The 72,089-nt window shown below is 33.0% G+C and overlaps 5 protein-coding genes and 1 pseudogene across 11 annotated transcripts; 5 read left to right on the forward strand and 1 right to left on the reverse strand.

Annotated features, from left to right (window-relative positions):
• Positions 1-1,045: 1,045 nt before the first annotated feature.
• LOC127812200 (protein PAM71-homolog, chloroplastic) lies at positions 1,046-11,382 on the reverse strand. The gene is made up of 11 exons (XM_052352568.1): positions 11,248-11,382; positions 10,938-11,070; positions 9,342-9,504; positions 8,438-8,621; positions 5,455-5,502; positions 4,336-4,432; positions 3,462-3,625; positions 3,145-3,210; positions 1,648-1,698; positions 1,454-1,558; positions 1,046-1,351 (listed from the first exon to the last, which is right to left on the reverse strand). The coding sequence occupies exons 2-11, from the start codon at positions 11,053-11,055 to the stop codon at positions 1,286-1,288; spliced, it is 1,062 nt and encodes a 353-aa protein (XP_052208528.1). The 5' UTR covers positions 11,056-11,070; positions 11,248-11,382; the 3' UTR covers positions 1,046-1,285.
• A 9,343-nt stretch (positions 11,383-20,725) lies between these two features.
• LOC127810993 (uncharacterized) lies at positions 20,726-27,654 on the forward strand. 3 transcript variants are annotated; one of them, XM_052350649.1, is made up of 4 exons: positions 20,726-21,097; positions 21,690-21,789; positions 22,741-22,800; positions 26,207-27,654. In XM_052350649.1, exons 2-4 carry the CDS (start codon positions 21,757-21,759, stop codon positions 27,476-27,478), a joined length of 1,365 nt encoding a protein of 454 aa, XP_052206609.1. In that variant the 5' UTR covers positions 20,726-21,097; positions 21,690-21,756; the 3' UTR covers positions 27,479-27,654. The 3 variants fall into 3 exon arrangements, with proteins under 3 accessions (XP_052206609.1, XP_052206607.1, XP_052206606.1); XM_052350647.1 differs by having other exon boundaries at positions 20,727-21,097; positions 21,559-21,789; XM_052350646.1 differs by having other exon boundaries at positions 20,728-21,097; positions 21,674-21,789.
• A 4,181-nt stretch (positions 27,655-31,835) lies between these two features.
• LOC127811872 (UPF0481 protein At3g47200-like) lies at positions 31,836-35,675 on the forward strand. Of its 4 annotated transcripts, none has more exons than XM_052352060.1 (4): positions 31,836-31,853; positions 32,780-32,882; positions 33,809-33,862; positions 34,115-35,674. In XM_052352060.1, the coding sequence occupies exons 2-4, from the start codon at positions 32,850-32,852 to the stop codon at positions 35,387-35,389; spliced, it is 1,362 nt and encodes a 453-aa protein (XP_052208020.1). In that variant the 5' UTR covers positions 31,836-31,853; positions 32,780-32,849; the 3' UTR covers positions 35,390-35,674. The 4 variants fall into 4 exon arrangements, with proteins under 4 accessions (XP_052208020.1, XP_052208019.1, XP_052208021.1 ...); XM_052352059.1 differs by lacking the exon at positions 31,836-31,853 and adding an exon at positions 31,974-32,004 and having other exon boundaries at positions 34,115-35,673; XM_052352061.1 differs by lacking the exon at positions 31,836-31,853 and adding an exon at positions 32,142-32,153 and having other exon boundaries at positions 34,115-35,675.
• A 1,295-nt stretch (positions 35,676-36,970) lies between these two features.
• LOC127812232 (UPF0481 protein At3g47200-like) lies at positions 36,971-38,994 on the forward strand. Of its 2 annotated transcripts, none has more exons than XM_052352614.1 (2): positions 36,971-37,207; positions 37,557-38,994. In XM_052352614.1, exon 2 carries the CDS (start codon positions 37,567-37,569, stop codon positions 38,830-38,832), a length of 1,266 nt encoding a protein of 421 aa, XP_052208574.1. In that variant the 5' UTR covers positions 36,971-37,207; positions 37,557-37,566; the 3' UTR covers positions 38,833-38,994. The 2 variants fall into 2 exon arrangements, with proteins under 2 accessions (XP_052208574.1, XP_052208573.1); XM_052352613.1 differs by having other exon boundaries at positions 36,971-37,203.
• Positions 38,995-44,568: 5,574 nt separating this feature from the next.
• LOC127812231 (UPF0481 protein At3g47200-like) lies at positions 44,569-47,349 on the forward strand. Its single transcript, XM_052352612.1, has 2 exons — positions 44,569-44,715; positions 46,013-47,349. The coding sequence occupies exon 2, from the start codon at positions 46,031-46,033 to the stop codon at positions 47,318-47,320; it is 1,290 nt and encodes a 429-aa protein (XP_052208572.1). The 5' UTR covers positions 44,569-44,715; positions 46,013-46,030; the 3' UTR covers positions 47,321-47,349.
• Positions 47,350-54,441: 7,092 nt separating this feature from the next.
• LOC127812233 (UPF0481 protein At3g47200-like) lies at positions 54,442-58,324 on the forward strand (annotated as a pseudogene).
• The last annotated feature ends 13,765 nt before the right edge of the window (positions 58,325-72,089 follow it).

Here is a 72,089-nt window from a genome sequence, read left to right on the forward strand (position 1 = left end):
CTCAAAACTTGAGCAACACAGGCATCATGTCAGGGGCGGAGCCACATACAGCCAAGGGTGGGCAACTGCCCACCCTGAATTTTAAGAAAATATATATTATATATAATAATTTAATATTTTTTTTCTAAATTCCCATACTAAATTTTCAAAAAATTATGAATTTTGGATATATTGGTTGATGAGAATAAGGGTGTTTAGTGATTGTCTCTAATTGTCGAAAACCACCAGCCACTTTGGCCGGTGGCAATTGCCAATGCGTTTATGCACATTGAGTTTGGCCAGAAATTTAAGTTTAGATCTACGAAATTTGGCCGTTAGATTTTATTGATTTTTGGGTATGTTAGTTGATGACAATAAGAGTGTCGAGTGGTTGCCTCTGATCGCTGAAAATCACAGGTCATGGTAGCTGGAGGGACTATTAGTACTTATTCAGTATTAGCCAAAAATTAAAAATAAGATATATGAAAATTTAACCCACTTTTTTTTTGTGTATGTTAATCTCTTTTGACTATTCCTTTAACTATTTTTAATTAGAGGGATTAATTTTTTTTATTTTTTATTACAAATTTATCAGTTACATATTTAAAATTATGACAAAAATATATTTTCTGTCATGAAATTTGTCAAGACTCAAATATATAATTGTATTAGAGATCAATAATTGAACGACAGTCTATCATGAAATTTATCAAGACTCGGCTGCACAACCAAATTAGAGATTAATGATTGAACAACAATTTAGTTGTGTATATTTAAAAATAGATATTTAATAAAATTAATAATGATATTATTATGCGATGTTATTAAAATATGAAAATATGTCAATTGTATAATTTATTGATATATATTTTTTAATATTATATTATTTTAATTTTATTATATTATTTAATTTTAGATAAAATTTAGAGTTTAGGATTTAATTTTTATCCACTCGGCTTAAAATTTCTGGCTCGCCACTGATCATGTAGATCCCATTGGCTTTGATCTCATGGGGTTTCCACTTTCCAGTATACAGAAACTTGTGCTTTTGACACTGCCAGAAATCTGAACTGAAACTCTCTTCAACCGATTTATTAGTACAACAGGTTTTGTCTGATCAATCTCTATGCTCAAAACAAATAGTACTAATCTGCAAATTGTCTTCAATCTGTTCTTGTGATCCCTCCTTTCTCTATATCCATCTGCACGAACTGATCCCCGAGTTCTCTACAGCTACAACTAACGAAAACTCGATCACAACAGATTATTCTCGTTCACGTCATTCCATCGACAAAGGGAACTCTTATCAGAAGACTCCCAGAAACGTAGCTACAGAAAATACCAGAAACAGCACTCCACCCAAATATCCAACCTGATTGGGAATTTTGGTCAAGTAGCAGAAAAGTGACAACACGAATAAGAAATAAATAATAAAAAAAAAGAGTTGCTGGAGGGATTGGTTATTATTTATTACCAGTTTTTCAGATATGCAGTTGGCCAAAAATGCTCCCCCAAGAATGGCGATTGATGTTGCAAGAAGATGACCGGCAATTGCTCCACTTGCCACACCCCAAGCAGACTACAGAGAGAAGGGGAAATTGAAAAGAAATCAGATTTGCTATCTGAACTAGAAAATTATTTTGAAAGGGAAGTTTTAGAAATTTGTACCTGAGCAGCACCGAGGGCAATTGTTGCTAGCATGGAGCGATCACCCCATTCCTATAAGTAATAACAGAATCGTTAAAATGAGATGCATGTTTGTGAACATAAAGCCCTTTTTAACACTACTGGAATCTAAAGAAGGGGCCAACTTGGTGATAATAATAACATGCATATAACACAAGGATTAGACTTGCCACAAGTCTAGATATTTATTTACCACTATGCAATCTATCATTGTGGTCAAAATAGCCTATATACAAGCCCTTAAGGACATGTATCATGGTGTAGAGATAAGGGTCAGAACATGCGAAGGGGATACTGAACCATTTACAACTACAATAGGACTGCATCAAGATTCTGCACTAAGTCCATACTTATTTGCCCTAGTAATGGATGAACTCACTAAAGATATTCAGACAGATGTGTCATGGTGTATGCTATTTGCAGACGACATAGTGTTGGTGGATGAAACAAAAGAAGGAGTGAACACTAAGCTTGAGTTGTGGAGAAACAATTTAAAATCTAAGGGATTTAAATTAAGTAGAAAGAAAACAGAATATATGGAATGCAAATTTAGTAAAAATGCAAGAGTGGATGATGTTATAATAAAATTAGAAGACCAAATCTTACAAAGAAAAGACCATTTTCGATATTTGGGATCAGTGATTCAAAAAGATGGAGAAATCCACGAGGATGTCGCACATAGAATTAAGACATGTTGGCTAAAATGGAGAAATGCATCGGGGTGTTATGTGATGGTAAAATCCCATTAAAATTGAAAGAAAAATTTTATAGGACAGCTATAAGATCAGTCTTGCTGTATGGCTTAGAATGTTGGGCAGTCAAATACTAGCATGAACAAAAGACGAGTGTAGCAGAGATGAGGATGTTAAGATGGATGTGCGGACATACAAGAAAGGATAAAATTAGAAATGAAGTTATTCGTAATAAGGTAGGAGTAGTGCCAATCGAGGAGAAGATGAGAGAGACTAGACTAAGATGGTTTGGTCATGTGAGAAGGAGACTAAGAGACGCTCCTGTGAGGAGAGTTGATGAAATGGAACAAATAGTCACAAAAAGAGGTAGAGGTAGACCCAAGAAGACTTTGAGAGAGACATTAAAATTTGATATGAAATATATGGATCTAAATGAGGATATGACAAAAGACAGAAATACATGGAAGTCTAGAATTCATGTAGCCGACCTCACATAGTAGGATAAAGGCTGGATATGTTGTTGTTATTGTTGTTGCAATCTATCATTGTGCAAGTATCACATTAAATTCATGGCTTCTTGAAAGTAACGGAGAATAACAACTATATAGAATTAGGTTATGGATAATATCAATAAGATCTCCATTTTCATGCATGGAGTGCATGAGTCAATGCCAACAATTGTACATTTTTGGAGACCTGAAGAAAAAAAAAAAAAAAAGCATAGAAAATCAAGCAGGAATATTGTCAGCCAGAAGAGCGTTCCTATAAATAAAGAGAAGATGCTTACAGCAAAAAATACTAGGCTGAATGACTTCCACAAAATTTCGATTGGATTTGAGAGCCTTTTTGACACCTGTAGACATCATATACAGCAATTTTAATTAGTTTTCAATGCTTCTGTGTGTGTGTGTGTGTGTGTGTGTGAGAGAGAGAGAGAGAGAGAGAGTCATTTGGGAACTATAGTGACATGATACTCGTCAAAATTTGAAAGAAAGAAAAAATGATTATGATATTATATTGGATTATTTCTAAATGTATGTAAAAAATAGAACTGTTGTTGAGTAAATCCTTTTAGAAAAAAACCCAAATCAATTAAACTACAACCTTTTCCTTCACAAGCTCCTCTGCTTCAATGAACTCACCAAGTTCATGGCTCTTCTTGTCACCACTCTTAATCTCATTTGATGGAAGATCCCATGCATCTTTTATTGATTTGAGGCCAAAAAACATTAAGAGAGTTACAGCTGCATATTCTCCAATAGGCAAGGCTGTTCATGAAAGCACATACCACAAAAGAATCAGAATTCTTTAGATGGAGGACTGCAGGGAGAGTTACATAAGCCCAAAGTCATCAAATCCAAAAGACGTAAACCATTGGAGGATTTGTCAAGACAATGTTTCAACAGGTGATGTATATCACTATAGCAACTTTAAACTTGGTAGCACAACCAAAATGAAAGTTAATTCTACCTACAGCATTTGACATACTAACAATGGGATTGTTATCTATCTGTTAATTGCTATATCCTCTACTGTGAACTAAGCCTGAGGATCTTGGTCTATTATTATCTCATTCCATGGTGGATTAACCTTCTTAGAGAAGCATCCATAATCGATGTGTCAGATGAATCCCATACCCATACTTCTGTGACATGAAACATCCAACAGGCACTGCAGACGTGGAATGGAGAATCTAAAAATGTTGTAGTATAAAGAATTGTCACTGATTGGTCATATAGTAAAAGAGCAACCACTAAGGGAGGGAAAGGATTAGGCTTTCTTAACTTGAGCTCAAATTAATAGATTAACCATCTATCAACAACACACAGTAACTCCAAACATCTGAATCACGTAGCACATTTCTCTTTTAAGCAAGAAAAACAAAAGATAGGACTAGCATTCCTGCTCTGGTAGGATGTATGCACACAATGCATGCATCAAACAATCTACTCAAATAGCATGCTAAACTGCTACTTACTTGTCTGAAACTGAGCAGGAACAGAATGGAATATCCTTCCTATTACGACTGACAAGACAGTCATAAGTGAGAGAGCACCCATGGAACCCAAAAGAACCTGATCAATGATCCAACAGCTAGTAAGCATATTTCTGTAGGAAATGAAACAGCTTTAAGTTACGATATCTAACGAAAAGCACACATATGGTGCCTTCAATATGGGTGGAGTAAGAAAAGAATCTGAACACTTTTATAGGTGATGAATGATGAATGGACAACAGTCATGCTAACCATTGCCTCAAGTATTTGTGAGGTAAGCAGCTACTGCTCAGGGAAGTGAAAAGATTAAGATAATCTTAAAAAGTTAAGTTGAAGCAATAGACAGCATAGCAATCAAGGGATTTTTATTTTTCTAAGGCTCTATGTGAAGCATTGAATCCTGAAGATTGATGTGGATGATTTTTTTAAATTCACTATACAATTCCAATTATTGAATATTAGTTAACAGCTTGGAGCGGAAATTCTTGCTCCTGTCAGGTTAACTCTCGATTAATGATATCTTTTAATTACAACCATTATTAAACAATTGTACTCAAGGCTCTAAAATGAGATCTAGCGCTGTGTTCTGCTAGAACAGTAACTAGTTCATTTTGCTGGTGCTGTATCATGTTTACATATGAATGAATCCTAGTTTTTGAATAGGAACCATGACTTCGTTTTATACACCTGGTCTGCCCATAATATTGGTCCCACTCCTCGTGAATAAACTGTGTGTACAATGGATGAAGGATGGTCGGTCAACTTTTGAATGCCCATCCTCTTTTAGATCAATTTGTACAATATCCTAAATAGCATTGATGTCCAATGGTTGCTCCAACAAGAAAAGGTTATGACAACATCCTTTGTGAAACTTTCGCGCGCACACACATATAGAGGCATGCATAGTTAAGGATTCAGGAGGGAAAGGGCAAGAATAGGGCGAAGAAAATAACTTCACAAGCTTTTTTATTTAACAGTTAAAATAAAAGGTTTAAGTAGTATACGAGCACTAATCCTGGTGTTGCATGCACACGCACACAACCACACATGAAACACAAACAACCATGTACGTAACAAAAACTACCAGGATATAATACATACCAGTCCTTTCTCATATTGCATGGCCAAGAGCGCAGCAATGAAAAATGTCTGTGGATAAAGAGGACAAACAACTTAAACCACCATTAAAAAAAAAAGATATTTAAATAAGATTTTAAAAACTAAAGCTGGAAAAGTTGCAGCTGATAAGTCGGATTTGTTAGTACAATTCTTGTAATGTACAGAAAAATAAAAAGAACAGAAAATGACACTAAAATTGGGTACAAAAGCAACATGCTCTTCTTCTTCTTCTTGTAGCAGGTATATTCCATACAACTTTTTTTTTTTTTTTTTGGGAGACAATTTTTCACATCCTTTTCAATAAAATGAAAATGAACTGGAGGCTACTCTAAATTTGAAAATTTAGTGACATTAAGGCTTGTGATTGTTGTAGAGAACATCATCACAAGGGTGAACCAGCCATGAAAGTTGTAGTCATCCTCTCAGTTTGTCTTTTCTTTACAGATTATCTACCAATACATTTAGGCCCCAAACCTCACAAATGTTAAGAGGTAAAACCATGGTCAAAGTCATTATGGCATACAAGTTTAGCTATCTAAATTTCAGAAAAACAGAACAAAAAGAAAAGAACGAGGATAGTTTTCACTCAGGGAAAAAGAAAAATTGCATATAACCTAAAATTTGTTTACTCTTGGTTTTATAATTGAATTTGAAATGACAAAAACATAGGATGAAGCTCTTCTCAAAGAATTTTCAAAATATTCAAAATTTATAGACAAATCTTGTTATGTCAAATTTAAAACTTGATGCTAATAGAAGATTTATATAGTTTCTTTACCCACAATGTATGGAGGCATAGACTAAAAGCTAAAAGGAATACAGATGTTGACAGGGTTTAGACATCTCACGCTGTTAGGATAATGTACCAATTGCTCCCACAGTTCTGTGTGGCCTATCATTAAAATGGAATAGCATGTATTCTCGGTATGTGACTCATGATGATTACAGGTACATAGACAGATATAATTACATTTATAAGAATGTACAAAGTATATGGTGGAATACATATTTACTTTACTATTAGAAGTCATTGTTATTCTATCTTTAATGCCTTTGAACATATATTGAATTTGGCATCAGAAAAGACAGAAATACTTACAATAAGAACAAAGATAAAGAGAAAAATACCATGTAGCAAAGGGAAGAATCACCTCAAGAATTCTAACAACACATCCAAAAAGGAGTGCAACTGTTAGGACATTGATAATCAAAGGAACTACAAGCTGGAAATTGAAAAAAATGAAAAGAAAGTGGACTTTCGAGAGGTCCACGCTCTCCCTCTATACTCTCCAGAAAATTCCCTCCCTTCTACTCTATTTGCTTCTCTATTTAAAGGAATCTATTGCCCTCACATGCCTCTCCCTCTTTGCTCTTCCCATTCTACTCCTTAACTGAATTTGTTGGCTGCACGTGCACCACTTGCCTTCTCCCATTTCAATATCTCTATTCTACCCTTATTTTTTAGGTCTTTGGTAGGGGAATGTTATGGGCTGCCTATCAATACTCCCCCCACTGAACTCACCTTGTCCTCAAGGTGAAGAACATGGAATTATTGTAGGCTTCACAGGACCAACTTGGGCTTGGAGTATGTGAATCTTCTCTTCAATTCGTTGGGCTATCTCCATGATTTGCATTAGACCCGATGGCTGTAACACCCTAAGCTCTGCCCTAATTTCTGGCTTCAACCCATTAACAAAGAGGCCCTCCAGTATGGCCTCTGAAGCTTCGTCCACTGGAGCCGCCAAAGTCTCAAAGAGGAGGCGGTATTCCCTCACGGATTCATCCTACCTGAGGGCCAAGAGCCTTTCCTCCAATGATCCCTCCTACGAAGACCGGAATCGTCTACGTAGATGGATCTTCAACTCTTCCTAGCTCCGGACTCTATGTCGCCTTTGTTCCCATTGAAACCAAGCGAGTGCAGCCCCATCAAAACAAAGAGCTGCTGTATCCATCTTCTCAGCCTCCGTCAACCCATTCACTGAGAAGTATCTCTCGGCCCTAAAAACCCACCCATCAGGGTTGCCCCCTTCGAAGATCGGCATCTCTAGTCGCCGACTTCTACCATCTTGCCTCCCGAAAGCTTCGTGCTTTGTTCCGACCTCACAGCTACGATCACCCTATGCTAGCAAACCTCCCAAAGCAAAGGATGAGTCCGTCGGTACGTCCTCCTCACCCCGTTTCCCTTTTCGTCCCCTCTCCTGCTCTCCCCACTTCTCCGCCAGCAAGTTAAATTGCTCCAGCACCGTTACTAAACTCTTCTCTATTCCTTGCATCCTCTAGAACTCGTTCTTTAGCGAGTCCATTCCCGCTTGTAGACCATCCATCCTCCCTTCCATTTGCTGCTGGTAAGTTTCCAACCTCCGCTCTAGCTCACCCACCCTCTCCGATACAGACCCCCCCATGGATCATGCTCTGATACCAAATGTTAGGACACTGATAATCGAAGGAACTACAAGCTGGAAATTGAAAAAAATGAAAAGAAAGTGGACTTTCGAGAGGTCCACGCTCTCCCTCTATACTCTCCATAAAATTCCCTCCCTTCTACTCTATTTGCTTCTCTATTTAAAGGAATCTATTGCCCTCACATGCCTCCCCCTCTTTGCTCTTCCCATTCTACCCCTTAACTAAATTTGTTGGCTGCATGTGGACCACTTGCCTTCTCCCATTTCAATATCTCTATTCTACCCTTATTTCTTAGGTCTTTGGTAGGGGAATGTTATGGGCTGCTCAGCAACCCAGTATTTGGAAATGCCAAACAGAAAAATTCACTACAGAAAGAAGTTAAGGCATATAGAGAAGGCAATCATAGCCAGAAGTAGTACTGCATTCAAGTAGGATCATATGTATCCACAAATAACAGAACGACGGAGGAGATTTATCAACTCTAACCAGAATATAATTTTGAGAATGGCTTATACTTTTAGAAAAGACAAATGCAAATTTCTCCTTTTTCTATTATAATTACCTTGTCACCAATTTCAGAAATGAGTATCAAAGAGAAAGCCGCAGTGAAGCCTGACTTCGCAATTGCAGCTAAAATTGATGAAGGTCCTCCTTTCACAAAGGCAATCAATGAATATACAATAGCACATCCAAATAGCACGGAGGCTAAAGAGAGAAAGTACTGAATTTGATTAGGAGGCTTCCCACTGCCAAATCAAAAAAGATATATGCATCATTTTCCATTCAATCAAGGACGATAACAACTATGGTCTATTGGCTACTTGAAGTGAAATAACTTTCATGGTACATAATTATTTATCAATAAAATTACATGTAAAAAACAATCTCAAATGCTGATGATCTCTATAAAAAGGAAAACAAGTTCCATTCTCTACATCAAAATAAATATTTAACCTCATCTATCACCAGCAACAATAGTATGACTGAAATAATGGTCTTTTGGTTCTTTCTGGGCCTGTTTTTATCTGTTGTTATGTTGGATGCTTTATAATCAATTAATTTAAAGGCATAATATTTAGCATCTTAGTTTTCCTAGTTTCTACAAGAACCAAAATGGGTAGAGTCACTGTTATGTATAATAGTTCAGCTACTTCAGCAGTTTGGGCATGTTTACTTGTTTTAAACACTTCAAATTATGAGTCATTACTAACTTCCCTTATTCAAATGCACAATGTTTAAATCGGAAACTAAAATGATTAAGACAAGGGAATTAAAATATCCTACTTCCTCAGAAACAAGTTGATACATAGTAATAGCTGTTTTCCATGATAGATGAAGTCGCATAACTAGGGCACCAAAATTAGGGGTCTGAGTTCCATACATCAGATGATATCATCCAGTCCAAACTCATTACAATAAATCCTCAATGATAACAGCATAAGTTGAATGGACATGATACAACTCACATTTCAGACGAACTTTCACTTTGTGCATCACTGGCAATGATTTTTTGGTTGTCATTCTCCTCCTTTTCTTCAAATTCCCCAGATGATCCAATGCCGATATTAGATGCATGTGCTTTGACTGTACAGCATGGAGACTTCAACCTTGATAATTCTCTACATCTTACTAAACATAAGTCAGTAAAAGGGACTTATTACTAGATGCAATATGACTGTATATGCCAACAGATGCTGAATATTAATGTATGACAAATTTAAATATATCAATGTGAAGGCTTTCAGTAAGTCACATATCAGACAAGGCTGAATCATTGCTTTGGTAAAGGAAGGAATCATCAACAGACTGAATATAAAATGCCAAATAAAAGTTGGAGTATGCTACATGACTGATCATTCAGAGCAACTAATACACACGGACATATGGAGAACTTATATAATTAAAGCTCCTTGAAATACAAGGTTGGCATTGTTGTCATAAGCCTTAATCCCACTATGTAGGATTGGCTACATGAACTCTAACCCTCCAATCATCTTCTAGTACAAGGTAATGTTAGAAGCGATTCGGATGCTATGCACCTGGCCATGAGTGTAGTACCATGGCCAGTCACATTCCAGACTGATGGAACAAATATAAGGTATGTTTTTGTCCTTGTCTAATATTTGTTAGATAACAGTAACCATTCATATAATTTGGAAGACTATATTTAACCAAAAGTTTGACAGGACCCCCAAAAAACACTTGGGATCTGGGAAAACTCCAAATTCTAATATGTAATGCTATAAGTATGTGCACATCCTTTACTGGTGCAAAGTGAGAACTATCTTACTATCTCCTGAACCAGGTCCTTCAAATCCTATACATGCTAAGGCCCTGATGGCCAGGGGTGAGGAGAGGAGTCTCCATGACTTCTGTCCAAAATTAATCTTAAAATGACCAAAGAAGAAGAAGAGATGGTCCAGGAATAGATAGCTCAAATGTTGTGCAAAATGAACGGAAGAATCCATCAGATCTAAATTGATTCTTTCCTCAGGCATCTCAGGCTTGTAACTACCAAAATCTTGTGGAAGTACCACCTTCAGAGAGAAATAACTTAGAGGAGTGCCATCCGTATCATAATAATTTTAGTTTCAACACCTAGAACAAGTTCATAAACCCTAACAATTTTAGTTTCTGCCCTACTATGTATCTACATAATTCAAATTTAATAAAGAGATATCCACATTGAACAATCAAAAACTGAACCCCGCCCCCACACTATCCTCATGAGTGATAAAAGAATCAGAAACACAATGGAAAACTTTGTTTATCAGTAAAATCCCCTCAAAACTAAACCAAATTGCTCAATGCTTTGGCCTAAGCCACAAAATCCATCCGACCCAATTCACATAACGTTTGTTAGTTTCAAACCCATCTAGCCCAATTCATTTAGTGTTCGTTATTTTGCTTCAAGATCCACCTAAAGGTGGATTATTTCACAGACTGGAAAATGATTAACTTATGGGCAATTCAAGTTCCCACTCTGTCAATCTTTCAGCATCCTTGTGAAACCATGGAAAAACACAAACAAGAACTAATTGCCGTGTCTTGGAGAAACTTACGTGAAGAGGAAGTTGAGATGGTTCTCCTGAAAATTGGGGCAGAGAAACGTAGCAAAGCCAACAATGGGAGCTTTCCCCTTGAAATTGATGATGGCGTCTGAAGAACCAGCCCCTTCATTTTCCTCACCTGAAACTGCTTCACAGATTCATATCATCCATTAAACTTCAAATCGTTAAACCTACTCTGGAAGAAAAACCCCAAGCTCTGCTGATTGAGAAACTTGCTGCCCAGTAAACTAAAGATTGAGGGCCAAACTGGGTTGCCAAAATTTCTCCTCAGGGTTGGGAGACTCGAAAAACAGCCACGTACCTCCTGGGTAGAGCCAGATAAGACTGATAATTCTTGGCTTAATTTGACAGTAAAGTTACATTATTATTTATATACATACTATATATCAATATTAATGTAACATATAATATAAAATATTAATATTTTGAGGCCCCCCATAACATTTGTTAATTTAGTTTTGAGTACTGCTAGGGTACGGGGTACCCTGCAAATAAAGGGATAATGTATTAATAAAGGTTGTGTTGTAGAAATAAAAATTAAAAATATAATGCAACACAATTGAAGGTGATTTAAAAATTAAAAAAAAAATGTAATATATTTGGAAAGAAGAAGTTACCAATATCTTGGATAATTTAAATTGCCCTTATTACAATACATTTTGAAATTTAAGGGTACCAATCTTTTGCCATAAAATTGCCCTTGATTTTGCCCAATTAATTGTTTCATAGTGAGTTAGCTAGAGATCCATTTGTGAAGCCAATCTTAATTAAATTGTTATTGTCAAATCTATATTTTTGTCTTTATATTTTTTTATATAATTATTTAATTTTTTTTATTATTTCAATTATACTTATAGACCTACACTTTTGAATTAATTTAATTCATATATATATATATATTTTATGACAATCGTTATTTTGATTAGGGGTGGCAATTCGTGTTGGCGGGTCGTAATCGTGTCGTGTCGAGACACACGTATAACACGTGTCAGACAAACCCGAATACGACACGTTTATTAAACATATAACACGACACGACCCGTTTAACTAAACGTGTCGTGTCACCTATTAACCTGTTTAACCCGTTTAATTTAAATGGGTCGTGTTGTGTCACCTGTTAAACGTGTTATTTAGTTTTAAATGTGTTATTTCGTGTATAATCGTGTTAACGTGTTCAGATCAACCCACTAACCATTTTAATTAAACGTGTCATTTCGTATATAATCGTGTTAACGTGTTCGGGTCAACCCGTTAACACGTTTAATTAAACGTGTCATTTCGTGTCTAAACGGGTTGACCCGCCTAAGACACAAAAATAATCGTATCATAAACGAGTTGACCCGAACTCGATTAACCCCAACCCTAACTCGCTTAACTCGGTGTCGTGTCGTGTCGTGTAATCGGATCGTGTCCAAAATTACCAGCTCTAGTTTTGATTACATCCCTATACTTATATTTTTGAGTTAATTTAATTCATATATTTTAATATATAAAAAAAAAGATAAAGTGAGATGAGTCCGCACTTTGAGTGAAAACTTTGACGAATTTTCCACTCAAAGTATTGGTTCGTCTCACTTTATCTTTTTTTTATATATTAAAATATAAAAATTAAATTAAATTAAAAATACAAGTATATGGATGTAATCAAAATAACAAAAAGTTCGAATTATCACAAGAAAAAAAATCAAAATACAGAAACTAAATTAACTCAAAAATACAAATATATAAGTTTAATCAAAATAATAAAAAATTTGACTGATCACATAAAAAAACTTGTAAGTATAAAAGCAAAAATACGAGTCTTACTAACTGTTTTTCTTAATAAGTATTGAGTAGTTTCAAATTTTATGTTCGAGTTATGCGATCTTCAAATGCACCTTAACTTAGGTCTTTAAGTGGTTCATCAACATTGATAATTAAGTTTAAGGAGTGACTAAATTAATAATACCCTTGTAGAAGTTTAGAGCCTTTTAATTTTAATTTCATGAATGAAGTTTAGAGCCCATTATGTACGAGAATTTCTTGATCTTTAATTTATCCTTTTTTAGGTAGCGTTTGTTAATATTAGCAAGATAAGGAAATATCAAGATAAGTTCGGAATAATTTTTTGAATGATTTTCGGATCAATATATGAAATTGTCAAGATAAAATTGGGAAGTATTCTAAGATTTTTATCAAACTGTTTGTTAAATTCTTTGAAATGCATTAGAGGACACATAAGTCATTTTTTTCTTATATGTAAAGATCAATATATGCTTATCTTAAGAGAGATGAGAGATATACATATCTTGAAATATCAAGATAAAAGGTCATTAATGATTTTTTCAAGAATTGTCAGATAAGCTTAACAAATATGTTGGAAATGATAGAAGTTCGGAATGCATATCATATCTTGATTAACAAATGCCCCTTTAAAAGGGAAAAGTTATGAACTGCCAGCATTAATCACATTATTAGATTCAAAATGAGTCATACTATTTTTATATCGAGGCATTTTAGACATTGGAATATCATTATGTAGCTCAAGATGTATACCGCGATGTACCAATAGTATTTTTCATTCAAAATAAAGTAATACAATAATGATGCAATAATAATGTAATTAATGATATGCTTGATCTTGAAATTTATATGCTTTTATATAGGTCTTCTATGGAGCCGATTAAGGGTTATGATTGCACTACATGTATGATCAAATGCAGGCGTAATGGATAAATATAATCATGCCACGTGAATAGTTAGATTTAAATATATGAGTTGATTTTTATGAGAATTAATTTGGGTCTGACCCAGTTCTTCACGTCTTAGACTGATATGAGATGTCTTTGGTCACGTGTCTGTTTGTCCCTTAAGGTATGGCCAATCAAGAAGGGGTAAATTGAGTATTTAAAATTTTTCTTCCTTTTAATAAATATTATTAATTAATTATTTTTTTTAAGAATATATAAATTATTTTTTAATTAAATTCTTGTTATTTAATTTTAAACAAATTAAGATTTTATAACTATATATATGTGAATTTGAGATTAATAAATTGCAAGTTACAAGATATAGGAAGAATAAATAAATGAGACACAAGACAATTTATAGTGGTTTAGTATCTCCACGCACACCTACTCCTTTCTTTGAATATCTCAACCATCCTTGAGGTTCTACCAATCTCACTAAGGTTTTCACACTAACTCATATTGAAAACTAGATACACTCCTAAATTATAATGGGTTATAGTAAAATTACAAACACCAAAGTTTTCTCCCTACCTTATATTAGAAACTATATTCACCTAGATTTTAACGGTTCTAGGAAATCTATACAATCCACAATGATAATTTAATTGTTCACAAATAATTATCCACACTTGGACACAAATAAGCAGTTAAGCACAAATATATAAGGCAATAATATTTAAATAAATAAATAAACGGTGATCTCAGTTTGAATAGAGAAGATCGGATTCGGCTTTACGATCTCTCTTTCTCCTCTTGTCTTGTGGCTCTTCGGTGGATGTGCAATGAATTTTTAAGAACTTTGGAATGTTTGAAAATTAGTTTGAGAGCTTTTAGGAGCTTTTGAGTGCTTTAGATAGACAATATGACCAAATAATGCTCTTTAAAATGAATTTGAAGCTATTTATAAGCATTCTGGAAATTACTGTAGGAGCACTGTAGCAACGGTCAAGTTCACTATAGCAACGGTCAAATTCATTATAGCAATGATAATGTGCACTATAGCAACGGTCAAAATTCTGACTGTTAGAGGAGCACTATAGTGTTATTATAGTGGTACTGTAGCAATCACTACAACAAAATAACATTTTCTTTACGATTTTTTTTTACGTAACAAATTTCGTAGCAAAATGTTAATATTTTGCTACGAAACTATTAAAATGTAGATAATTAAAAGGAGCTAAAAATTTCCCACCAAATATAGTTTTTGGCTACGAAAATTTTATCTACGTTATAAGTTTCGTAGTAAAAAATTAATATTTTGTTACGTAATTATTAAATCGTAGGTAATTTAGATGAGCCAAATTTTTTTGCCACTAAATATAATTTTTCAATACGAAAGTTTTATCTACGATTTAAAATTACGTAGCAAAAAAATAAGATTTTGTTAAAAAATTAGTTAAAAGATAAGTTTAATATTTTCAAATAAAAAATAATAAAAATTAAAAAAATATAAAAAAATAAACGAGAAAAATTCCCTCTAAAATATACAATTAAAAAATTCAAATTAATTAAAAATAAACCTCTCAAACTCTCAAATTTTTTCATGGAATTATCGTGCAAATCGTGTATTTAAAAAAAGAAATAAAAGAAAAAATATTATAAAATTAATATTATAAATTAAAAAAATAAATAAATATTTTAAATAATTAATATTATCATATAATTAAAGTTATTATAATTAATAATATATTAATTATATTATATTATAATTTTTTTATATATGTATTATATATTATACATTATATATTATTATATATTATACTAAAGTGACGTGAATTGGGGATGGCCTTAGGGCTGCCTAGCGCATATATAATATAAGATATTATAAAGGGAAAGGATGGGAAGGAATTTTTGGAATGGAAGCGACGCACAGACGGACAATGAAAGAAATTAAAAGGGCAGAAAGAAATTGAAGAACGCATAAAGAAGAAAGAAATTGAAGAAGGCACAATAAAATTAATTAAAAGGCAAGTGGAGACAGCAGGAAGAATTGAAGACGCAAGCAAGCAGTAATTCGGTTTCTACTTTTCTTTCTTGTAATCATCTGCGTGTTCAGAGTTGATTTTTTTGTTTTTCCCTTATTGTTTGGATTCATTATTTTTATTTTAGTTATATAAGCACATCATATATTTAATAAAATGCTTATGGTTCATCCTTGTGTATACCATATGCTTGATAAAATGTCTATATTTAATTAGTTGTACAAGCACACCGTATATTTAATCTTTGCGTGTATCATCTATTTGTCAAAAGTCCTTAGAGAAAACTTGTGAGACAGTGAGTGATTTGAATGCATTTTTAAGTTATCAGTATGATTAGTTTTCTTTATTCAAATTATAATAAATATTTCATATTAAAATAAATTATACTAATTTGTTTGATCTTTCGTTTTCTTTTGTTTTTCAGGTTCTCGATATGCATAAGTAGCAGAGGAAGAAATACGTTTGGAGCTAAATTTTCTTTTGTGTTAATTTTTAATTATTTTCATTTTAGGATTTAATGTTGCTATCATTACATGTATTGGTATTATGTACTAGTCAAATTTAAAATAGTTGGAGATTGTGGTTAACATTAGTTTTATGTTATGGAATTAATTGAAAGTTTTTGAAGTTATATATTGTGCTTTAAATTTATATAGATTGTAACGGTTGATGAAGGTTTAGAGAAAAATATTATTTCCAAATTTTTTTTTTTTTTTGCTACGAAATTTAATTTAGTGATATCGTAGTGATATATTAATTATATATAGAATTAATTACCAAAATTGAACTTTTGATTATAAAAATATTGGTAGAGAAAATTAATTTGCTACAAAAATTGGTATGCGAAAACTAATTGCTACGAAAATTGACATGATTAGCTACGATTTGATGTAGTAAAAAGTAAATGTTTTCTCTACAATTTGACATTCGTACTAAAAGTTGTGTTATCTGCTACGAAAATTGCCATCATCAACTACGAAAATCAGTATAATTAGCTACGACATATGTCGTAGTAGAAAATCAATTCTTTTTCTACATTTTTTTAATCGTAGAGAAAAGTGTATTATTTCCTACGAAACATTAAATTGTAACTAAATACTATTAGCTACGAGGCTTTGGCTACGATTCACGCTACGAATAAAAATTTGTAGCTAATTAGTTTTTGCTACAAAAATTGAATTTTTAACTACGAAAAATTTCGTAGAGAAAACCAAAATATGTTGTAGTGAATAGTGAAAATTTAATTTTTTGATCTAAATTTTGCAAAATTATTTTTTATATATTTTAGAAATACTTTGAAAAATAATTTTAACGGAAAATAATATTTTTGAAAATACATATACTTATAAAAAAATGTTTAATAAATTAAATTAAAAAATATATTTTTAATAGAAAATAATATTTTTGGTAATACATATATATACTAAGAAAAATATTTTATAAATTAATCTAAAAATTATATAAAAAATATTTTTAATAGGAAATAATATTTTTGGTAATACACATGTTATAAAAAATATTTTATAAATTAATTAAACATAATTCGATATTATAATTAATATATTTAATAAAAATATTCTTTTTGTTAATCACTAAAAATACTATATTTTGTATATTAAAAATTCTCTTTTTGTTAATCATCAAAACTTAATTAATATAAACAAGTTGGCTCAACAATGCCATCCTTAAAAGACATTTTCATAATTTTCTTATAAAATCAAGATGTTCATCATCAACATATTATATTAATAATTTTTATTTGATATTATTTAATCTGGCAATTTTGACATTTATTTATATATGAAATTTATTTGACATTAATTACCTCCATGCAATCAATAGAAATTAATCGTAGAAGCCTACAAAACACAATAAACAAAGGGCAAAGACTGACGAGACATGAAAGCAAACAAATAGATAATTTTTCTCATTTACACAAGACGTGTAAAAGAGACTAAAATCATGTAGATAAAGATTAGTATGTATGATCGAGCCCAAAATATCTATATTATAAAAAAGGAACAATCCGACACATTAATTTTGATGATATATTTTTCATATACATAATCTATTAGAACTTAATTTATTTAAATGCTTCAAAATCATGGACACGCTTGCATGAAGAAGAGAGAAAAAACTTACAAAAACACTTGGGAAGATACGTTACTTAGAATAGAAAGAGTAGATTCAAATAAAGAAGACGATGACGATGATAACAACGACGAGGACGACCAGAGACTCTATGTTGGTCCACACAATATAGCGAAATCAAGTAATTCTACCACAAGCCATAAAGCCAGAAGACTAATAAACATATTAAACCATGAATTAACTGCCACATATATGGCATCAACACGTGCATGCATGCATGCATCTCTAGGGAATAATCCCAATGCCGCCACCTTTCCCGGCTGCCCCGCCAACCCCACCAGCGCCACCCAAGCCGCCAATCCCGCCGATGCCACCTAGCGGAATGACCCCCGCGACCCCGCCGACCCCGGCGGCGCCGCCAAGGCCGCCGAAGACGACGCCGCATTTCTTGTCCTTGACGGCCTTCCCGTTAGCCCCCATGGCCTTGGGCACATTCACCACGTTAACGTTGGCCTGCTCATGATTATTATTACTATTGGCAACGTCGTCGATGGTGTCTTTCTTCTCCGTGTCTGGCATATTCCTTGCAGTTGCATGGAGGACAAGTACAAGTGCCAGAACGAGAAACATTAGAACCCAACATTTCGCCATCTTTTCTCTCTCTAGAACCAAGTGGGATTCTGTAATATCCTTTTTCTTCTTCTTCTTCGCTGAAACGGTGGGAAGATTAGTGGGGTATTTATGGAGAAGGGAAGGGTGGGGGGGCAGTTGCTGGTAATAAATTAAAGGAGATGAAGTAAATGGGGGACGCTGAAACTTAGCCATCACCATCAGTACTGCGTGAGTGTGTCTCGAGAAGAGCAATTTTGCCCAAATCGAAAATGAATACTTATTATTAGAAACGATTTTCTGATCACTAATCTTAAACGTCACACAAATTATTAAGGTTTCATATCTAAATAACAACATTTACTAAGTGAATTAAACTGTGGACCAGAGTTAGGTGAAGGGGAAGAAGAGAGATTGGTTGAAGAAGATGGTAGAAGTAAGAAGTTAAATCTGTCACGCAATTCAAGAGGTTGACGCCATGCAAAGCCACCGCAGCTTGGCTCTCCCCGCGGTTGACTCGTGTGCGCCAGATGGTATTCACGACTTTGGTGCAAGGAAAATATCCAAATAATATCGTTTTAATTTTTTAAAATATTTTTTATCTTAAAAAACTAAACAATACTTTTGGGCCGTTTTCTTAATTTTATAAATATTTTCACACCACTTCGTAATATTAAATAATTTAAAAATATTTTTGAGTTATTTCTATAATTTTAAAAATATTTTTGGCTCGTTTTTGTTTTATGACCATATTAAAGATGAAAGCAATTCATTCTCTTTTATCTCAATGACTACGTTAGACTTAGAAAAAACTTGTGTTATGGAATTTATGTTAAAATATTTAAAATAAACCACCAACACCCAGTGAAAGCTCTTAAATGGTAAGAGCTTTCGTGCACAGAAATATCAAAACAATGTCATTTCAACATTTTTTCAAAATGCTAACAAACACTAAAAAAAATTTTCAATCCATTTTTATAATTTTAAAAATATTTTAGATCGTTTTTGTAATGAATTAATATGACAACCATCCAGGATTGACTCACCAAACGGGTCCAAACTAGACCTTCTCTCGCAGCGTCAGCCATGAGTCCATGACCCAATCCGAATGACTTCAAGTTCCCAGCCTCATTCACCGAACCCCATTATGAAGATTAATCACCATTTAATTTTGCAAATTAAGTATGCTTTCTGGGCCGTACCAATCCAATCCTGACCTCCGGCCCACGGCCCAATCTCGACCCCGACCTTGGCCCAACCCTAGCCCTATAACAGTCTGCAACAACATCATTACAATAGCACTCTGGACACTCCCATACTCTGCTCAAGATCTTATTCTCATTAATGGCGAATCTCATCTACATTAATAAGGATCTCGTCGGCACTACACCACCAGTAGGGAGTCTCGTTGGCACCGAACATCTAGTCCCATCACCCTTGATCAAACACACAATGTATGCATGCAGGAGGACCTCTCATTTCTCTATATAAATTAACTCTTTTTAGAGCAAAGATATGTTCTTTTTTTAGCATACTGATACTCTGTCATTTTATTCACTTACTTATTTGAGCATCGGAATCTTTGTAGGTGCCGGCCTTGACAAATCGATCATCAAAGTCCATTCTGTTAGGGATACATAGAGTATATATATAAAATTTCACTAAAATGATTCGCCCAATACAGTAATAACGCACCCGATACAAGAATATTAGTTTCAACCAATACAAAAAATGAAGTATAAATCACAGAGATTATAACAGTTGTAGTAGCAAATAATATTCCAACAACACCAGCTTAAGCACCGATATAATCAGCAACAGGTACTTCGAAACGTCAACGACAAACGAACAAAGTCAGATGTTATCAAAATAGTAAAAAGAAGATGACATAAAACTCAAGAAGAAGAAACAAACAGATGGAGGAAAACCTTGAGGCTTCGTATATAAGAAAAACCATCCACAACTCTATTTTTTCTAAGAAGCCAACTTATTAGGCACCCCACCTACTTAACAATTAATGAAGGAAACTTCCAAAGACTTAGCAAGTAAGCAAAGTCATAAGACTTAAAAGGAAGACTTTGGGAAGACTTAGCAAGGAAGGAAAGCTTTGGAAGTCTTCCACCTTTACAAGCACCCACTACACACACACTCACCTCCAACACATTTCTTACCATAACAAGCCTGTCTTTGACTGTTTCTTTGGCCAGGAAGAAACATTTTCTAATATAAATGTAATTGGAAGCTTCTGCCCACTACTCCTTTTATTATGAACCACTCCTTTGATGCATCTCAATTAGCTCACTACTTAATCATTGGATCCTCCCATAGACATTCAAACTGCCGTTAAATCCCAGAATTCAACACCCTCTTGAAACAATGAAAGAAGAACAAGGGAGAGAGAGAGAAAGAGGAACAAAAGAGCTGGTCCTTTGCTAAGGAGACTTAAAATTAATATTCAATTTAATTAAGCCATAGAGCGCAAGTAATTTCTCAAGTCAATTCCACCATATGGGGGAGGGCCGCCCCTTTGATACTTTTCTAATATTAATATATAACTGCAAGCTTCTGCCCTCTGCTCCTTTTACTATGAACCAGTCCTTTGATGCAGTCTCAAGATTACTAGTCAATCATTGAATCCTCCATAGCCATATAAACTGCCATTAAATACTAGAATTCGACACCCTCTTGACACAAGGAAAGAAGAGCTAGGGGGAGAGAGGGACAGAGAGAGAAGAAGCCAGTAAGTTCCTGATCAGCACCTAATTTTATCTTGATCTGTTTATTAGGTAAATTTATTGGATTTCATGTAACAGCTAAGTGCATCAACATGCACCAAGTAAGTATATAAAAATTCGTATATCGATTTGGTTTTAGAAAAACCGATCTTGTGATTGGTAATGCTTTCATGGGTCAACAGTTATTTGCTCATTTTTACTTCTAATTGCCACGAAGGATAGCTATTTCCATTCAACATAATAGATTTTGCTTTATTTATAGAAATATTCACCTTTTGTTTGCCCTTTCTTCGATCTCTATATATACACAAACAGATAGATTTATATATATTATCAAAAGTTAATAAGATTCCAAATGGAAGTCACTGGATCTATAGCGTTTGTTTGCTTGAAATGGAACGTATTTGATTCTAGTTTTCTGAGAAAATAACAATAAATTTATGTTCTTACGGGTAAAAATTTACAGATGATTGAGAATGTCATCAAGAAAATTTAGCATGCCATTTCCTTCACACGCATTACAAGTGATTACCCTCTTCTAAAGGAAGAACTCTCCTTACATATGATGGTTTGATTTCTAGATGTGTTCATATAAAGGGTTTAGAAAACACTGGCTCTTGAAAGAAATACAAGAAAAGATTGAAGAGGAAAAGGTGAAGAACAAATGACTGAGATTATGGAGATTACGAATCAGCAGGTAAGTATCAGTGACTTTCTCCGATATATTTTATTCATTGTTTATGTTGTGGGGATGTCTCATCTCAAGTGGTAGATTAAACTTTCTTGTTTCGGATTTGATTATGTTTTCTTTGTGATGCTCGAGATATGACTTAGTTAAAGATATGGATTCTTTGGGTTTTTTCAATAAATTCTTATTTATATAAAAAAATATTTGTACTAGATGAATATGTAAAAATTTGTGTAATCCTAGAAGCTTAAAACTTTAATCACAGGTAAAACTATAATATCTTAATATCATATTATTGAGAAATTTTTAATACTATGTAAATATACATTAACAATAAATAAAATATCCATATAAATAGAGTGCAAAAGCAATGGACAATGGTCTAGATGAAAAAGACAAAAGTAAAGGACAATGATCTAGATGAAAAAGATCCCTTAGATGGCTAAAGCTTTCTGTTCTTCTTGTCAAAGATGATTCTCATGTCAAAGATTTATATTACTCCCAAATCCTTCGTAACGAAGAATTTGTTTAAATTTATATTGAAATGATCGTTTTAGAGACATGCCTAACAATTAGCATATCACTTATATAAAGTAAAAGGCTTGTAAAATCATTATTAGAAAACTTTTTCTAATTAAAGACAGGATTTTATGTGAGCACTATACATTCAAAAATATTTGCACTTCTGAATTAAACCAAAAATTTCAACTAATTTGGTAAGTTTATTTGGTTCAGTTTTGGTTATTATCTTTTCAAATTTTAGTTTTTGTTTTTTCAAGATGGCTTAAATATTACTTAATTAATTTAAACATATTAAACCCTAAATAATTGATTAGAAGAGAAATGCTAGGACAGAATGACCCATCTTAAAGTGATAACAAGCGAGATGAATTTTAGTTAATTTTTATGAAATAGTATATAATTAAGATACTAATACTAGTAATTATTTAATGTTTGTAGGAGTATCAATCTGCCCCACTGTGGATCTCGGATGAAGGCAAAGTTGATATTAATAGTACTGTGAGTATATATTATTCATACTTTGATGGTTAACTCTAATATTTTATGATTTAAATTCAAACGTGTTTTTTAAATTAAAATTTACATATTTATTTATTTTAATTATTCATGAATTTCTTTTGGCAATGAAGCCATTTATATGTATCCTTGCATTGCTGCCATATCCAAAAGAATTTCAGAAGGTTTAGAATTCATAAAATAAAGAGTTTTTAAAAGTAACACAAACAAAACTTAATTTTGAGATCTCATGAATCTAATGTTGCGCCCGATTCAGAAAAAGGCTTGTCAAATACTATGGTTGGTTTGGGGAATGTTGGGGGCAAATAATGTCAATACTGTGTTGGTCAATGCAAGCTTATGTTCTTTTTGTATTATGTAAATACACATAGATTAACAAAAATAAAATATCCCTATAAATAGAGTACAATAGTAAATTAAGAATGGTCTAAATGAAAAGGAACTTTTAGGCTATCTCCTATAAATTTTCTTATTTCTCATACTATTATATTATAAATAATTCACTTCATATTTTAATTTTATTTCGAAAACTATTCATACTCCAACAACATTCTCTATTTTTCTCTATATTTCAATCTTTATTTTAATAAATTTTAATTCTATTTATTTTACTTTACCTATAATTTTTACACATACACAAAATTAATAATCAAATACATAAATTAATAACTAAATATACAAAATAAATACATGCATAAATAAAATTACTAATTAAATACATAGATATATAAAATCAATAATTAAATATATAAATCAATAACCAAATACATAATATTAATCATTTAATACAAAAATAAATAAAAAAATTATCCAAAATCTCACAAACCCACTTTCTGGAATTCTCAATCTCTCCTCACCCCTCTAGAAATCTCAATCTCTTCTTTATCTGCATTGTTTTCTTCCTCGCCATTTGACTTCAGCCTTTCATTCCTTTGAGCATCCATTTTATCCAAGTACTTTTTGCTTGATTTTCTTCTCATCGAAGAAGACGTTATCACCGTTCTACTTGCAATAGCCGGTGATGCTCGTCACCCCTGTAGCTAGATCTTGTGTTCGTAACTCTCTAGCCGGTTTCACCTTCACCTACATCAGTTCTTTCTTTTCCTGCATTGATGGCAGTTGGGAGGTAGGGGAGAGATGACGAGAAGATTTCAATCGCTAATAGTGGCGAGGCTTTTTGAGGTTTTCAAAAATTTGGTGAGGAGACATGTTTGTAGCGAGCTCTATTGGAGTTTAATTTCTAAAAATGGCTCACTATAGATAGTTTTGGTGAGCTAGATTTACTGTTATTGAAGATAATCTTAGATAGTTAAATATTCTGTTGTTTTTGTTAAAAATGATTCTCATGTCAAAAATTTGTTTTTATTTTTTTATTAATCCCAAATCCTTGAATTTGGTCAAATTTATATTGAAATTATCGTTTTAAAGTCATGTATGACAATTAGCATATCACCTACATAAAATAAAAAGCTTATAAAATTATTATTAGAAAGCTTTTCTTAAAGACATAAGTTGATCGCTTAACACCCAATAAGTATACTAGTTTGTATCATATAATATAGTGAATATGAGTCCAAGTATCAATCTCTCATGAACTAATCTATTTAACTACTAAAATTATGGAATTTCCTATTTTAAATTAAACATATCGAATATTAATAATTTGATTAAACTAATTAATTGAAATAATAAAATAAAATTTATTTAGACTACTTAAACAAAAGAAATACGAATGAATCTAGTTATGCATGCAATGCAAATTATGAATTTTATGTGAATAAATTGGTAAATTGAGTATGACATGACAAAATTTTCTAATTCATTCGCTACCTTATCTTTATGTTACAATGAGTCTATTCTCATTTAATAACTTTTTATATCTCTATAAAAATTTAATTAAATGAAAACGCATTATGATTTATAAAATTCCTAAGTTATACAACTTGTGAATTACCTTATTGCTAAAAGTCGTATAAAGAAATTTAATTCTTTCTTTAGTTGATTTTCTTTTATGATATGTGGTACTTATAATACAATCTCTAACCTATCTCATCTCGATCTCAAAATTAAGTATCAAATTCTTATAGACAAGAAATTAAGTATCAAATTATATAAATAATAGTTAATCATTCACAATAATTAAATCTAATACCATACAACTCAATATAATTCAAATTATTTAATCATAAAAAATACACCATTATAGTTTCAGCCATAACATGGCTTTAGTTTAAATAAATTAGCTCGTAATGGAATTAATTAAAATATAAATTAACAGGTAGAGTATAAATAAATTAATTAAATATGGAAGAAGAAGAAGTAGTTCCCTACCCAGATCTGGAACCAGATCTGATCGCTGGACATGATCAAATCTAAATCAACGGATTGCCCGGTTGCTATAGCCTAGCCTCGTGGGCTGACAGCTACCTCAGCCACGTCTGCTGCACTGTGTCCGCCAACTAGGGCCAACCTTGCACTACCTGCCTTGCTTTCGTTCGTCTTCTGTCGCCTTGCTCCTGGCCCACTGCCTTGCACGTTTCAGCACAGCTGCACCGAACGTCCGCTTGTTGGGGCCCTGCTAACTTGCTGTAACGAATAGCCTTGCAACTTCCGTCCACTATTCTCTTCTCCCGTACTCGATCTCTTGTTCCTCTTTTGTTTCCGCCGCTTCCTCTCCCCTTAGGTCTCCCAATTTCAATATGAGTTGTGCCACCTCTTGCTTATCCAATTTTATATTATAATCCCTTTTAATCTCCTCAACTGTCGCTGCCAATTCCCACTTCAATTTAAATCCTTTTTTTCTCAATCTCAATCTTTCTCTCTTAGTTTTTTATTCCTTTAATCTCCATCTTCACCCAATTTGATATTATTTGATTTCTTCCTTATCTGTATCGTCTGCTTCAATGTCCTCCTTTGCTTTGCTGTTTTCTTGCTTGCCCAAAATTTCTTCTCCATTTTATTAATCTTCTCTTCAAATTAATCTTAAAATGTATTATAATTTTAATTTATAATATCTTCATTTTAAACCTCAATTCTTTAAATTTAATTTATTTGCTTTTTCTTACAAAAGATATTCAAATTATATAAAATTCATAAAAACTCACACTTTAAATAGTAAAAAATAGCATAAAACTAAGCTCAAAATTAGATACAAATATGTATAAAAATAAGTCCTATCATAGGTCTTATGGGTGAGCAGTATTTAGAAATATTTGCACTTTCAAATCAAATAAAAAATTTCAACTAATTTGTTTAGGTTTATTTGGTTCAGTTTTAATTATTATCTTTTCAAATTTCAACTAATTTGTTTAGGTTTATTTGGTTCAGTTTATAATTCATAAAGTAAAGAGTTCTTTAGGGTAATGCAGCCAAAACTTTACTTTATTAGGACATTGTGGATCAAGTGTTGCTCCGGATTATCCAAAAGCTTAACAAATACAAATATTGGTCTATGATTTGGAGATGGCAAATACATATCAATACTGTGTCTGTGGATGACCATAAACCAATACTGGTCAGTATTGGTACTAATCACCAGGACACAATCAAGACAGACGTAATCGAGTTGCATAAACTCAAGTACTTGAGAGATTTTGTTATACGTACAGATACCAATGTGGAAAAACTTTTGAGGGCCAACTTAGAGCTTTTCTTATCTGAATGCATCTACAGCAACGATCGAAGTGACCCTTATGATGTGTTGATAGAAACATGGATTCTTGATGGTTGCTTCATCATCGAGTTGTTTATGAAAAACGACGAGCGAGAAGACAGTCTTCTTTTTGAGTCAGAACGGATTTTGTATGCCTTAAATCGAGACCTGATTCTACCCAACAACCAGATGCCCAGCGTGTACTTCATAATCTTGATCAAAGCATGTAGCCTTTCAAAGAAATCGGATCAAGATAATGACGAGAAGCTCAAGCACTTCTACAGGTTGGCCCGGAAGTTTCTAGAGGGTATTGTTCCAAACCAGAAACTATACCAGTCGCTTGACGACATTGATCATCAGTTTGAGGATCTTCGAAGCATAGTATATGACGGTTTGAAGTGGCCATTGCCCCACCAAGCTAATGATAATGTTAAAGTTAGGGATGATAAATGGAACTTGGTGCAATCCGCAACTGAGCTTCAAGAGTTTGGAGTTGAGTTCAAAATGATCGAGACAGACAATTTTGTCGACATAAAGTTTACGAATAAGGTATTGAAAATCCCACGCATACGCATTCGATATGGCACACCATATTGTATCAAGGTATTACTCGAGTACGAGCAGAGTCATCGCCAGAGCAGATACCTTAACAACTACCTATGGTTCATGAACAGTCTGGTGAAATCCCCCAATGATGTTCAGCTACTTCGCCAGAAAGGGATCATTGACAACCTATCGGAGCTACCTGATGATGCCGCAATTCATAAGTTTTTGAAAGATTTATACGCGTCTCTAATGATCTCTCCCGCTAACTTCAACTATATCCAAGTTTGCAGGGATCTAAATTTGCATTGCAGTCATCGGCGAAACGTTTGGATGGCAAAATTGAAGAGGGATTACTTCAACAGCCCATGGACAGTCATCTCCGTCATGGGTGCTTCCCTGTTACTTATTTTCACTGTTGCGCAAACTATATTTTCTGCTGCCTCTTACTACAAACAAGGCTAGCTAAAGCTAATAATTAAGTCATGTGCATGTACCTTTAACCTACTACTGTTTCTTATACAATAAACCTTGTGTGAGTGTGTGTGTTGTGTCGAAGATTAATTTGAATTTTCTTTATGCATGCGCATGCATATATGTCTTGGTTTATGTGCGTGCAACTTCAATGTTAGTTTATTAATTATGGCTCATCTAGTGGTTATTCTAGTTCATGTAATTAATGTAGTTTATTAATGAATTCATATACTTCGATTTCAAGAGTCATGTTTATACCTATAAATACCCCACTGTATTAGAGAGAGAGAGAGAGAGAGAGAGAGAGAGAGCGCTGTGAAATAGCCGCTGCAAGAGTAGAGCGCTACCAAACCAACTCATTTTTAAAATAGGGCCCTGCTCGACCCGTGAACCCACCTAGAGCAAGCCAAGCCAGACCCCAGCTTGCAAGTCTTAATGGGCCAAGCCCAACAAAAATCTATCAGACCAACTCATTTTTAAAATAATTTAAAAATAAAAATTTAGAATGTGTAAAAGTTAGAAAATTAAAATTTTTAATAGTTTCTAATTTCACTTTTAAAATACTATTGAATTTTATAAATATTTAAAAATTATAAAAATTAATTTTATGTTGCGAATTCGAACTCCAACAATTATATATGAGACACATATTTATATGAATTGTGTTTAAAAGAAGAAAAATTAACTTTGTTAATAAAATTTGAAATCACATAGGTGGTAAGACTATGTCCGAGATGCTTTATTAGGTCTTTTAATTTGAGTGCATCACTAAGTTATAAAAAGCTAATGTTAAGTATAAATACAATTTATCTTCTTTTATTATATGACAATTTTTATTCTTTTGTTCTTTAACTATTTTGTTACGCTAGTAAATAATAAGCTGTTGTTTTCTTTTATATTTGTTGAATTAAATTGCATTCCTTTTACTTTTATTCTTTAATTATTTGTTTAGTTAGGAATTGTTTGGTACCATAAGATATTGTTCTTTTAACTTTTTGTTACACAAATAATCCCCACCACTTGCATATATATATATATATATATGTCCATGTATAATAGTAAGGATTTGTTTTTTTTTTTTTTTTAAGTAGTAAAGTGTAATGTCCTCTCAATCGATCGGATCAACCATCTCACAAATATATTCTTTTATAAGGCGTAAACCCTTAATTCTTTAAATGAAAATTAGGAAAAAATTTAAAGTTTAAAGTTTAAAATTTATAGGTATTAAAATTAATTTAAATCTATAATTTATTTTAAAAAATTAAAATCTAAAATTTAATCTTTGAGATCATTTCTTCAATCACTTTTAAGTAAAATGTCCAATAATTACAATCATTAGAACTTATGCCCGATCCTAACTCTTAAAGCCAATCCCGCAAACTTTTCATGAGAAATGGTAAGAAAATTTTCGTAAATTCTTAGAATGTATTAGAAAATTTATAATAATTGATGTTTGCTAAGGAGATTTAAAATTAATTAAAATTTAATTCGAAGCAATATAAGCCATAAAAAAGTCTAAACGATAAACGTGGAGAAAAATATTATATTTATAAATAAATTTAAGAATTTTTTTATAAATTAATGTGATAAAAATAAATTTGTAGTCATTTTTATAAATTGGTAATAATTTTTAAAAATTAATAGAACTATTTTAAATTTATATATGTCACATTAAATAATGAAAATTATTTATTAAATTTATTTATAGATATAGGGATTAAAGGGACAACCATCATTCAAAATGAATTTAATAAATAAATTAATTAATTAATTGATATGGCAGCCATCCATTATTGACTCACCAAACCAGACCTCCTCTCTCAGCACATCAGCCATGACCCAAAATTAGAAAACTAATTTAATATATCAACAAAATAAGAAAATAAAAAACTCACTGACCCCTTCAGTGTAATGCCAAACTAGTGAAGAGGGCACAAAGGAACAAAAGAGCTGGTCTTTCACTGAAGGACTTAAAAATGCGTTTGATAGAGGTGAAGAATATGATAGAAATTCAATTTCATGAAATTTTAATTCTCAATTTAATTTTTAGAAATTTCAATTCCTTAATTTTAAGAAAAATATTCACTTTTTGAACTAAGATGAAATTCAAATTTCATAAAATTGAAAAACAGTTTGATAGAATTTCTAAGAATTTAGATAAAAAAAGAATTCCACTCTCATTTTTTATTCTTATCAAATGCACCTTAAATTAATATTAAATGTAGGCCGTAGAAAAGGAGCAAGTAATTTCCTAAGTTAATGCAAGTCAATCCTACCACATGAGAAGGCCCATTCAGGGCGTCTTAACAATATTTGTGATCCTAACAAACACTTAGTGATTTTTTAATAATATAAATAAATATTAAAAATTAAGTAAAATTTTTTTTAGATGTAAAATTATTAATTAAAATTTTGTATTCAAATTTAAAAATAAATTTTTTTAATTGATAATATAAATAAAAAATATAAATATATAAAAATTGAATAAGTAAAAGAAAAATAAAAAGTTTATAGATAGATCCTATAAATTTAAAATTTATCGGTTTATTTTTATTTTTTTAATGCCCAAATCAATGCATAATCTTTAGACAAAATTTTTGACGTTAAAATAATCATTTTATCAAATTGTCCACCTAAACTAATATAATTTTTTTTTATTACGTTACTACTTTACATCTCATTATTCATTACTTAACATTAAAAAATGATCCGTAAACTTAAAAAGTTGTAAACCTCTTCATCTAAATGATATTTCATTATACATTACTTAATATTAAAAAATAATCTATTAGAAACGATTACCTAATATCATTTTCTTGGGGCCCTAGGCCTATGCCTTCAGCTGGGCCTGGGGCTCTTTTGATACTTTTTCTAATATTAATGTAAAATTGCAAGTTTCTGGGGTGGGGGGCAGTTGCTGGTACTATTAGAAACGATTTTTTGATCATTAATGTTAAGTGTCACATAAATTATTAATATTTCATATCTAAATAACAGTTACTAAGTGAAGTAAACTGTAGTGGAGCGGAGTTAGGTGAAGGGGGAGAAGAGAGATCGGTCAAAGAAGAAGGCAGAAGAAAGAAGGTAGGATCATGCTACTTGCTAATATTGATGTAATTGCAAGCTTCTGCCCACTGCTCCTTTTATTATGAACCGCTCCTCTGAAGCAGTCTCAAGCTTACGAGCTAGCTAGTCAATCTTTGAATCCAAGTCAATGCAACACCACGGGCCCGGCCTGAGATTTTAGGTCCTAAGCGAATTTTTTTATGGATTCACTATGATTATATTTAAAAATAAAATTAATATAAATAAAAAAATTTATTATATAAAATTTATAATATTTTATTTTAAATTTACTTTTTTAGTATTTTTAGATAAAAAAATTAACAATTAATTTGTTCCAACATATATTTTTCAATAGACACCATCGTCAATCTATTAGTATAGATTCACTAATAACAAAGGGATCACAAATATTGAAATATATATACAAATTAATTGATAATTTAAAGATTAATAAAAAAATCAAAAGATATACTTGATAAGTCACACAACAAGATGATGAGGACAAAAATGAAATTGTTAAAGAGAAGGCATAGTTGTATCGGTTGGATTAAGGATCTATGTCTGTGCAGATTGATGGCAGATGCCAGTAACAATGGATTAATAAAAAATTAAGAAGGAGAGGAATTGAGAAAGACGATGGAATCACGATTACTGCCAGACGGATGAAAATAGTTGTAATACAATCATACAAAGAGGAGATTGAGATTAATTAAAAATACATGGAATAGTTGTGAGGGAATGGGCATCACTGCTAGGCGTGAGAATGAGATTGATTATTAATAAAGGAATATGGGAGATTGGGATTAATTAAAAATTATAGTGATGTTCATAATATTAATTATTCATAAAAAAAAAAGATAAGAGATTGAGATTAATTAAAAATTTATAATAGTTTGAAATAGGTATGCACCTAACTTTTCTTTAATTTTTTAAATTTATTATTTTAAATTAATTTTATTTTTTAATTAATTTAAAATTTAAAAATTAAAATAGGCATGACCTCTAAGTGGCTTCAAATGGGCATGGCCCTAGGCGGCTAGACAGACAATGCCCAGGGCCGGCCCCATTCCACCATATGGGGGAGGGCCCCTTTGATACTTTTCTAATATATTAATATATAACTGCAAGCTTCCGCCCTCTGCTCCTTTTATTATAATGAACCACTCCGTTATGCAGTCTCAAGATTCCTAGTGAATCATTGAATCCTCCATATATAGCCATACAAATTGCCATTAAATACTATAATTGGACACCCTCTCGACACAAGGAAAGAAGAGCAAGTGGGAGAGAGGAGAAGCAAGTAACTTCCTGATCAGCACCTAATTTTGTCCTTAATTTGATGCGCAGTCTCAAGCTTACTAGTACTCAATCATTGAATCCTCCATAGCCATGCAAACTGCATTCGACACCCTCTCGACACAAGAAGAGCAAGGGGGAGAGAGGAGAAGCAAGTAACTTCCTGATCGGCACCTAATTTTGTCCTTTGATGCGCAGTCTCAAGCTTAATAGTCTCATAGCCATGCAAATTGCCATTAAATACTATAATTGGACACCCTCTCGACACAAGGAAAGAAGAGCAAGTGGGAGCGAGGAGAAGCAAGTAACTTCCTGATCAGTACCTAATTTTGTCCTTTGATGCGCAGTCTCAAGTTTACTAGTCAACCATAGCCATGCAAACTGCCATTAAATACTATAATTGGACACCCTCTCGACACAAGGAAAGAAGAGCAAGGGGGAGAGAGGAGAAGCAAGTAAGTTCCTGATTAGCACCTACTTTTTTCTTGATCTGCTTATTGGATAAATTTATTAGGTTCACGTAACAACTGCTCATTTTTAGTTCTAATTGCCGCAAAGAGCAGTTATTTCCATTCAACATAATAGATTTTGCTTTATTTATAGAAATAGCTACCTTTTGTTTGCCCTTTCTTTGATCTCTATATGTACACAAACAGATACATCTATATATATGTTATGAAAAGTTAAGATTCCAAATGGAAGCCACCGTGTTTATAGCACTCGTTTGCTTGAAATGGAAATAATTTGATTCTAGTTTTCTGAGAAAATAACAACAGGTTTAAGTTCTTACAAGTAAAAATTTGAAGATAATTGAGCATGTCATCAAAAAAAATTAAGCATGCCATTTCCTTCATACGCAACACAAGTGATTGCCCTCTTCTAGATCTTCGTACATATGATGGTTTGATTTCTGGTTGCGTTTATGTAAAGGATTTAGAAAACACTTGACTTTTGAAAGAAATATAAGAAGAGAGATTGAAGAGGAGAACGTGAAGAACAAATGGCCGGGATTACAGAGATTACGGAGCAGCGGGTAAGTATCGCTGGCTTCCTCCGACATGTTCTATTCATTGTTTATGTTGTGGGGATGTTTCATCTCGAGTGGTAGATTAGACTTTATTATTTTGGATTTGATTCAATTTTCTTTATGATGCTTGGAGTATGGTCTAATTAAAGATATAAATTCTTTGGGTTTTTTCAATGAATTTTTATTTATATAAAAAAAATATTTGTACTAAATAAACATATAAAAATTTATGTAAACTCAGCTATTAAAGAAATTTAAAATTTTAATCACGAGGTAAAATTATAATATCTTAATACCATATTATTGAGAAATCTTTAATACTATGTAATTAATACACATAAATTAATAATAAATAAAATATCCATATAAATAGAGTGCAAATGTAAAGGACAATGGTCTAGATGAAAAAGATCTCTTAAATGGCCAAAGCTTCCTGTTCTTCTTGTCAAAGATGGTTCTCATGCCAAAGATTTGTTTGTTTGTTTGTTTTTTCTTTATTACTCCTAGATCCTTTCTAACAAAAAATTTGCTCAAATTTATGTTGAAATTATCCTTTTAAAGTCATGCCCAACAATTAGCATATCATCTATATAAGTAAAAGACTTGTAAAATCATTATTAGAAAACTTTTCCTAAAAGGCAGGGTTTTATGTGAGCACTATATATTTAAAAATATTTGCACTTCCGAATCAAACCAAAAATTTTAACTAATTCGGTAAGTTTATTTGGTTCAATTTTGGTTATTATCTTTTCAAATTTCGGTTTTGTTTTTTGAAGATGGCTTAAATATTACTTAATTAATTTAAACATATTAAACCCTACATAATTAATTAGAAGATAAATGTTAGGATAAAATGACCCATCTTAAAATGATAACAAGTGAGATGAATTTTATAGGATACTAATACTAGTTATTTAATGTTGCATGGATAGGTTTCAATTCCATTGTGGGTCTCAGCTAAAGGCGAAATCGATATTAATAGCACTGTAAGTATATATTACTCATATTTGATTGCATTTTAATGGTTAAAACTCAGATCTTTCATGACTTAAATTGAAATGTGTATTTTTAAATTGAATTGTGCATATATTTATTTTTTTTAATTATTCATGAATTTCTTTTTGGCAATGAAGCCATTTATATATGTTCATTTATACATATTCAATAGGATTTTAGAAGGTTTTGAATTCATAAAGTAAATAATTTTTAAAAATAACCCAGACAAAATTTAATTTCAGGATCCTGTGAATCGAGTGTTGTGTCAGATTCAGAAAAGAATTGTCAGATACTCTGATTGGTTCGGGGAATGTTGGGGGCAAATATATGTCAATACTGTGTCTCCAAATGATCACAAACCAATATTGGTTAGTATTGGTCCAAATCACTGGGACACAATCAAGCCAGACATAATGGAGGTGCATAAGCTCAAGTACTTGAAAGATTATGTTGAACGTAAAAAGATTGATGTGGAGCAACTTGTGTGGAACAATCTCCAGGGTTTCAAACAAATAGCATTCTTAGATAGGGAACTCAAAGGTTGGAGAGACCGCGATGATGTGTTTGTGGAAATGTGCATTCTTGATGGTTGCTTCATCATTGAGTTGTTTATGAAGAATTACACCCAGCGGGAAGGACTATTGAACGACCCTCTTTTTAAGTCAGGATGGGTTTTGAATGCCTTAAGTCGAGACTTGATTCTACCCAACAACCAACTGCCCTTCGAGGTCCTCGATATCTTGTGCAAACGAGACTTCAAGTTGATGGCCTCGAGGTTTCTAGAATATATTGTTCCAAACCAGAAACTAAACCACACATCTCTCCACCTTGAGCATGTGAAAACGAATCTTCTAAGCATAGTATATGACGGTTTGAATTGGCCAGGTATGTCCTCAGGACATTATTATAATTCCAATATTGATGGGGATGATAAATGGAACATGGTGAAATCCGTGAAATCTGCAACTGAGCTTGAAGAGTTTGGAGTCGAGTTCAAAATGATCAAGACACCCAATTTCAATATTGACATAAATTTTACGAAAAAGGGGGTATTGGAAATCCCACGCTTACGCATTCGATATGGCACACCATATTCTATCAAGGTATTGCTTGCATATGAGCAGAGTCGTCATCAGTACAAATACCTGAACAACTACCTATGGTTCATGAACAGCTTGGTGAAATCCCCTCGTGATGTTCGATTACTTCGCCATAAAAAGATCATTGACAACCTATCGGAGCTACCTGATGATGCCGCCATTCACAAGTTTCTGAAAGATTTATACGCGTCTCTGATGATCTCTCCTGCTAACTTCAACTACATCCAAGTTTGCAAGGATCTGAATTCGCATTGCAAACATCGACGAAACTCTTGGGTGGCAAAATTGAAGAGGGATTACTTCAACAGCCCCTGGGCATTTGTCTCCTTCTTTGCTGCTTCCCTGTTACTTATTCTCACTGTTGTGCAAACTGTATTTTCTGTTGCCTCATACTACGAAGGCTACAAACGTGACTAGCTAAAGTGTGTGGGAGCAATCTCCCAAGTGAGGGGAGTTCCTTGTGCGCAATGAGTATTGGTTTAATCTCTGTTGCTCGGTTAGGTCACCATGATTTATATCCCTCCATGTTCCTGTCGGGCCGAGGTGTGGGAGGCGTCTGGAATGAGCGATTTCACCTTTTGGAATAATGACTAGCTAAGCTAATATAAATAATTGAAGTGCTATTCACTTCATGGGATATGTATGTTAAAATTTACGTAATTATCTTATTAGAATATAAATTTATATAATTTTTTTTATATACACTTATAGATAAGTCATGAGTGTTTAGTTTATAAATAAGTACTTATAATATAATAAAATTATTATAACAATATCATCATAGTAATATTTTATTTATTTTATTAATAATTTTATCAATTTGAGTTTCTTATATAAAACTTTGTATTCATCTGTGTATTTGACGATTTCATCGTGATTTATTTTTTTATCTTAAATTTGTACAAACCGATATCAAATCCGGTGGATCAAATGAAGAGCATCTTTCAATCTCAGCTGTAATTCCTATATGCATGGTTGGCAATTGAATGGCAAAACATAAAGGCTAAAGACCCATCATTGTGAAAGTAATTAATTAATTAATTATTGATAATATTAATAATTATTTTAAGATAATACTTAAATTTAAATAATATATTTTATCAATTAATATTAAAAATAATACACCTAATTTAAATATAAAATATATTATTAAAAACTAATCATTACTTTTGAAAAAAATGACTAACTTTACCCATCAAGTCATTAATTAATATGGCAGCCATCCAAGATTGACTCACCAAATCGGACCTTACCTCTCAGCATCAGCCATGACCCAATCCGTATGATTTCACGTGCCCAGCGTCATTCACCAAACCCCATTATGAAGATTAATCACCATTTAATTTAGCAAATTAAGTATGCTTTCTAAATTATTTTGAAAAAAAAAACCCAATGCTCTGCCTGTACACAAAAGAAAGTTAATACAGAGACTTTTAGGGTTCGATAATCTAATTGAGAAAAATGCATAAATTAAACTAATCAAATTTGTGTTAAAAATCGAACTTAATTGACCAAATAAATATGAGAATTGAATAAAATAAAAATAAATAAATAAATGTGAAAAAAATTGAACTGACCTAAAAAAATCAAAAAAATCAAAAGAACTGAAAAAATTAAAAAAGAACTTAAAAACAAAAATCGATAATTTCGATCAATTTAATTATTTCGATTCTTTTCAATAAGAAAATCGAATCGAATTAAAATAATTAAAATTATTAAATTTAAAAATTAAACTAATTTAACCTTTAACTTAGACATAATCAAATCGATAATTTTAATCAATTCAATTATATTATTTCAGTTAAATTAAAATTTTACTCATTCTCATAGACTTTTCAAATATATATATATATATATATCTTGTATTAAAGCATTCGTTTAAGTAATTTCTTAAGTCAATGCAAGTCAATTCCACCACATGGGGAGGCCCCCTTTTGATATTTTTCTAATATTAATATATAATTGCAAGCTTCTGCCCCCTCCGCTTTTATTATAAACCGCTGCTTTGAGGCATTCTCAAGCTCACTACTCAATCATTGAATCCTCCCATAGACATCCAAACTGCCACTAGATCCCAGAATTCAACACTCTCTTGAAACAAGGAAAGAAGAACAGGGCAGAGACAGAGAGAAGCAAGAACTTCCTGACCAGCACCCAATTCTGTCTTCATCTGTTCATTGGATAAATTCGTTGGGTTTCATGTAAAAGCTAAGTTCAACAGCACGCACCCCGTAAGTATGTAAAATTTCGTGTATATTTTAGAAAAACCGATCTTGTGATTGTTAGCACTCTCATGGGTGACCAGCTATTTGCTCATTTTTAGTTCTAGTTGCCACAGAGGGCAGTTATTTCCATTTAAAACAATAAATTTTGTTTTATTTATAGAAAGAGCTACCTTTCTTTGCCCTTTCTGTGATCTGTATATATACCCGAACAGATCGATCTATGTTATCATCAAAAGTTAAGATTCCAAATGGAAGCCACTGGATCTATAGCTTTTGTTTGCTGGAAATGGAACCAATTTGATCCCAGTTTTCTGAAAAAGTAACATCAGATTTACGTTCTTACGGGTAAATATTTGCAGACGATTGAGCATGTCATCAAGAAGAGAAAGAGATCCAGTTTCTGTCCGAATCGACCATAAGCTTGCTAGATTATCTGATTCATCTTCCAGTGATAGCCTCTTCAGAGTCCACAATCGACTACACAAAGTCAATCCCTACGAGCCAGCAATCGTCGCCATTGGACCGTATCATCGCCAACAGGATGAACTGCAAGAAATGGAGAAGCAGAAGCTCAGGTACTTGAAGCAGCTTCTCCGTCGAACCAGGGACACTGTGGACGAATATGTGACGGAAATTCGAGGATTGGAAGCAAAGGCACGGGAATTTTATCATCTTGAAACAAGCGGTTTTAACAGGGATGAGTTGGTGGAAATGATGGTTCTTGATGGTTGCTTCATCGTCGAGCTATTTCGGAAGTACAAAATGAACGGATTGTCAAGAGAAAATGACACAATTTTCCAGTCGGAGCAACTTCGATTTGCCCTAAGGCGAGACCTGATTCTACTCGAGAACCAGCTCCCGTTCTTCGTTCTCCATCGCTTGTTCGGGAAAACTAGGGTTCCTGGCGAAGAAGGCGATCTCATCCCCTTGGCCCTAGCGTTTCTCAAGAAGATCATGCCGAACGAGGAACTGACAATTGTGAACAACATTCAACCGGACAATCTCAAGCATCTTCTTGCACTAGTTCATGCCAGTTGGGGCGACCAATTCTCCCCAGCTCGCAAAGTTTCGGGCGAAACTTGGGACTTCGTGAATTCGGCGACGGAGCTGAACGAGGCCGGAGTAGAGTTCAAGAGGGAGGAAACAGGAAATCTCTTCAACATCCGGTTCATCAATGGCGTTCTCCAGATCCCTCGTTTGTGCATCGGAGATTACACAGAGTTCCCCCTCCGAAACCTCCTCGCCTACGAACAGTATCATCTTCAAGGCCATCAGAGAAAGTACGTTAGCGATTACATTGCGTTCATGAATTGCCTGGTGAATTCGCCGAGAGATGTTCAGCTGCTCCGCCACAGCAAGATCATCGACAGCTGGGTCGCCGACGACGCGGCAGTTTACGCCTTGCTGAAGGATGTGTACAGATTCGTGTTGATTGCTCCCAAGGACTTCAGCTATTCTCAGGTTTGCGTGAAGCTGAACGGGCATTGCCGGCGCCGGCAGAACGTCTGGATGGCGAATCTGATGAGGAATTACTTCAACAGTCCCTGGGCGTTTGTTTCGTTTATTGCTGCTTGCGTTTTGCTGCTTCTCACTTTCATTCAGACTCTATTTTCTGTTCTTTCCTACACCAAATAAAGAACAGAAAAAAAAAAAGAAAAAATAGAAAAAAAAGAGAAAACTATTAAAATTAATAAAAATATTTGAGAATATATCAAGTGTTTGTAAGATATTCTAAGGCTTGAGAATATTTTTGAGGGTATCAAAACAACAAACAAGAAGCTAAAATTTGACGACAAAGTTAGTTACCATCTCATTCTCTCATATCTTACAGAATTGAGTTTTGGGGCATTTTTGGCAGCTTCTAGCTGATCGGTTATTTTCTACTTCCCTGAGTCAAATTGCTTAGTAAAGGTTGCTATCACTAATGCCAATTTCATGTAAAACGTCGGTTGAGTCATAAGTATACTTTTGGCAGTCTAAGTCATTATTTGGGGAGTAATCAGATATTTTGTTAGGTTTTGCTCCTAGGTTTTTCCATTAGAATAGTAAATATGATAGAATGTCCATTCAAATTGAATACAGATATTCAAAATTTTCAAAATCTCTTTTTTGAATTTGTTCATAGAAGTCAAAATAAATTATACAACATTATTTACATCTGGGCTTACCACTCATATATTATTAAGATTTTAGATACATAATGAAATACTCTATTTATGCCCTTAAAACTATACTAATGGATCTTAAGACCGGAATATCTCTGTACAGGTTTAATCGAGACTTGCTCAAATAGCTATTTTCCTTTTTTCTGGAATGACAAAAGAAACAAAGTGAGCCGCAAGACTCAACAAGTAAGCATCAATAGATCAATATATGGAGGCATGAATAACTCAGAGATAAGAGAAAATCACTACCCGACATATAAACATTAACTGGGTTCATGCCTTCTATACTTGACAACATCTTCAAAGAAATACAATTTCTTACATTTTAACAAAATACATTTTTCAATGTGAGCCATAAGGCTCGCTAAGTGTACAGAAATAACGAAAAATAGATACGATCAGACTTTCCCTGAACATCAAGCATATCATGCTGTATATGGAAACACATGCCAGTCTCATATACGTAAATGACACAAAATCCAATCCATGTGGTTATATAACATGATACCCAGTCATAACATAAATGCATAGATAATGCACACATAGGGTCCTTAAGGCCCACATAATATGCAGACATTGACATCTAAGAATTGGTATACAAACCTGCTAGCAGCCAAGAACAAGCTACCAAATTAATCACATGAGCCCAAGGTTCTCATTCCATATCCATAGATATCATATCCATCATCGTCGTCATCATGTACCACAATACTCACAATCACATCAAGGTCACAAGTTATTGTGGGTTTCAAACCCCATAGTCTTACACATCATAAGATCCAATTGCTACAGATTTTCACTTACAGTCTTACATATCATAGGATTTAATTGTTATGGGCTTCCATCCACAGTCTTATGCATCACAATAACAAACCAATTCCCACCATCACTACCACCAGGCGGTATAATTACACGGACACACCGCCATACAAGATATGTACAATTTCATCTTCATATCCTCATGTTCAATTACAATCAAACATTTCTTGTGCAATTCATGCGTATACCATTACACAATTAAATACCTTAATACATGCAAACTCTTAAAACATAGCTCATACATATCGCCATACTATGAATGCCAATAGTAATTATTGCGCTTAACATACTTCATATATGCCATAATCACACTATCATAATCAATTTCACATGCAACTTATATAATCACAATCATAGGGCATATTATCGTTAGTGTTTTATGAGTGTATTTCCTTTACCGAAAGCCCCTATCTATCATACAATTATAGGGACATTTCAGTGAATCCAAAATTTTTATATGCGCTTCACAACTTAATTCATGCAACCACATTACCATTCTTGTTTTACTTCTAAATCCCTTAAGTCTACTTGCATCATTTAGCATTTAGATGGAGTTAATCATGCTAATTAAGAGCACAATCAAATATATTATACACACCCTCAATTTTTGCCCACTAAGATTTTTGGTGATTTTACACAATTCAACATTTAAATAGGAACAAATTTTAAGCAAGGAAAAAAGCTACGAATCAAGCATACATTTCAAAGAAAGCCCAGAGGCTCACTAGTTGTTCAAATGGTTCAAACCCTATACCAAATGGAAGCTTATTGAGTCGAAATTAGAATGAAAAAAGCATATGTCGATTCATATATTTTTACAAAGAGTTATGCCCAAAAGAGCGCAAGGTGTGCAAAACTCCTCGTGTTGAAAAATGACTATCTTAGATTAACCGAAGTTCAACTTAGGTCGACCGAAGTTGGGCAGAATGATGGATTTTAGGCTTCAGTTGATCGAAATCTAACTTAGGTCGACTGAAGTTGGCCAGAATGAAAGTTTCTAAGCTTAGGTCGATCGAATTCTAACTTAGATTGATTGAAGTTTAACTTCAATAGACCGAAGTTGGACAGAATGTTTATTCATAATCTTAGATTGATCGATCCTTCGACCAAAGTTACATATAAGCCACTAGGTGACTTAGGTCAATCGAAGTCATGATGAGGGCTCACGAACAAATACAAATATGAAATAAAAGAACGCAAAAGATACATCCAACCCCATAGCTGGTTTCTAACCCATAAATTCCATTCCTTAAAGGAAAACATGGGGTGAACAAACCCCATAGAGACTATCAATGAGACTCAACAACAATTTAAGAAAGAACCCATAAACTTTGAAAGAAATGGAATAAAATCCATTAGCTACAAAAATGGTCCTCAAGACTACCACAAGGATAAAAGTCATGATCATTTATACAAACGATACATCTCAACCATCATTTAGAAGAAATAGACATTGGATGTGTAATACCACATATTGGCATGAGGTTGTCATATAATTTAAGTGAGTATAAAATATTGAAAAATTGGCTTATAAGGATAACAAGTGACCGAATCAGCTGTAGGGAGTGCCCTAGAACTTAGATATTTAAAGAAAATGTTATGTCAATGATGAGTGTCTTGAGGCAAGATTTATGGAGCCAAAAAAAATAATATCACAAACGATTTTCGGTACAGCTAGGATTTAACCTAAGAAACCGAATGATCATAAGAGACTTATGGAAAGTTAACGAGATCCTGAGAAGATTCATATTTAGGATAAGAAGAATCCCTTAAGTGGTTTCGGGAAGAAATACAAGTAATTTTTGTCAAATTACGTATATTCGGGCCTAAGTATAATTTATTAATTTTAGTCGATGGAGGTCGAAATAATGGTTTTTATGAATTTTCGGTAATGAAATGAAAATTTTAGTACTTATGGGACTTAATGGAATTGTTTGATAACTCAGGGGCTTCAAGGAAAGGGCCAAAATGCAAAAGAAATTTTTAAAAAATGCCAAAGTGTAATTTTTAAAATTCCTACAACAGCATGGCCGGACCTGCCACCATGCATGGGCCAAAAATTCGGTGATGGGACAACCATCTCTCATTAGGGCATGGCCAGGCATGGACTAGGAACGCGTGTGGGTGAAGCTAAGGCTAGTGATTAGCTAGAGGGTGGTCGGATTTTGCCTATAAATAGGCGAGGGTTTCGGCCGAAAATGGGGTATCCATTTGCTCTAGTTTTGGTGAGTTTTTAAGAGATTTGATGGAGGGATTTTTCTTTAGAGGTCTTGGGGAGCATTTCTAGAAGTTTTGGAGGATTTTCGTGATAGTTTAAGGGGGGTTTTTGAATGTGGCCGGAAAAGCAATATGGTGGTCGAAATCAGACTGATTTTACTCGATTTGGAGGCTTTCTAATACTTGTTTCCAGCACCCAAGGGTACCTTCGTGATCGACTTGAGGTAGGCTACAAGGTGGTGCAAAAATCTAGTGATCGAAGTAGTTGTTGATGACCAGAGTAAGGAAAAAGACGATCGACGCATGCATCACATGCGTGGTTCAACATGCGCAGGCCACGCGCAATCACATTAGGGCTCGTGGAGAAGGGTGATTTCTTGAATTTTTTTTAATACTTTTAGAAAAATATTTTATGATTTGTGGTGGAGAAAAATTTGAAAAAAAATTCCTGAAATGATATTTATTTTGGAATTTTTAAGGAAAAAATGAGAAGAAATAAGGGAAAATTATAAAAAAATTAGAAAAAAATAAATGTTAATATTTTTTTGAATAAATATGATGTCTATGGACCGTTGAGTCTCGAGATTGAGTAAAAGTACGATTGTTTGAGATTAACACGAGGATTGAGGTGATGTGAGACTATGTTGCACGGAAACACCTTATAGGTGTCGTTTCCCCGTTTTTGAAACGTTTCTTGTTCCCGTTTCGGACTCTATTTATGTTTATTTTTCTTAAAAAAATGTCCGTTTCCACGTTTCTGTTTCCTATAAAAAATGTTTCCCGTTTCCGTGTAACATAAATGTGAGACATGTTTAAAGTAAATATTATATCTAAAACTTGGATTATTGCAAGTAGTCATAAAAAGTCGCTATTCACGGTTGGCAGTTTAACAGAAATATTATATTTATAAATAAATTTAATAAATAATTTTGATAAGTTAATCTAATATTTATAAATTTATAAGAGTTTTATTAATTTATAAAAAATATTATTAATTTTTTGTTATATTAATTTATAAAAATTATTTATAGGCATAGGATTTAAGAAACAACCATCATTGAGAAATAGCTTAATTAATTAATTAATTGATTGATTGATATGGCAGCCAGCCAACGATGACTCACCAAACCCTGAAGATTAATCACCATTTAATTTTGCCAATTAAGTACGCTTTCTAAATTAATTCCAAATTAATTAATTGATATGTAATTAAAGTTAAACAAGTTATTATGTACCTAAATAATGAATTTAAAATTTTCAATTCTGAATAAGAAAGGGTAATGCTAAATTTGGCAATATTTTATCAACTAATAGAATTTTTTAAATTAAAAATAAAATATATAAATTGTACATTGTCTAGAAATAAGGTACATTTAATAAGATTAAGAAATAATCCTATTCAATCACAAACAATAAAGTATGTATTAGGGCTTTGTTGGGTAAGATTTCATGGAGTTCAAGTCTTAAGTTCACAATCATTTCTTAAAAATTAATTATTACTAAAATATAATAATAAATTTATAACTGCGATAGAATATTTATTTTGAGTTTTTACTCTTTGGGAGACCTATAAAATAAAAGATGATTAAGGGCATAAGATGTCTTCTACGCTGATGTTTTTTAAAAAATATTTAATTAGAAGTAATAGAAATATAATTTAAATAAAATTTTGATTACATTAATTTATAACAATTATAATTTTTTTTATAGATATAGGGATTAAAGGGACAACGATCATTCAAAAATAATTTAATAAATTAATTAATTAATTCATATGACAGCCATCCATTACTGACTCACCGAACCAGACCTCTCCTCTCATCATCAGCCATGACCCAAAATTAGAAAACTAATTTAGTACATCAGTGCAGTGTCATGCCGTGACGATGGTGGGAACATTCCCTGGATGACGTGGCGCCAAATTAGAGAAAAGGGCACAAAAGAACAAAAGAGCTGGTCCTTTGCTAAAGAGATTTAAATTAATATTAAGAAAAGGCGCAAGTAATTTCTCAAGTCAATGCAAGTCAATTCCACCATATGGGGGGAGGGCCCTTAGTTTTGATACCTTTTCTAATATTAATTAATATATTATAATTGCAAGCTTCTGCCCACTGCTCCTTTTATTATGAACCAATCCTTTTGATGCAGTCTCAAACTCACGACTCAATCATTGAATCCTCCCATATACATACAAACTGCCACTAAACACCAGAATTCGACACCCTCTTGACATAAGGAAAGGAGAGCCAGGGAGAGAGAGAGAGAGAGAGAGAGAGAGAGAGTAGAAGCAAGAAGTTCTTCAGATTCTGGCAAGCTTGTAAGTTGTATTTGATTTTAAAATTTATTTTTGCCTTCGTATATTTATAGCTAAATTTATCGAGTTTGCTGAATGGTGAATGATGAGCAGATCTACACTTATATTTACACATAGATGAGCAGATCTATATATGTTATCAAATGTTTAGATTGCAAATGGAAACCACCAGATCCATATATAGTTTTATTTGCTCAATATAAAACCAATTGTGTGTAGGAAGGTTTAGAGATAGGGCATCGATCTTAGCTAGATTAGAACCCCAATCACCATCTTGATAAGCCACATCGAGGATGCAAACATTTGCAGTCCAAGAGAAGAGAAAACAAAGAACACTTTGTATTTTAACAAGTACTCTCAAAACTTGCTTTACAACTAATCCAAAGGTAGCAAAGTTTTCTACTTTTTCAATGTAAAACAAAATTAACTCAGATATAATGTTCAACAAAAAGACTTGGGGTAAAAGGGCAACACCTTTAATTATGATTCTGCCTTAGTTGGAGAAGGCTTGCCATTGAGTCTTGATCATCATCTTTTCTTTTATCTTTATATTCTTGAGAAAGGTTAGCAACATTGAAGGTAGTAGAAAGACCATAATCTTTAATCAACTCAATTTTGTAGACATGTTTGCTAGTAGACTCTAGATGTGTCATAGGTTAAACTCTACGAGAGTTAAAAGTCTAAAAAAACCCAAAGAAGACAAAGTTTAAGAAGAGAAAAGATGAATACACCATTAAACTCGAGAGATCGCTAAGATTGTTGAAAGTCTAACGAAGACTTTTGAGAGACTATTTTAGAAATTACTATCAATAGTTTTGGCAAACTAGGTTCTCTCGACAATGATCCAAGACAGTTTAACTAGATTTTCTCGACAGTGATTTAAGACAGTCTTGGAAAAAATGTGATAGAAAAGGCTCTAAGGGACTAAAACAATGAAATTCAAAACAAGTTAAGATCCAATGGATTTCAATTTCACACAATGAACTTCGATTTAGGCTCAAACAAGTGAATTTCTAAATCATTATCCAATGTGTTGCAAATTTGCTTTCAATTTGGCTGACAAAATTATATAAGTTTTCAAGATTTATAAATTACCACATCATCCCTGACATTCTGTAACAATTTAATAAAATTTCAAAATTCTTAAAGAAATATTAATGATTATTAGCTTAATTACCTTTCTTTTGGGTCCATTTAGGCCAATTCCAAACTTAATTACCTCTCTTTTTCTTCTCGAAACTAAAATTTTGGAGTATAGAATGGCTCTATAGTAATTACGTTCAATTTCTTACCTGTAAAGATTTGCATACGATCGAGCATGCCTGCCCGAACCAAAGAACAAGATCCGGTGGCGATCCGTATCAATGACAGGCTTGACAAGTTAAGATCCGACTCGTCCTCTAACAGAGGTCTCTCTGGAGTGCACGATCGACTACACAAAGTCAACCCCGTCGAACCAGTAATCCTCGCTGTCGGTCCTCGTTTTCACGGCCGACGGAAGCTACAAGAGATGGAGAAGCAAAAGTTCAGGTACTTCAAACAGCTCGTCGAACGGAACATTAACAACATGACGGGTTTGAATGAATATGTGAACGAAATTCGAGGATTGGAAGCAAGAGCACGGGAATTTTATCAGCTAGATGATCAGATGGCTAGCATTAACAGCGACGATTTAGCAGAAATATTGCTTATTGATGGTTGCTTCATTGTCGAGTTGCTCCGCAAGTACAAAAACAGAGCACAGTTGCGAGGAGACGACCCTATTTTTCGGTTGGATCAACTCCGATTCGTCCTAAGGCGAGACCTGATTCTACTCGAGAACCAGCTACCGTTCTTCGTTCTCGATCACTTGTTCAGGAAAACTAGGGGTCCCGGCGAAGAAGACCATCTCATCCCCTTGGCCCTAGCATTTCTGGAGCAGATCATGCCAAACCAGAAGCTAGAAGTTGTCAACTATATCGGTAGCCACGAAGTCAAGCATCTCCTTGGGCTAGTGCATTCTAGCTGGGGCCACCGTTTCGTCCAAGCTCTCGGTGAGACCAACAGAGTTAGCCAAGACGACGTAGAAGACATTTGGGAGTTCATAGAATCGGCCACTGAGCTGAAAGAGGCCGGCGTGGAGCTGAAGATGATGAAGAGCAGAAGCAACTTGTTCAGCATACAATTCAACAAGAAAACAGGGGTTCTGGAGATGCCCTGTCTGTGCATCGGAGATTACACACAGTTTCCCCTCAGGAACCTACTTGCATACGAGCAGGATCACCTCCAAGCCGATGATCAGCCCAAGTACGTTGGTCACTACCTAGCGTTCATCAACTGCCTGGTGCAGTCCCCCAAAGACGTTCAGCTGCTTCGCCAGAAAAGAGTCATTGAAAGCTGGTTGGGCGACGATGCCGCGGTTTACAACATGCTGAAAGGCGTGTACAGGTTCGTGCTGATTTCTGCCGGCAACTACAGTTACTCCCGAGTTTGCATGGATGTGAACCATTACTGCAAGCGGCACAGAGACGACTGGATGACGAAGCTCAAGATTGGTGGCGGCTTCTTGCTGTTTCTCACTTTGGTACAAACTCTATTTACCATTGTTTCTTGTTTTAAAGGCAACTAATTAAGTATCATTTAACATTTATTTCTCAACCGCATATGTCTTTGAGGGGGCCGGCATTAATGGGCATGAATTTAGGTTGGTTCATAAGGTGAGGATGCTTTGGATTTTTTTTCTGGGAACTTGATGACTTGGAATTGAGTGTAGTTTCTCGCTTTGGTTGTTTCCCTTGAGCAATAATTACATAAAGAATAATATTATGAGTTATAATTAATGATAATATCATTAATTATATGATACACTTTTTATTAAAGGAGAATAAAAAGACTATGTGCCATTGTACACCTCTTTCAATGAGGATGCACCATCATTAGTCATCCCTCATAGTATTACTCTTATATAAATATATTTTATTGTTAAATTGTTCAAAACACAATATATTTATCATCAATTAATAAAATTATTTTTGTTATAAATTTAAGATACAATAAATATACATTAATCATGAGTCCTAAAAATAACTTTTTAGTTGTTATTTTTTTCCCCTAAACAATATATATATATATGAGATACGTTAAGAAAATTTAAAAATAAACATGAAAAGTCCGTGTTATAATATAAATCTTAAAAAAGTAAATATTTTAAAAGAAAATTTATTGGTATGCTTGATAATTATAGTATAATTATTATTTATTTATTTTTAGGCAAAAATTTGAACAAATTAGGATTTGGTGTATTGGTAATTGGGGAGTTTATTTTTTTGGGTAATAAGTTTTTCTTTTTAATTATGTTGACTTGAAGTGTGAAGGTTGAAATACCCACTTGACGTGTGAACGGTTGCAACATGCCTTGAACGGTTCAAATTTATTTTTCTACAAATTTGAGATTGTACAAATAATTATTAAATTTTTAAATATACATTTTAATTTTTAATTAATCAAGATTTATATCTATACCTATTTTTATATAAGTAAATATTTGATTTTAGGTATAACATACCAAAAGTAAAGGGACAAAATAGGCCTTAAACTAGAATTTAGCAAACTAAACAGGGCAAAATACAGTTTTTGAAACTTTGAAACTTGTAAGGCGAGTTGTACTATTATCGGCGATTATCAAATCTCAAGGTTTCGACTTTAGGATGATGAAAAGAGTGATGGAAGGCTAGGATTTAACGATTTGGGGGGGGGGGGGGGGGGGGTGATTTTTGCTAAAATAAGAGGGTAGAGTTTTAGCCAAAAATTTGGGAACGAATGAATGTGTTTTGGTTGAGTTTAAGAGGTTTTAATAGGGGATTTTTGTTTTTGGGTTAAAGAGGATTCTGTTTGTACAAAAAAAAAAAAAAATTGGTGTTAAATTGAGTGAGATATAAAGGGTCGTAAAAAAATACGAGTTTCGTTGGAAAAATTAGTCGAACGAGCAAAAAAGGTGGTTGTGCGGTGCCTTTCAGTTGGAAAAGAAGAAAAAAAAAAAAGATGAAAAAAAGAAAAAAAAGAAAAGAAAAGTAGACAAGACAATAAAAGCAGACTGTAACAATCGATGGCATGGAATTCATCGAAGAAGACAACTAAAGGCCAGTGGTATGTTGAGCAGGTCCAACATGCATGCCAGGAGCTTGGCACGTGTAAGGCACACGTGAGGTGAGGAATGTGATCATTAGGGATATAAACGGTTTGTATTGGTTCGGTTCTATAAGAATCCAGTAATCGAACCAGTTTTAACGATTCTAAAAAAATAAGAACCATAATCGAACTATTACATATATAAAACCAAACCATGACCAATCCGTCGCATCGGACCGGTTTTGGTTCTATCCAATTAACATTTAACTTTTAAATATTTTCGTAAAATATAAAATTACAAATAAATTTTTTAATTAAAATAAACCTATAATTTCATTAATGCTTCAAATCTTGAAGAAAAAGTAGAACAAAATAATTCATAAACTACCTCCTCATCAAATGAGATTAAATTGACAATTTAGTATAGTAATAACGTATAAAAGTTTAGAAATAAAGGAGTTCATGAATAACAATAACCAACAATAAAAAAAAAAAAAAAAAAGTAGCAGATTAAAATTACAAATAATAATATATTTATGCATGTATATATATACCTATATATACCTAAAAAATTATAATATATATACAAGTATAATATCGGTTTCGGTTCGATTCGAACTACGGTTTGAAAATAAAAACCAATAACCAAACCAAATATATCGGTTCTTAATTTTTTAGAATCAGAACCTAACCGTTAAACCATAGAACCAATCCAAAAGACACGGTTCGGTCCGGTTTGGTTTGATTCGGTTCACCGATTTTTGGATATTTTTTGACACCCTTAGTGATCATTACGTGTTAGGAAAAAATAAGGAATAAAATGAAAGAAATAAAAAAAATTAAAAATTGAGAAAAATTACATAAAAAAAAAATTGAGAATATGTCAACTGTTTGTAAATAATTTCCAAGGCTTGAGAAAATATTTTTCTAACTTACCAAAGCAACAAACAAAAAGCTAAAAGCTAACGAAGATGTAAAGATTTTTTAGTGTAAAAAAAATAATTTTGCAAGTGTCGGATTGTAAAAAAAATTGAGAATATGTCAAGTGATTGCGCCAAGAGACTCTCTCTTACATTTTCTAAATATTGCAATCAACTACCATCTATTATTATTATATAAAATTTTGTGTAATATGTTAGTTGATCAATGCAAAATTTTGTATTTCGTTGATATACAAAATTCTGTGTACATAATTTTGGAATTTTATATATAGAATTCTGTATTTTTTATATAGATTGTTGTAAAAAATTTTGTATAATAATAATGGAGGTGGTTGATTGCAACATTTAAAAAGTATAAAGGGATAAGTTAAGCATGATTTAAGTGCAATGAGATTTTATATAATTTACCAGTATTTTTATGTTGTACCTAAACCTTAAAAATAGGAAGATATTTTTGACTTATTTTATATACAACTTAAATTATTTATTTTGTCTTCATATATGTGTTATACTATCAATTGTATAATATCTATGTATAAGTTGTATTATAGTTATATTTTTTTAAAAAATATTATATTAATAAATACAATATTGGGTGGAGATCGAATACCTAGTTCTTTCTCAAATACTTTTTTTACACATTGAAGAAATTTCTTTATTGGATATTTATTTTGAATTTTTGAAGAATTGATGACTATGGAAAATAGAAGAAAAATAGAAAAAATAAGAAAAAGTCCAAAAAAATTAGATTATCGATGTTCCTCGAAAATAATTGTTCAAGAAGTGATTTGATCAAGGATCTTGTCGATTTTCTTTATTTTCGAGATTGACACACAAATCGAGGCGATGCACGTTTTTCGAGATAGTCCAAAGTTCATGCTAAGGTGAGTGATTTTATTCCAAAAACCTATATTTATGATATGATTGCTTATATATATATATATGATATTTATGATTGTTATGATCATTTTGTCATATTGTATGGAAACTCGTGATGTTGCATGTCACGATATTATTGATATATTGATATTTGTGCATGGGAATGAGATGTCACCCCGATAATGTAGCCGTAATTTTTCAATGATAATTGATGGAATAACGTTAGGATTATCTTGCCAGAAGTGTCAAGATTTTGTCTAGAATTCCATGCCGGACTGGTGGGCCAGGGAAATTATACTAGGGCATGTGATTGTTTATGTTATTGCATCATGTATTCATGTATCATGTTTTAAACTCTCACTAAACGTTTCATCTTCTAATTGGATTATACCCCTAGAACATTCAAATGTTCCAGTTAGGTTTTGTAGCTATGGCATGGGAATGATTAATGACATGGTCGATGGGTTAGGCGAGTTGTTTGAGTATATGCTCCTTCGTGAGGATTCAGGACATGTTTTTAGTCATGGTTAGAAAATTGTACTATATTGAAGATCATGTATGATTGTTACTAATTAATGTATTTTTGAAAAATCATCTAAGGTACTTAGTTGTTATTTTTTGATATTAAGTTTTCATGTATTTAAGTATTTAATGATAAGATGATACAGATTCTTATAATATGATTAAGTAAATTCAGATATGTATTATATTATGTTTCGATTTTAAGCTTTCGCATTTATGATGATTGCTTATTGATTCTTGTTTAGTATGCTGGGAAGATAAAACGAGATTGAAATGATTTATATTAAAAAAAAATATTCTTAAAATTTTTAAGTTATTTAACACTCGAAAAAATAGAGCGTTACACGTGCAAGACATAAAGAAAAGATAGCAGCAGCCATATAAAGATGGGAGAACAAAACAAACCAACTCAAGGCAACATGTCGCAAGAGAGTATGAGAGAATTGTTGAGGGGTGAAATGGAGCCATAAACTACCATCATGAAAACTCCAGCCAGTGAATTTTTTTTATGTGATATGAAATCTTATATGGCTTAAATAATAATTTTGTTTATACTCAATTATGATAAGGACTTTAAGTAAAAAAATTTAATAGTTAAAATATCAAATTTTAATATTTTGTATTTCATATACAAGTCAGTTTTTGTATTGAAAAAAACAAAAATAATCAAACCTATTGAAATTTCAAAAATGGCAATTGTTTTCTTTTTTTCTTTTTATTCTCGATTACGATAGTTGATTATTTTTGGTTTTTTTTTTATTTTTTCAATTAATTTGGCTTTTTTTAGTTATTTGATTTTCATATTTATTTGATCGATTCAATTTGATTTTTTAAACAAATTTAATTATTTTAATTTTAATATTTCAGTTTATTCGATAATTGTACCAGCTGAGTGTTCACCTCTAAAACTCTCTATATTAACTCTTTTTTTTTTTTTTTTTTTTGTGTATGTGTACAGGCAAAGCATTGGGTTTTTTCCAAAAATAATTTAGAAAGCATACTTAATTTGCAAAATTAAATGATAATTAATCTTCATAATGGGGTTCACGTGAAATCAAACGGATTGGGTCATGGCTGACGCTGAGACAGAAGGTCTGGTTTGAACCGTTAATTAAATACTTGATGGGTAAAGTTAGTCATCTTTTTGAAAGTAATGATTGGTTTTTAATAAATATAATTTATTTTTAAACGAGGTGTATTATTTTTAACGTTAATTAATAAAATATATTATTAAAATTTAATTATTATCTTGAAATAATTATTAATATGATAAATAATTAATTAATTAATTAATTACTTTCACAATGATGATGGCTGTTTGGCATTTATGCTTTACCATTCAATTGTCAACCATGCAAATAAAACTACACGAAATTGGTGATTTAGTCAAGTGTTGCAGTGGGGTTCTAATCTTGCCAACATTAATGTCTTATCTCTAAACCTTCTTACACGTTATGGTTTTATATTGACCTAATAAAACTATAGATCTAGTGGTTTCTATTTGGAATCTAAACATTTGGCAACATGAATTTGCTCCTCTTATGTGTAGATATCTATTTGTACATTCAAAAAGAGTTTGTTAAAGCAATCGCCTCAAGTAGGGTGCATTTGGAGGAATACCAAGGAAAAGGCAAACAAAGGCAGCTCCTTCTCGTGACAATTGTGATAAAAAATAGGATGTTGTCAAGATATATTAATAATTTAATTTAATTAAAAATATTATTGTCAAATTGCATGAACCTGCATAAAATAAAATATTCAAAGAGCGTGGAGAAGTTCTCGTACAAATATTTTGATATTTAAGTCAAACACTAAAAATGATAAGGTGTTACAACTTTCGGGTATAACTCATCCTCAAAAACTAGCTATTAAGGAGAGGGTGCTAAAGAGATTATAAACCCCTCACCAGAAGTCTGAACTTTCAATATGAAACAAATCTCATACCTTGTAGTGGACCATAATATATCACCACGCTCTACAGCCCAATACCTACGACGACAGGATGTGCACTAGCCTCTGCTAGTGTAATATTCGAGAATGGTTTGAGGATATAAACGGTATTTAATGAAGGGCATAAATAGAATTTGCGAAAAAAAAAGACTATAGGGTACACTAACACAGCTTTGGACGACCAAATTAGTCAGAGGGAGTACCCCGGACCCTAGATAGCCAAGAAAAATGATATAGTATCGACAAGTGATTCAAATTATGATTTTTAGTGATAAAAGAAATGAGATCGGGAACAGTTTTCGGTATAGCAAAAATACAGCTGTCAGTTAGGTCGTATTACCGAATTGTTATAGACGATGTCCGAAAAATCAACGGAGTGTTTCTAGAACTAATATTTGATGTATAGAACAATCCTTAAGTGGTTTTATGTTGAATCGAGTGGATTTGAGGTCAAATCAATCAATCGGGCTTAAGTGTAATTTTCTAAAATTGCCCGAGGAGGTCAAAACAGTAATTTTTTGAAAGTTTCAAGAGGGAAATGATAAGTACTAATCTTGAGGGTCTTAGTGATGGTGCTAGAAAGATCAGGGGCTTGAGGATAAGGGCCAAAATGCAAAGGAAAGTTTCTAAGGGGCTAAAGTGCAATTTTTGAAAATATGCTCAGAAATGGCAGATCTGGCCGTGATTTGTGGCCGAAAAATCCGGAGATTTCAGCTGTTCTTCAACAGGGCAAGGCCAAGGTCGCGTAGGGGCAAAGCAATGGCCTTTGATTGGTCAGAAAAACGGATGAATTTGGCTATAAATAGCCGAGTTTTGGTGAAGGTTTGCATCAAAGATTTTACTTTGGATTTCTCACTTTTGGGAGCGAATTAGAGGTCGGGGATAAGGGGTTTTTGTTTCCCAGGTTGTGAAGAGCAATTCTGGAGATTTTGAAAATTTTTGGAGTAGTATAAAGGGTGTTTTCGTATATATATATACATATTGCAGGAATGGTTAAATCGGGTTGTAGAGTGATCGATCGAAGGATCTAATAAGGGGTTTTTGGTCGCGAGGTTATGGGTAACTAATGTGGAAAGTTTCGTGTCAATTGGAGTTTGAATCGAAGGTCAATTTAGCTCGTCAAAAAACGCAAAATTTCATCGGAGCCAGACTGTAAATAGTTCGGGCAATTTATAAAAGCATTTGCTCAAGTAATTTCTTATGTCAATGCAAGTCAATGCCACCATATGGGGCAGGGCCCTTTTGATACTTTTCTAATATTAATATATGGTTGCAAGCTTCTGCCCACTGCTCCTTTTATTATGAACCACTCCTTTGATGGATTCTCAAGCTCACTACTCAATCATTGGATCCTCCCATAGTCCATAGACATACAAACTGCCATTAAATCCCAGAATTCAGCAGTCTCTTGAAACAAGGAAAGAAGAACAAGGGAGAGACAGAAGGAGAACCAAGAACTTCCTGACCAGCACCCAATTTTGTCTTCATCTGTTTATTGGATAAATTCATTGATTTCATGTAACAGCTAAGTGTATCAGCACGCACCTAGTAAGTGTCTAAAATATCGTGTATCAATTCGATTTTAGAAAAATCGATCTTGTGATTGCTAGTGCTTTCATGGGTGGCCAGCCATTTGCTCATTTTTAGTTCTAGTTGCCACAAAGGACAGTTATTTCCATTTAAAATAATAAATTTTGTTTTATTTGTAGAAAGAGCTACCTTTGTTTGCCCGTTTCGTGATCTCTATATATACACGCAGGGGCGGAGCCAATGTAGGCCCAGTGAGGGCCATGGCCCTCACTCGGCCTTGGCCCACCATTGAGTTTGGCCTGCACTGACTTGCTGGATATTTGAAATTGAAACCCTCCCTCACCCTCAATCAGTTCCTCTCTCGCCCTCAATCAGTTTGGCCTGCACTAGTCAGCTAGAAATTTATTTATCCAAAAAAGTAAAGGTTCTGAATGAAGTATTTTAAAGGAGAGAGAAAAAGATTAAAAATAGTTTTTGATAAAACAGTTTTAATTTATAAAAAATTAATAAAACGTTTGACTTTGAAATATGCCAACTCAACAAATAATCAAGAATTTACCTCTTGACTTATTTGGTTAGGAATCAAACAAGAAGATGTAGCATTCAAATAAATGTTATTCTGGAAAAATTCTCGTTGATTAAATATTTTTGAACAATAACAAACATCTACTGATTTGAGTCATGGTGATTATAAGGAGAAAGTGGTTGATGATTGGTTTCTTACTTTTGTTTTGGATGGTTGATTTCTTTCCAGTTGTATGGAACTTGTTAGAATCTCCTCACACCCATGTAGTGTACATTTATAAGTTAATTTCTTTTAGTTTTAATGTCAATGAATGTTGGGAACAGAGATTGCCATTAATTTTGAAAGAGTCATTTTTAAAATGAAAATCTCCGTCAATTGTAAAAGATGTTGATAAAGAGAAATCAAATAGTATTAATTTTGATGTTACACAACTTCTCATCGATCCTAGACAAATAATTTCAATTTTATATTACAATATTAATATTTGAGATCAAGTCCGAAGAGCATATATGCAAAAAGATCTGTCAGCCTCTAGATCATAATTTTTTATATAGATCATTTGAACAGACAAAAGTTAGATAATTCAATATTGCACAATCAAATGGGAGATTAGTGGATGAATGATAAGTTGATTGTTTATGTTGAGAAAGATATATTTTTAAATATTTATAATAAATTTATTATACAATGTTATCAAAATATAAAATATCGCAAAAAAATTATTATAAGGTATTAAATAAATTATGTTAACTTTTAAGATATTTATATTATTATATTATTTTTTTCTTTAATAAATTTTGCCCTCACTGAAATTTTTTTTTGGCTCCGCCCCTGTATACACGAACAGATGGATCTATGTCATCACTAAAAGTTATAAGATTCCAAATGGAAGCCACTGGATCTATAGCTTTTTGTTTGCTGGAAATGGAACCAATTTGATCCCAGTTTTCTGAAAAAATAACATCAGATTTACGTTCTTACGGTTAAAACATTTGCAGACGATTGAGCATGTCATCAAGAAGAGAAACAGATCCAGTTTCTGTCCGAATCGAGGACAAGCTTGGAAGATTATCTGATTCATCTTCCAATGGTTGCCTCTTCAGAGTCCACAATCGATTGCACAAAGTCAATCCCTACGAGCCAGCTATCGTCGCCATTGGACCGTATCATCGCGGCCATAATGAACTGCAAGAAATGGAGAAGCAGAAGCTCAGGTACTTGAAACAGCTTCTCGGACGAACCAGCTGGAACACTGTGGATAAATATGTGACGGAAATCCTAGGGATGGAAGCAAAGGCACGGGAATTTTATCATCTTGAAACAAGCGGTTTTAACAGGGATGAGTTGGTGGAAATGTTGGTTCTTGATTGTTGCTTCATCATCTAGCTATTTCGGAAGTATAAAATCAATGGATTGTCAAGAGAAAGTGACACAATTTTCCAGTCGGAGCAACTTCGATTTGCCCTAAGGCGAGACCTGATTCTACTCGAGAACCAGCTCCCGTTCTTCGTTCTCTATCGCTTGTTCGGGAAAACTAGGGGTCCTGGCGAAGATGACGATCTCATCCCCTTGGCCCTAGCGTTTCTCGAGCAGATTATGCCGAACGAGAAACTGACAATTATGAATAACACCCGACTGGACGATCTCAAGCATCTTCTTGCACTAGTTCATGCCAGTTGGGGCCGCCAATTCATCCCAGCTCCCACCGATTCGGACAAAAATTGGGACTTCGTGAATTCGGCGACGGAACTGAAAGAGGCCGGAGTGGAGTTCAAGATGGTGAAAAAGAGCAATCTCTTTGACATCCGGTTCATCGATGGCGTTCTCAAGATCCCTCGTTTGTGCATCGGAGATTACACAGAGTTCCCCCTACGAAACCTCCTCGCCTACGAGCAGTACCATCTTCAACGCCATCAGAGAAAGTACGTTAGCGACTACATCGCGTTCATGAATTGCCTGGTGGATTCGCCGAGAGATGTTCAGCTGCTCCGCCACAGCAAGATCATCGACAGCTGGGTCGCCGACGACGCGGCGGTTTATGCCTTACTGAAAGATGTGTACAGATTCGTGTTGATTGCTTCCAGCGACTTCAGCTATTCTCAGGTTTGCGTGAAGCTGAACGGGCATTGCCAGCGCCGGCAGAACGTCTGGATGGCGAATCTGAGGAGGAATTACTTCAACAGTCCCTGGGCGTTTGTTTCGTTTGTTGCTGCTTGCCTTTTGCTGCTTCTCACTTTGATTCAGACTCTGTTTTCTGTTCTTTCCTACACCAAATAAAGAACAGAAAAAAAAAAAGAAATAAAAAATAGCCAAAAATGTAGGGGTGAGCACAATTTCGGTTAAACCGAAGTAACTGAACCGAACAGTTCGGTCGGTTCGGTTCGATTATTTTTTTTTCAAAATTTCGGTTCGGTTAATTTTTTTAGAAAATTCGATTTTTGGTGTTCGGTTCGATTTTTTGTTTAAAATAATCAAACTGAACTTAAACTTACAAAAACGACACAAGTTTTGGTTTGGGTTTATAAAACAAAGTGAAAATATCCTCACCCAAGTCAAACCGAAGTCACGTAGAGGCAGAGGAGAGAAGACCCTAAAGGCAGGAGGATCGAATCGATCCTTCCTCGCTCCGCTCTCTCTCTTCCATTGTCTCCAACGCTCTGGTACGACGGCACCATCGCCCCCTCCGATGCTGACGTCGACGCTGCGGCACCCGAGGCAAAGAGTTAGAGACTCTCACTCACCTGGAACTGAAAGGGTGGACTAAGATGGAAGCGAGATGCTGAGAGAGATCCTTCGAGTTCGTCGCCATCGGTGTCACCTCCACCTTCGACGCCTTCCCCTTTTCCGTCAGCAGTCGGCCGCTCCCCGCCTTTCCCTTCGCTGATCATCATCCCTTTCATCAAACCCAGACCGACACCTTTCCCTTCACTGATCGCACGAGGCTTCGTCTCCTTTTTTCTTCCCTTCCTTGTGCTTGGATGATCGACCCATACCAAGTACCAACGATGACCGACCATCAGATAGAAGTTAGTATTGACGTTAAGTTAGGGTTTTATTTTTTCAATTTTTTTTTGACTTAGTGAGGTTAGTTTCTTATATTTCTTCCTTTGCTGGGTTTTTCGTTTGTATTTCATTCTTTTGCACAAATTAATTTGTATTTCTCTCAATCTCTAAATAATTTTACATTTTTCTGTATTAATTCAATGGATGTTCTTGTATTTCATTTCAGCAAATCAGTTTGTTCTTTTACTAATTTTGCCCAATCGATTATCGGTTATTGATTCGATTAACTTAGTTTAGATTTCGGTTAGTTCGATTAGTTAGAATTAATCAGTCAGGTCGGTTCGATTATTACATGCAATTCGATTCGGTTCAGTTAGAATTTTTTGGTTGGTTCGGTTCGATTATAACCGAATGCACATCTCTATAAAAATAAAAAAAATTATTAAAATTAATAAAAATAATTTTCAGCGTATCAAAACAATAAATAAGAAGTAAACATCTAACTAGAATGCTAGCTACCTTCTCTTCCCCTTTTACCTTACAAAGCTGAGAATCTGCTGCACTTTTTGGACTGATCAATTTTTTTCTACTCTACTAAGTCAAACTAGTTAGTAAATGGGGATTATCACCATTAATACCAACTTTCATGTAAAATAGTGGTTAACTAATAGTATCCCTTTCGACACTTTAAGTCATTATTTAGAGAGTAGCATAAAGTTGGTGTTACAAATGCCAATAATAAATATATATATATATATTTGCATGAATGTATAATTCTAATATTTAAGAATAATCATATATTGACGGTACATATTTTAGTCATGTTCTTAGGTTTTTTAAGTGAATAATCAAATGTCTACATCACTGATATTGACATTCGTGCTAAAACCGTTTGAATTCTTAAAAAAGTTTGTACGATGATAATTGAGAATTAGTTTTCTTAATACAGACTTTTGAAGATATTCTTTGTCCCTTGTACATAATTATATAGTTTTTTTTTTTTTTTTCATTTCTTTGTTTAGAAGAATTTTTTTGTTTGTTTGTTTAGTTTTTGTTATGATATATATTTGGAGTATGTCATAACATTAAATGTAAATGTTTTTATGATTTTTTATTTAACAAAATTCTTATTTATAGAAAAAAATCTAACGATAACATAAATTTTTTTTCAATATTTCTCTGGACATAATTAAGGTATGAGATATGTGCATTTTATTTATATAATTGATATGAAAATACATATTTACATAATATTATGTTGAATAATATGAAATAAAACATAAAAAAATGATTTTTGAAAAATTCGTGCAAGTGTTAGTTTCTCAAATAATTTTACCTTTACACCATAACTTATTTTCATAAAATTTTGAATATTACTAATATTAAAAAATTAATTATAATACTCAAAAACCTTCCAATAAATATTTATTTAATTTATTTAATTTATTTTACAGATATTTTATAATACGAACGCTTAGGAAAAAACATTTGAACGGAAATCTTAAAAAATAACTATGGAGACTGAATGATGACATACACCAAAATCGAGTCATCGTGAATTATTATTAAACTCTTATAAATTTATAATAGTTTTATTAATTTATAAAATTATTATTAATTTTTTTGTCATATTAATTTATGAAAATAATTTATAGGTATAGGATTTAAGAAACAACCAACGTTGACTCACCAAACCCCATTATGAAGATTAATCACCATTTAATTTAGCAAATTAAGTATGTTTTCTAAATTATTTTTGAAAAAAAAAACAAAGCAATGCTTTGCCTGTACACAAAAGAAAGTTAATATAGAGACTCATAATATTAGACTTTATTTAGTCATCACAAATATATATACATATATATACTTAAATTTAGTTTTAGAAATTATTAAAGTTTAATAAGATTAAAAAAATACTAACACCAAATGTAGTGTTTGCTTGTATGATAGAAATAGATAAAAAAAAAAATAATCCCAATAAAACTATAGAAAAAAAATATATATATATATAATTAGGATATAACCACTAAGGGTGACTTATACAGAAATCAAAATTCTATATTAAATATGGAATCATGAGTTCAAACTTTTTTATCCCTCCATGGCTAGATATGAACAATTTGATGATATCTTTGGTATTCATAGCTTGAGAAAGTCGTCAAGTAAAGACATGAACATTTATTAAAAAAAAAATTATGTTTGAACTTTGAACTTTAATTAAATTATTAAAATTTATTTTTGAAATAAATTCAGCACTAAGGTTTTGTTTACTTTTACTTTCTAAAATACATTTGATATTGAATATCTAATTGAAGTTAAAGGAGACAGCTGGGAAAAGAAATGTTATGGGTATCCTTCTTAACAAAATGTGAAATTCACACTTATTTTGTTGAAGTTTAATTTAGCTATTTTCAATTGAATTACTCAAATAAGGTACATTGTCTAAAAATAAGTTACATTTGATAAGATTAAAGAAATAATCCTATTCAATCACAAATAATAAAGTATGTACTAGGGCTTTGTCGGGTAAGATTTTGGTGGAGTTCGAGTTTTAAGTTCACTATTATTTTTTAAAAATTAATTGTTATTTGTTTCGATGTAACAATAAATTTGTAATTATGGAAGAATACCGGATTAGAATTTTTAGTGTTTGAAAGACTTGCAAAATAGAAAACAATTAGAGACATAGGGTGTCTCATATATGAGTCCTCTAATACTTAAGTCATTCTCTGGAATAATATGTAAAAAAAGCAAAAATATAATTTAAGTGAAATTTTAATCATATCACTACAAGAGTTTCAACTTTTTTCGGCCATCAAAAAACCGTTGGTAAAAGTTTTACCGACAGTAATTATAATCGCCAGAAATACCTCTGTCGGAAAAATTTTTCGGCGGTCGAAAACCACCAGTAAAAGTAATCTTTATCGGTGGTTTTTCGAAACCGTTAGCAAAATTCTTACTTTACCGGCGGTTTTAAAATTGCCGGAAAAATTCTTCCTTTACCGACGATTTAAAATATATTTATTTTATTCTTCCTTTGCCGGCGATTTTAAAACCGCCGGCAAAAGAAGAATTTATTAGAACTTATTCTCATTTTATGCAATGCCTGCAGGATATGATTCAAGATATAGTTGCCTGAAACATGACATTCCATACCCTACTTATACAGAATATGATATAGCTTTCCCTAGCTTGCTTGTGCATTCCCAAACAAGGTTAGAGAGAAGAAGAAAATGGTTCAACAAAAACAGTATGAAGTCAAGAAGATGCTACTGATAATGAGTGCACCAATTTCTAATGATTAATCTGGGGCTTCTATCCATTGAATATGTAGCATCACAAATGAAATGGAGAATAGAAAATGAAAAAATTAAGGCAGAAAATAAAGTTGCGAAATAAAATTATATACGTTGGGGCCACGTTCAAGCCATTCTTGAATAAGATATATATCGAGACTGATCAAGAAAAGGGTGCAATGAGAATGCATAGCGATAGATGCCACCAAGCAAATGCAGTTGAAGCCATACCAGACAGAACTTACATATATACAACCCTTGACTGCAGCACGACGGCAAAATGCCGAAGGCAGTTCCCCTTGGCCATAAATAGGGTAAAGCAATGCACCAGGTGCATTTGGAAACCTGAAAGGTTGAGAAGAGCAATGAAGAAGATTATCAAAGACTAAAGAATATATCAAAGCATTTTGTGGGGTAAAAAGAGGATAAGAGTGGGAGAGCAAGCGAAAAAGAGCAAAGGTGGAGTCATTGATGAGGTATGCTCAATGTCAATTACGGCAACATAGAGAGTAGAGTAGAGATGTTTGGCAGAGAAGAAGAAAAGGGAAAAATTAGGGGAGAGAGAAATCAGTGGCCATTCTCCATTAATTTGCATTCAATAATTAACATATCGGATTTGAATAATCCTTACTTGAGACATATTTATAGACTCACAAAATTCTACCTAACTACGAATCCTAAATTAAAGTTGAAAACAGATAAACCTAATCTGAACTAAACTTGGAGTTCAAATTAATGCAAGAAGAGAACTTAAAAATACCTGCTTCTCTGAAGTTCGTGAAATAACTAAAATACCTACACAACTAGACTTACGAAACTTCTAAAATAATTATAACTATTGATCTCCCATCATCGCCAAAGCAGGTTAAGAAAACCTGTGTGTTGAATGGTTTATGTCTATGGAGTATTGCACAATCAACTTTAGAGAATAAATAAATAAATAAATAGAACCTAATGAATACCTGGTTGTGGCCATTGCCACAATTAATTATATGAAAATTAGGATTTGATAATCTATGACAAGTATCATCACAGATTAACAGCATTGCAACAAAGTACCAGTGTGCTAATTACTATAGTTGTAATTTGTTTCTGATTTGTTGTTACTCTCAATTCCTTTGTTTTAATATTATGATGCTACTATAGTTTTGTTAGACCCTACTGCTTCCTTTTTTGGATGCATGCAAACTTTCAAAATTTACAACTTTCTCTGCATTCAGTCTATTTACCATTCATGAATCTAAATATATAATAAGACACAGCCTACTGAGAAATAATAACAATAATAATTATAAATACCCATTGGCCAAATGGTATGTTTTTTTCCCATGATTCCAACTCAACTGTTGGTCAAAACTATTAACATACGATCTTTTGACATCAACAAGACAAGTTTTGACATTGAGAATTTGAGAAAATTAACTCAATCAATACTATGGATATGCTCTAATATCAATTGATTTATGAAGTTTACGTTTCAGCGAAGTAAACACCTAATTTCTAACCATCAGAAGTCTAGCGAGCTCCATTCTTAAGTATCACAACAAAAATAAAAAATAATTCAGCTCATAAACAGCCACTGATTCTGAAAAGTTCACAGTTTGTTTTGAATACCGCTCTTATATCCATTGAAATCATAATCAATTGAAACGATGATTGTCGAACAATAATGTAAAAGCAAAACTTGCAAGCAATTGTTCAAAATGAATTGATTTAAACTGATAAACAGAATACCACGGCATATCTAAAGAGCAGAATAGCCATTGAACAGAGAGAGAGAGAGAGAGATAATAAGAGAGAGAAATCGCACCTTTCTGGAATCCGGATGGCCAGTTGGAGAATAGACCCCGGCCTTGTTTCGCAGGAACGATCTTATCGTTTCGCAGAATCTTCCGGAAATAGAAAAAGGTTCATGAGCGTGAGCGATGGCGAGAGCGATTGAGAGTGCGCAAGTGAGGCCGAGAGCGACTGAGAGTGAGCGATGGTGAGAAAGGCAGCGAATCAGCAGCGAGAGCGAGCGAGAGAGGGTTAGGGTTTGTAGGGAGAGATTTTGGAAGAGAAGGGGGTGAGGGGAAGATTAATTTGGGCGGGGGCGGGGGAGCGCGGGGATATATAAATCATATATCCCGGCGGTTTTAAAACTGCTGGGGATGGGCCAACATTATTGGCGATTTTATAAACCGTCGGTAATGGGTCAAAATTACCAACGATTTTTTAAAACCGCTAGTAATGTTTCAACATCACCGGCGGTTTCTAAACCGCCGGGGATTATGGTGTTTTCCCGACGGTTGTTTAAATCGCCGGGAAAAGTTTGTCGGCAATATCCTTTTTTCTTGTAGTGTATCTTGATAAGAGGAATCTTTCTTTATTTATAGAGATTGAGGATATTAGGCATAGGGGCATTTGAGTCTTTCGAGTTTATCTATTAGGGATCTTCAAACAAAAATCTTAAAGACTAATTGATATATTTTTAGACTTGGGAGAAGCTCTGGTAAGGGTTTCCCAAAAGTACCCAAGAGGGTCTTTTAGAAGTATCTAAGACAAGTCTCTGAGAAGGTCTCTTAGAGGACTTGAGAGTTGTCTCTAAGAAAGTCTCTAGGGACTCTCAATCTCTCAAGCTTCTCTCATTGAACTCCCTTCCTTTTGGGTTTAGTTAATTTTCTTAAATATAACACTAATATTAATATTTGGTTTATTACTAAAACAAACATCCTTGACACTTTTTAGTGTTTTATAGTGATTCTTACACACCCCGTCAAATTGACTATGTGACATGATATAAAAATTCAAAAACAAGTGGGCAACCTTTTTTCTATTTAATGGGAAAGAAGTTTTTTTCCTATTTATGTGACTTGACATAATCATTCAATTTATTTTTCAATAAATTTGAGGTTGTACAAATAATTATTAAATTTTTAAATATACATTTTTAATTTTTAAGTAATTAAAAATGTATATTTATACCTATTATTATATAAGTAAATATTTATTTTAGTATTATGAAATTTTATTATTAAAATGTTCTCTTAAAATATATTTTATGTATATTGATTAAAATATAAAAATTAATTATATTAACAATATTTGAACTCATAATTCCTTAATAATAATTAATTTCTCAAATAATTTACCACTACATCTAGAATTAATTTATTTAAAAGTTAAAAATAGACTATCACCGTCAAATATGACCATGGTTTGCCAATAAAGTCAATAGTTACATATCAATACTATAATACAAGTAATACAATGTTTTGATATTACGAAATTACATTAATAACATGTTTTTTTAACATCTTATATGAATTGTGTTTAAAAGGAAAAAAATAACTTTGTTAATAAAATTTAAAATCACATAGGTCGTAAGACTTAATTCGAGATGCTTTATTAGGTCTTTTAGTTTGAGTACATCACTAAGCTACTAAAAAAAAATGTTTAAGTATAGATACAAATTCTCTCTTAATATATAACAGTCTTTATTCTTTTGTTCTTCAGCTCTTTTGTTACGTTAATAAACAAAAAGTTATCATTTTCTTTTATACTTAACTTGTTGAATTTAATTGCATGCCTTTTACTTTTATTCTTTAATTATTTGTTTTGTTAGGAATTGTTTGGTATCGCAAGATATTGTTTTTTAACTTGTCACACAAATAATCCCCCATCCCTTGCATATATATGTCCATATATAATAGAAAGGATATTTTTTTAGTGATAAACTGTAATGTTACACAGTCAGATTAATTACATTAATAATTACTCAACTTTATATTCTATTATTGTTTGGTCACTAAACTTTAAAATGTTACATATTAGTCACTAATATTTTAAAACTATTACTGTTTAATCACTGGATTTTAAAATGTTACTTGTTAGTCATTAATATTTTAAAATCATTTCTCACTCGTTACTCTTTAGTCAATGAACTTTAAGGTCACGAGTAATGGATGAGAAATAATTTTAAAATATTAATAATTAATAACTAACATTTTAAAGTTTAGTGACTAAGTAATAACAGTTTTAAAATATTAATGATTAATAGGTAATATTTCAAAGTTCAATGATCAAATAATAACAAAATATAAAATTAGGTGACTAATAGTGTAATTAACCCCGTTTCTATTCAACTTATTAATATCCATAGCACCTGCTTCTCTTGTGGGGCTCATTCAAACGTTGATTTTGTATTTGTTATATTTTTGTTCTGTGAAACATCAAATGTGGCTTATAGGTTTGGGGGGCCATTGGCAACCGCGGGCTAACTCCACCTTGAAACATCAAATGACTAAGTAATCAGACAGAAAAATATAAGTGTAGCATGCTACAATTCTCACATCATAGCTCTAGATGACTAAAGATAATTTAGACATCATCAATATGCAACAAATTCAAGCAGTGCTTGAATTTGATTGCAGTCAATACCTTGGTGCCCATGTCAGCAGGATTGTTGGCTGTAGAAACTTTCTGGATGCCCACAGTTCCGTTGGCTATCATTTCCTTTACATAATGATACTTTACATCCACATGTTTGGTTCGATCATGGTACACTGGATTTTTGGACAAGTGGATGGCACTTTGGCTATTCGAGAAAATCACCACTTTGCTTTGAAGCAAGTGTATTTCCTTGAGAATACCTTGGAGCCATATGGATTCCTTGAAGGCATCTGTTACAGCCACATACTCTGCCTCAGTAGAGGACAGAGCTACAAGTGGCTGCAACTGAGACTTTCAGCTAATGCAGTTTCCACCCAAGGTAAAATAGTAGGCAGTGGTGGATTTTCTAGAATCTCTATCCCTTGCAAAATTAGAGTCAACATACCCAACAAGATCAAGTGTATCAAATCTTTTCTTAAAATTTAAACCAATGCAAACAGTACCATTTATGTACCTAAGCAAATGTTTTAAGGCATCCCAATGAATTTTCCCAGGGTTAGACATGTATCGACTAAGTAATGAAATTGAATATGCAAGGTCTGGCCTAGTACTTATCATTGAATACATAACTGTTCCAATCACATTTGCATAAGAGGCATTTTCCATTTCTATTATTTCAGAATTTGATGTGGGACACTGTAATTTAGATAGAATAAAGTGTCCAGCCAATGGAACTATAGCAGTTTTACAGTTTTGCATTCCGAAATTATGAACAGCTTTTACCAAATAATCATGCTGATGTATCTTAAGGCTATTGTTGCTTCTATTTCTCTCAATTTTCATTCCTAAAATTTTCTTAGCATGGCCTAAGTCTTTCATATCAAAGGCTATGTTTAACATAGATTTTAACTCCTTAATCTTTGACTTAAACTTGCTAATAAGTAGGATATCATTTACATACAACAGTAGATAAACAGGAACATCAGTGAGCATAAAATAGAAGCAGTTGTCATATTGACTTCTAACAAAACCAGCCCCTATAACAAAATTATCAAATTTTTTGTACCATTGTCTTGGGGCCTGTTTTAACCATACAAAGATTTTTTCAGCAAACAGACATGATTAGATTTATCAGACACAACATAACCATTGGGCTGAACCATGTAAATGTGTTCATCTAGGTCTCCATATAAAAATGTAGTTTTAACATCTAACTGTTCAAGTTCTAAATCAAATTGAACTACAACTGCAAGCATCATGCGGATTGTCTTAAATTTAACAATAGGAGAGAAAATTTCAGTATAATCTATCCCTTCCCTTTGTGTAAACCCCTTAGCTACTAGTCTTACTTTATATCTAATAGGGTCATTAGAAGACATACTTCATTTAATTTGAACAGCCACTTACATTGGATCAGTTTTTGATTTTCTGGTCGAGGGACAAGAACCCAAGTTTTGTTGGCCATCAGAGAGGCTATTTCTTCGTCCATGGCTTGCTGCCAGTTTTTACTTTCTTTTAAGCTAACAACCTTCTCATACGAGGAAGGCTCATTGCTCCTCATTTCAATACTTGTCACTAGGGCACAAAACACTAAATCTGAGAAAGCATACCTAGCAAGTGGCCTTATAGACCTCCTACTTCTATCTCAGGCAAGTTGATAGTTACCAAGATCTTGTTGAGGTGAGTCATGATGCTCCATCTCAATCTCATTTTCACCATTTTGTTCCTCATGATCAAATTCATGATCAGAGGTCTGGTCTAGGTTTGATATAGGTGAAGGATCACCTTCAGGTAGAGGTTCTGGTATAATTGGAGCATTTGGAGGGTTATCATTTACAACTTGGTGCTCCACCTCTATTTGGATTCCTCCTAAGCTGATAAAATTATCTGTGTCACTATGTTAATTGGATTCATCAATCTTAGATAATTTGCAAGGGTAGACTGATTCATTGAATATAACATCTCGGCTGATGATAATTTTTACACCCTTAGATTGTCTTTCCCATAGCCTATATCCCTTAGTTCATTCCTGATACCCAACAAAAACACACTTAGTGGATCTAGGTTCCAGTTTGCCTTCTGACTGATGAGCATAAGCTTCACAGCCAAAAGTTCTTAAGTAGTTGAAGTTTAATTTCCTTCCAGTCCACTTTTCTTTAGGAAATTTAAAATTAAGGACAGTTGAAGGACTTCTATTTACTAGATGTGAAGCTGTTGCTAAGGCATCTCCCCAAAAGGATTTAGGCAAACCAGATGTGAACAAAAGGTACCTCACTTTTTCAAGGAGGGTTCGGTTCATCCTTTCAGCCACCTACACTCTCACCCTGCAATTAAAACACAAAACAAAACACGATAAAAATTTTATATATATATATATATTTTTAGGTGAGAGGTTTATACTCGTCAGTGTACGAATGCAGTTGTAGTCCAAATTTAAATTTATATTTTCTGGATGAGTTCAGGTCGTCCACTGAGAGATTTATTTATGGCAAAAGCAAAAGAATGTCACACACACGCACACGCGATGAATTGGTAATAAGATTTTGTTTTATGAATTTTTTTTATAACAAATACTAGAAAATAAAGCAAGGTAGAAGTTAAAATAAATGCTTAATGTGAGGATATTAAATTGGATAGCACTTGAGTTAAGACAATTTCAGCACCAACCCATTGATTCCCAAATTTTAACAAATAAGATTAGTAACATTAATTTAATTTCAAATATGAGGGTTTGTTACTAAATGAAATTAGAGATGATGATAGTTCTAGTTTAAGCAATCCCCATACATGATATGCGGGATTCTAAATTAAGCAACTACCATAAATCTAATTACAATTAATATACAAAACAATTAAATTAATCATCCGGGTTTGGGTATGATAGCGTTTCCAGTTCTAGTAACTCTCATGTGTGACATGAAAGCTCCAAGTTAGGCTTACGCTCCAATCCAAACCTAGTGATTTTCCAATAATTAAAACTCACTCATACTGAAATTTAAATTAATGATACTCATTTTAAGCGCAGCTTTCTTTGGGAATCATTGGCGTTGGACACCGTCCTTGCCTTAACCCAAGATTAGGTTTAGCTACTCATTTCCATTTATAAGTTAATTAACAAGAATTTAAATGGTATAATTTAAATAACAGAATTTAAATGACAAGAATTGAAATAGCAGAAACTAACCGGCCATTTAGGCGGTGGATAATTGAAAGACAAGAATTAAAATTGCAGAAATTTAAAGGCAGAAATTAACCGGCCATTTAGGCGGTGGATAATAAAGTAACAATAAATGACATAAGAATTTAAAAGAAGAAAGAAAGGAAGTAAGATTACAAGAGAAAATAAGAGAGAATAAGAGCAATTCTCTAAAGGAAACTCTAAGAACAAAACTAAACTTTGATTCAAGTAATAACCACCTCTCACAAATGCACCAAAGTGAGCTATTTATAGCTCACAAGATGCAATACAAGCCACACAATTATTCAACAAAACATTCACCTAACTAATGGAAGAAAATTAGGTAAAAGACAAAAAATACAAAAGACTTTATGTGGTGGACTTCTCATAAGAATACAAAAGACTTTAGGTGGTAAATCACTTAAAAAATTACAAAACAAAGAAAAGTCTTCTATAAATTGGGCTTTGTTGGGCCTTTGATTGGTCTTGAGCCTTTGGTTGATCTTAGGCCCTTGGTTGGATTCCATTTGATAGTTGGGTCAAGTGCACTTGAAATATCCTTTAACCTCCATAATTGGCCTTTGAATTTGAGCAATTTTAAAATGGGTAATCCAATGTCTTCGATTATGCCCCTAATTAATTGTAGAAGCCAACTTCCTTGTTTTATCCTAAAATAATATGTAATACGAATAATTATTTACTTTAAGCATAAATATAAAGCCAAAATAGGGATATAATTCATTAAGATATAGGAAATATTGACCCTTATCACCCATTTTGTTAGGGTGTGTTCTTAATAGTCTTATGCCTATTTATTCCTTGGGAGTTACAATATTCATCAAACTCTTTATTACAGAATTCTAACCCATTGTTTGTTTTAAGAGTTTTGATTTTCCTATCAGCTTGGTTTTCTATTAGGATCTTCCAAGTTTTGAACTTTTCTAATGTTTGATCCTTAGTTTTTAACAGAAAAACCCACACCTTCCTAGTAAAATCATCAATGATAGAGAGAAAATACCTGTTGCCTTCATGGGTGAGAACCTGGGAAGGTCCCCAGAGATCTGCATGTAAGTACTCAAGGCATGCCTTCGCCAGGTGAGTCCCCTTATGGAAACTCATCCTGTGTTGCTTGCCTAGCACACATGGTTCACAAAAACCGAGGGTCTCAGCAGACACTAGACCAAGATATCCTTGGTTTGACAGTGCCTGCAAACCTTTCAGGATCATGTGACCAATCCTCAAATGTCATAGTTCTGTCTTATCAGTGTTAACATAACATGCAGAGTTTGATATAACAGAGGAGTGAAAGCAACCATTTAAAACATATAAGCCATTTTTCTTTAAACCGGTTAGGATTAACTCTTCTCCCTTAAAAACGTTCAAAGAACCATTTTCAGCTATGTATGAGAATCCTAACTCATCAAGAGTACCGAGAGAAATTAAATTTCTTTTAAGGCCTGGTACATATTGTACATCAGTGAGTGTTCTTACTTTGTTGTCATGCAACTTAAGAGTTATGTCACCTTTACCCTAAACACTACATAAATGGTTGTTTCCCATATATACTATTCCACTTTCTCTGTTATCAAAATTATGAAACCAATCAATATTAGGACACATATGAAAAGAATAGCCAGAGTCCATAATCCATTCATTTTTAACAGAATTAACAGATATATTAAGCACCTCAGCTAAACAATTAGAACTACTAGCTGCTACTGTTACATTACCCCCTTGCTTTTGTTTTTTCAAAAAATCAAAATAGTATTTCTTTATATGTCCCTCTTTCCCACAGTGGTAACACTTCCATTTTTGTTTTCCCTTCTTATCTTTCTTTTTTCCCTTCTGCCCTGACCCATTAAGTTGTTCAGTATTCACAATATAATTTCTTTTATCAACATTTCCTTTTATAAACAAATTGTTGTCCGTTTTCTTAGATGTGCTAAGTTCTAGTTCTCTAGCCTTTATACCAGAAATAACAAGTTCCATACTAGGGACTATACCAGTATAACGTAAAGCATGCTTCGCTACATCATAATCATCAGGTAGAGAGTTTAACAAAATCATGGTTTCACTAGTATCACCTAAAGCTTGATTAGTACCTCTTAGTAACAAAGTGAGTTTAGTAAATTCATCTATGTTTTCATCCATAGATTTAGAGGTATTCATCTTAAAGTTAAACAACATGCCTTTTAGATAAACCAAATTTGGAGCAGAAATAACAGAATATAGAGATTCTAATCTATTCCAAAGATCAAGGGGTAGAGATATACCGTCAACCTTACAAATTACAGAATCACCGAGATGAAGAAATATCAGATTAAACGCCTCTTCTCTGATTTCATTAGTTCGAGGCAGCTACTCAAGTGATCATTTTCGGTCATCTGGCTCAAGTGCTATAAGTACTTTGTGATGAGAGAGAAAAACCCTCATCTTCTTTTTTCAACTTCCGAAATCCCCCTTTCCATCGAATGTACAAATTTCAAATCGGGTTGTTGTCATTTTCGTGTTGCACGAAAAATACCCAAAAAATAAACCCTAGATTACTGACTGAGACCTGTATAGCAAACTCCAGCTGACAAGGTCTTTTCAAAAAAACCCTAGAATTTTTAAAACAACACTGACACAGAGAAAAGAAAGGAAACCCTAGATTTCAAAAAATTGAACACGATTTTGACCCAAAACTTTTGATACGAAACCAAAGGCTTTGATACCACTATTACGAACAAACAGAGATAGCAAATCTCCACACACACACACACACTGTCAAAATCGACTTTGATGAAATAAAGACATAAATGAAACAAGAGGCAGAAGATTTATAGTGGTTCACCCCAAACAGGGGCTACGTCCACTTGAGCTTCGGTGAGAAGAGCTCACTCCACTAATATATTCAATCCGATTACAATGAAATCGAAACCAAAAACAACCCTGGTTTTCTATAAAAAAATGCTCAGAATCACTAACAGATTAAGAGCTACATTCGACCAAAAATAGAAAAACCAGAGAACACGAAAGGGAAGACGAACTGTACAGCATTTACAGAGAGAGAGAGAGAGAGAAAGAGAGAGGAA

The sequence above is a fragment of the Diospyros lotus genome, chromosome 10 (genome assembly GCF_014633365.1).
Source record: "Diospyros lotus cultivar Yz01 chromosome 10, ASM1463336v1, whole genome shotgun sequence".
Classification (NCBI taxonomy): Eukaryota; Viridiplantae; Streptophyta; class Magnoliopsida; order Ericales; family Ebenaceae; genus Diospyros; species Diospyros lotus.

Excerpts from the sequence above, each read along its gene's own strand:
- LOC127812200 (XM_052352568.1), bottom strand. The coding sequence starts at position 11,055 with ATGAAGGGGCTGGTTCTTCAGACGCCATCATCAATTTCAAGGGGAAAG. Across the intron at positions 3,626-4,335 it reads TCCTGCTCAGTTTCAGACAA|CCTTGCCTATTGGAGAATAT; the intron begins GTAAGTAGCAGT and ends TTTCATGAACAG. Across the intron at positions 1,559-1,647 it reads TTGCCCTCGGTGCTGCTCAG|TCTGCTTGGGGTGTGGCAAG; the intron begins GTACAAATTTCT and ends TTCTCTCTGTAG.
- LOC127810993 (XM_052350649.1), top strand. The coding sequence starts at position 21,757 with ATGACTGAGATTATGGAGATTACGAATCAGCAG. Across the intron at positions 21,790-22,740 it reads TGGAGATTACGAATCAGCAG|GAGTATCAATCTGCCCCACT; the intron begins GTAAGTATCAGT and ends TAATGTTTGTAG. Across the intron at positions 22,801-26,206 it reads AAGTTGATATTAATAGTACT|GACATTGTGGATCAAGTGTT; the intron begins GTGAGTATATAT and ends TTACTTTATTAG.
- LOC127811872 (XM_052352060.1), top strand. The coding sequence starts at position 32,850 with ATGGCCGGGATTACAGAGATTACGGAGCAGCGG. Across the intron at positions 32,883-33,808 it reads CAGAGATTACGGAGCAGCGG|GTTTCAATTCCATTGTGGGT; the intron begins GTAAGTATCGCT and ends TTGCATGGATAG. Across the intron at positions 33,863-34,114 it reads AAATCGATATTAATAGCACT|GATCCTGTGAATCGAGTGTT; the intron begins GTAAGTATATAT and ends ATTTAATTTCAG.
- LOC127812231 (XM_052352612.1), top strand. The coding sequence starts at position 46,031 with ATGCCTGCCCGAACCAAAGAACAAGATCCGGTGGCGATCCGTATCAAT.
- LOC127812232 (XM_052352614.1), top strand. The coding sequence starts at position 37,567 with ATGTCATCAAGAAGAGAAAGAGATCCAGTTTCTGTCCGAATCGACCAT.